At 41.5% G+C, this 71202-nt stretch overlaps 6 protein-coding genes across 7 annotated transcripts; all 6 read left to right on the forward strand.

The window, feature by feature from the left end:
* The first annotated feature begins 2975 nt into the window (after positions 1 to 2975).
* Positions 2976 to 4644, forward strand: LOC124413322. Its single transcript, XM_046893832.1, is given in 9 exon segments — positions 2976 to 3042; positions 3045 to 3085; positions 3088 to 3150; positions 3362 to 3632; positions 3742 to 3791; positions 3880 to 3961; positions 4051 to 4133; positions 4196 to 4301; positions 4374 to 4644. Coding segments are annotated over 9 exon segments (855 nt in total). The 5' UTR covers positions 2976 to 2990; the 3' UTR covers positions 4481 to 4644.
* A 2705-nt stretch (positions 4645 to 7349) lies between these two features.
* Positions 7350 to 8437, forward strand: LOC124413657. The gene is made up of 4 exons (XM_046894379.1): positions 7350 to 7409; positions 7696 to 8040; positions 8150 to 8258; positions 8403 to 8437. Exons 1-4 carry the CDS (start codon positions 7365 to 7367, stop codon positions 8435 to 8437), a joined length of 534 nt encoding a protein of 177 aa, XP_046750335.1. The 5' UTR covers positions 7350 to 7364.
* Positions 8438 to 10691: 2254 nt separating this feature from the next.
* LOC124413326 lies at positions 10692 to 11967 on the forward strand. The gene is made up of 5 exons (XM_046893841.1): positions 10692 to 10984; positions 11071 to 11146; positions 11393 to 11469; positions 11554 to 11727; positions 11910 to 11967. The coding sequence occupies exons 1-5, from the start codon at positions 10937 to 10939 to the stop codon at positions 11949 to 11951; spliced, it is 417 nt and encodes a 138-aa protein (XP_046749797.1). The 5' UTR covers positions 10692 to 10936; the 3' UTR covers positions 11952 to 11967.
* Positions 11968 to 17521: 5554 nt separating this feature from the next.
* Positions 17522 to 19862, forward strand: LOC124413325 (general odorant-binding protein 69a-like). Of its 2 annotated transcripts, XM_046893840.1 has the most exons (5): positions 17523 to 17991; positions 18543 to 18603; positions 19113 to 19307; positions 19384 to 19448; positions 19591 to 19862. In XM_046893840.1, exons 1-5 carry the CDS (start codon positions 17938 to 17940, stop codon positions 19615 to 19617), a joined length of 402 nt encoding a protein of 133 aa, XP_046749796.1. In that variant the 5' UTR covers positions 17523 to 17937; the 3' UTR covers positions 19618 to 19862. The 2 variants fall into 2 exon arrangements, with proteins under 2 accessions (XP_046749795.1, XP_046749796.1); XM_046893839.1 differs by having other exon boundaries at positions 17522 to 17991; positions 19384 to 19862.
* Positions 19863 to 20564: 702 nt separating this feature from the next.
* Positions 20565 to 22532, forward strand: LOC124413324. The gene is made up of 6 exons (XM_046893838.1): positions 20565 to 20732; positions 21203 to 21263; positions 21623 to 21717; positions 21821 to 21923; positions 22229 to 22293; positions 22382 to 22532. Exons 1-6 carry the CDS (start codon positions 20580 to 20582, stop codon positions 22406 to 22408), a joined length of 504 nt encoding a protein of 167 aa, XP_046749794.1. The 5' UTR covers positions 20565 to 20579; the 3' UTR covers positions 22409 to 22532.
* Positions 22533 to 56872: 34340 nt separating this feature from the next.
* Positions 56873 to 58412, forward strand: LOC124413334 (dopamine receptor 2-like). Its single transcript, XM_046893858.1, has one exon. The coding sequence runs from the start codon at positions 57198 to 57200 to the stop codon at positions 58410 to 58412; it is 1215 nt and encodes a 404-aa protein (XP_046749814.1). The 5' UTR covers positions 56873 to 57197.
* Positions 58413 to 71202: the final 12790 nt, after the last annotated feature.

Raw genomic sequence — 71202 nt, forward strand, 5'->3', positions numbered from 1 at the left:
TGCATTTGGATAAACTTTAAGAGGAGGAAAAAGGTTTTCTAGTGATTTTCATGAATTATTATTTTTTTTTTTCACAAGAAAGGAATGTATATAATTTATTGAAGCCTTGAGAACATTTTGTACACATATTCAAGTGAATATTGTAATTTTTTTTCAAGTATTTGCTCGGAAAATATGGAATATATCAACTGCCACCCATCGGAGCTCAACGTAGGGCTATGTGAATTCTGGAGGACACAGTTTTTATCCGAAATCAATAGATTTTCAAATTGACTTCATTTTTAGAGATGTTTAAACATAAGAGCATAATTTATTGCCACATTTTTAAAAGTTTATTTGCAATAAAAAAATATTTCGAATAATGATATTACTCCAAATATAAAATGTTCTCAAGGTTTCAATAAATTATATGCATTTTTTTCTTGTCACAAAAATTCATGAATATCGCTAAAAAATTTAGTCTTAAACCCATTTTCCCTGTTGAGAAAAAAATTCCCACCAAGCGTTGTTTCACAGATTGGAAAATTCTGCGATATCTTGATATGTACGAACAACGTAAGAATAATTATAGTAATTTTCCCACTCGTCAGCTCACGGGTTACGTAAATAAGAATACGACGTGGAGACGATGATGCCTGAGTAATGCACGGGACATCCGTCGCTCAGAAATATGAGGAGGTTAATTGCCAGGTGGAAAATTATGGGAATAATCTGGCCAATTCTGACAGCCAGATATTATTCTTCCACCACGTATAGTCTTCCAGATTATTGATGATGAGGGGAGAAAACGAGGCTGCATGTATCCACAGAGTCGAAGGCTAGAGGGTTCATTGGCCTGTGTTTAACTTAGCTCCGAGGCATTTCTGGCACACAATTTGCGTGCGGGGCTTTGTCTGCTTCTTTTGCGTGTTATTAATCAAGATAGGATTGATCGCGAATTTTCTGACGCTATCAAGATGGGATGAAATATCGGTCAGTTCATCTCGGCCTCAAAATCCGGGGATAATTTTAGCCATCAGTCTCCGGTATTTATTCTTCGCTTAGTTATATGTGTGCATGAAAATCAGGATCGATATCTACAACAGATCGAAGCCAAGAGATCAGAGCTCGGTTTCGTAAAACTCAACCGGTTACACGAGTTGGATCGCAAGTGAACTTGACTTGAGATTGCAACGATTAGTGAACTTGAGATAACTGCTACTCACAAAGACAAGATAGTAAAAAAATTCTTCTCCAATCCTTGAAGAACGCGAGTGTTTATTTGACAGACGTCTTATATTTACGCCCACTCGAAAACACCGTTGCAGGCTCTCGGTGAATTGATATTCGCAAAACGAATTGGGCAGAATTTTACGTAGTATTTGCTCGTACTAGTTTCTTGTTTGCACTTGTAAAATTTTGCAAAATTCTATCGTATATTTGATCAGTGTGTTTATTCAATGCCAAGAAAGGCTAACTTTTACCATTTTCACGGAAATTTTGAGTCTCTCCGTTATTTAGTGAAACCGTTTGACGCGAGTGTAAAATCACCCAAGGCTAGAATAATTCTTCTAAGAAAAAACGAGGTGATAAAAACTAGACCTAGGATAGAACGAAGATTAATGACGTCTAACTAGTGCTTATGCTCTTCGGTTTCTGCACGTCTTTCTATTATGAAAAAAACATATGATTACACGATTCGTTGATTGTTTTTATTTTTCGTCCTTACGATTAATAATTGTATTTTTAGTAAAGCTGTTACGATACGTACCAATGACCGGTGATGACGCACGTTTTCTTTTAATCGTGAGACTACACCGCAGGTTTGCAACAATGCTGACACATTTTCTTTTTCCCACTTGATGCATAATTTACATAATGAAAAACCACGGAACGTGCAACACAGTCGCGATAAGCAGCGGTAGGTAAAATGGCATTGAAATGCAAGGTAATGGTTGTCGATGTAGGATCTGCGGTGGCTGACTGCGCAAAGTTTACAAACTTTGAGATGGGCCGATAGCTGAATCGAACGGAAATTACCGGTACCCAAGTAAATTCTCCTTCTAACGTAGGAATACGGAATTATAGCGATAATGTGATGCTTCACTTGTTTCGCCCTTGAGTGACGAACAAGCATCGTGAATCGGTTACTTTTCGACTGAACTTTCGGGTTTCTTCCACAGACCCAAGGCAAAATTTTCGTGAAACAATCTTTACGCTTTTACATCAGGCGGATAATTACGACGTCAAATCAGGCAAGAAGTTTCTTTACATAATTGTAAACTCAGCCTTGATTTTGCTCGCGGTCTTTGTCTAAAGACGTCAAAACAAAGACTATAGTGAACTGTAGTAATTGGAAACAAAAACGTTGATAGGTGACTGTTCGGCTGATGTTGATGTTCAATTTTTGAAAATTCAGAATTTCGCGAATAGAAAAAAGTCAACTTTAATCCGATGCAGGAGGTAATCACAGGTAACTACAAGTATCGAGGAGTTTTCATCTCTTTGACAAAGCGTTTGTTTGTTATTCATTCACGCTTTACCGCGGACAGATTTGTAACAAGGACGTGACAAATTATGAACGTAAAGCATGTGACCGAATCGACCGCACCATTCATGCAGCGACAGGTTTTACACGTCCTGATTCAGCATCGCGTGCATTTTCAAATTCAAATATCATATCACGTGACATTACATGCAGCATTATATTCCGAGAGAGACAGAAATCGTGGCTTCACTGGATGTGCTTTTGCATTTTTAACAAGGTATCCAAGACGCAAAAATTTGGCAGGAAACGTGGTTGAAGTTGGCTGAAAAAAAAATCCCCCCCCCCCCCCCCCCCCCTAGCCGTCCTCTCCCTCCTCTTCATCGCCCTTAGCGTTACCGAGTTTTTACCCTTCTCTACTAGCCTCCGGCTGAACCACTTTTTCATTGTTACATTCGCACATCCGGAGACCATTTTTGCGTGCTCGTTACCGCACGTTGCATTCTCGGGTGTATAAAAGGCGGCGATGTGTACCACAGGTTCGTCACAACTTGACGAGCACTCGAACGACACGTTGGTATCCTACTCTTTTACATTACATCACTGGAACGATCCTCACCCCATCGATCATGAAGACGATCCTCGCATTCGCGACGCTGCTTTTCGCGCCTGCAATTCTGGTCGCTGTAAGTTTATCCCGAAATTTGATAATTTCACCCTTCAAGTATGAACACTTGATTGAGTTGTAAAAATATATGTAGTTGTTCTCGAATCATCTAAATGGCACTTTGACATCCGAAGCTTTTGAGGTGAATCTCTCATTGAAGGAGAAACATGGGATACTTTAATAACTGTGTGCTGTAATCAGCATTCATAATTATCAACATCCTCCCACAGGCGAAGCCTCATCCACCCGAGTTGCCACCCCAAATAAAAGCTGCGCACGATGTGTGCATGGAAAAGCTCGGAGTAACAAGGGAACAGCTCCAAGAGCAAAGGAGGAACGGTGCGAACGAGAAGGAGGACTGCTTCAGAGCCTGCGTTGATAAGGAACTCGGCATTTTAACTGCCGATGGAAAAATCGACAAGGAAATGGCTGTTAAGGACTTCCCCCCTCACATTCCCAAGGATAACGCGACTAAGATCGTTGAGGCCTGTTTCGAGAAAAGTACGTCGTGTGTTTACTGTCTTTTGCCAATAATCGCTTCTCACACTCGATGAATGTCAACTCTTGACATCGGAAGGGATTATTCATTGATTCATTTTAATCGTTTCAGAGGGTAGCAGCGACTGCGAAACAGCCGCCATGTATCACAACTGCGTAAAGGTAATAATCCGTTCACCCTGAAGCTCGAAAATTTCAAATTATAACATTCTCTCCCAGTTCTCTGATCAAAACTCTCTTTGTTGCTCAGAAAATGGCTCCACGACCACCGATGCACCCTGAGCTACAGAAGATGCACGATGACTGCAAGAGCAAACTGAATCTGAGCGATGGTGAGATTGAAATTGAATTAATCGTTGTCACTAAAAATTCGTAAAAACCTTAGAGAAGAAAAATATACATTATTGATTTTCTTCGACAGAGGATCTCGAGAAAATGGAGCGCGAGGAGGAGAAGCTGAAGGAAAACTGCTTCTTCGCTTGCATGGCGAAAAAAGTTGGCTTTGTAAGTGTCGGATTGACGCTGATTAATAATAAAAACTAATCCTTGCAAAATTATTTCTTCAGATGAACGACGACGGCACGCTGAACGAGAAGGTCCTCGTCGAAAAGTCACCGCCATTCGTGAAGAAGGAAGAGGCAGCTAAGGTCGCCGAGTTGTGCGGAAAGCAAAGTAAGTTAGCCGTGAGTAAAGAATCTCAAAAAACTCGTGCATTCTAACTCGGATCATTTTTCCCATTCGCAGAAGGCGCCAACGAGTGTGAAACCGCAGTGATGATCCACAGGTGCATGAGAGACAATGATTTTAAGCTCGCTCATCGCCATGGCCCATATCCGGTATTGCCGCAATAATTAATGCGATCAAATCCAGCCGGATTTCCCCGACTAATCCTCAAGGTTTATCATAATATTAGTCGTAGCGGATAAGTTGTTTTTCATCAAATAGATCAACGCCCGAATGGGTTTAGAGTTAAGGTCAATATGGCTATATAGTGATAAAATAACGTGAACCAGTATTAACTGTAACTATTGTTATGCTTAAATCTTAAGAACAATTATTTCGATTTCCTAGAAGCTTATGTTTGTCTGTAAATTTGTAGATGCGACGCAAAAACTTTTTGCAGTACTGATTTCACGTTGAGTATTTTCGTTTTGTGATCGTTATTATCACCAGTACTTAACCAGTTCCTGAACACGGAACCTAGTGGATTCTACAACGTGTAAATACGTGAATTTCGTATTATGCAATAAATATACCGTTTGAAACAGTCATTGTCTATTTTTTCTAACGACCCTGATCTATCCATTAGCATTATTCTGTTCGGAACTACAGTCTTTTAAATCAAGTTATACATTAAAAAAATATATACATATGTATATACAAAGTTCATAGGCATGCGGCTGTATGTGATTCCATATGATGAATAATAGAACATATAGTTATGCGTAGAATAACTATAAATGAGTGCCAATGAATAGTCGGCGCAGTAAAAACTTGCAGGTATAGAACCATCGTATTCGGCGAGCATCCTGTTATTATGGTCCGTCACTTTTGTGCCAGGGATTAATTAGCAATCATAACTCGAGTTGCGATGTGAAACGAGGATGGGGAAAAAATTTACGCCTAAGTGCGTTTAAATTGTGGATTATTTGTAATATTGATTCGTTAAGGTTTTCAAAATTATAGACGCAAAGTTGAATTCTAAGTATTATACAATCAGTTTCATTGCATTGCAAAGTGTAAACAATTCTTCGAATAACCGATTGGTGCTCGTTCGAATTCGTTACAGGTTTGTAAATAAAATGTAGCATGTATTATCCACACGAATGACATTCGAATTTTAAGAGCTCTCGTATCAGCGTATCGTATTCAGCGCAAATTATGTTCGCCAATTTGCCATTTTGTAAAAAAGATCGCTTTGGAACTCAACGTCAATTAACTTGCCGCCGAAATTAGTGTCTCGTGAAGCCATTGGACGTGAAACATGGAATGTAATGAAGTGAAGCCGTTCCTAATGATACAATAATCAACCGACTCAACATGAATTGACGAAAAATTAGCATCAGGCATATGTATCTATCATCGTATCCTAATAATTTGCAAATCGAACATTCAAGATGAAAGAAATAATTCAAATCACGGTTCAGAGCTAGCCAAATACAGATGGATAATCACCAGGCACATTAATTAATAAACCGTTTTTACGCGTTAATTGCAATCATGCGGTGCTTGTAATATATATATATATATGTATATATATATAGAATCTAATCGAAAGTAATAAATTGTAACTTCTAATCTTCGTCAGTTATTTAGATGATTGTAAATACGAGTTCTTGTCTCTAAATTGAAACGATAATTTATATCCATCCATTGACTTGGATTTAAATTCATCGTCAAAGTCTACTAACGATTGTCAGGATGTCAAGAAAACCAAATACGATTGGTTTGGGAGTTGTGAATTTTGTCTCATTGCTGTATCAGAATCTGGTCGTCAAAAAGTTTGTTCAAAAGTGACAAAAATCGCGTCCATCCGGAGTACAAACCTGCAGCGTCAACGAATCGGATCATAAACGAAATAGATAATTGCTTGATTATTACGGGAAATTGACTTGTCTAGTTATTAATTTGAAGAAGGGGAAGACGAAGAATAGAGAAAGAAGGTATAATCGCGTTTGGAAAAAATGAAAAATTTGAAAAGATCGACGATCGGCCAAACAGGGATGTACAAGAGTGAATTTTACGTCGTGACATTCATCTATCCTTAAATAGCGAAGCAGGTTGACCGTTGTCGGCTTAAAGTAGTGAACCGTGAGGTCGGTGTGAATAAAAAGTAGCATATTTAGCAGTCGCGCTCTCCCATTGGTCCGAGGCTGTTGGTCATCAGGCGATTGAACCGTTCCACGTGATACGGGTTCTAGATTTTAAAACCTCTCAGCTCGGTTCATATTTGTGTACTCAAAAAACTCCCGTGGATCATCGTCGCTGGAATATATACAGGGTGTTTCGTTTTAATCGCCCCAGGCTCATTACTTCGAAACTAATTGTAAGCAAGATACAAAAATATAATTCGTAACGATTGTGGACGGGGTTTAAAGGGGGAAAAACGTGAAGTTATCAGATTTCTTCCAAGTAAAGCTGCCACGGTCAGGTAAACGTCAGATTTTTATTCTCAAATTGAACAATGTATTTTTTACATCGGCCTCTGAAAACATGCACAAAATTTTGGCGAAAGTACGCACGTTTTTACTATTATCATCTAATCTAAAATAAAAATAAAAAAAACACACGTACACACACACACAAGTTGGCCTTCGTCTGATTTGGCGGCTTCGCTCACAAAAAAAAAAAAGAATACCTTCGTGTTCTTTCCCCCTTAAAATCTTGAATATTTTGTAGGAAATGTTTTTTCGTATCTTGCTTAGTCAGGGTGATTAAAACGAAACACCCTGTATTGATGCCATCACGTACGCTTAACACGTCTTCCTTCTTGCAAATTGATTCTAGCTACTTATATTATGGCTTTCATAGTTTCCGATCCGTATCAAGACTGCTGATATGTAGGGGATTATGGGGGGAAGTGGACGTCATCCGGGGTATAAATGTATGAAAATTTGTACCGGTCTGGTTATAATATTGTCGATCGACAGATCCAAAGTCATCTACCGCACTTCTTGGATCGTCTTATACTCGTACCCCGAAATCTGAGAATACGCGTTCTGCTCCTGCTTAAACATGAGAGTCGTTGCCATTCTCGTCACCATTTTGGCAGTCTCATTGGTGAGTTATCGTTTTAATGCACAGTATTACTATTGATTGACAAATTGGCAATGAAAAGCCTACTCAAATTCAGGATTGTGGAAAACAATCCAACCAAATACTCACATCGTTTAGGGCTGATGACTATATAATATCTGAGGTTTTATATCTATACGTACCTCAAAGTCGTTTCTGGAGTTTATTTTATTCGCTCCAGTACTGCGTCAGATTTTTATTCTGTTATTGTAATTGTTGTTATTATTCTATCTGATATTGAGATGCCAATTGTTCTCCTTTCGATCCACAGGCTGCCCCATCAGGACCAGGATTTTACTCTGAGGAGGCGGATGCGTCGAAGAAGGTAGAGAAGTTCTCCCTTGAAGGTCCTCTTCTGCAGGACGAAAACATCAGTTTGAAAAAGGAGGTGGAGACTCAAGAAGTACCGGAAGTTGTTGCGGTTGATGATGAGGAAAAGAATGATGCCAACGAGGCCCCGTACAGGAAGCCGACCATCGACGATTACAGGGATCTGTGCCGAACGAGCAATGGAGTCTCATACGGAGAAGTTGCGATTTTCGGTGAGAAGTTGGGCGATGATGCTCCACAGGAAATGAAATGCTACGTTCAGTGCATACAGGAGTATCTTGAAGACGTGAGTAATGCGGGGCATGGATAAAACGTGCATTTCGAATTCGAAAACAAGCAGAGCGAAGGAGGTTGATAATCGGAAAAGTCTAATTTTTTCCATCTTTCATTAACAGAAACGCGAGAAAATAATGAAGAAGTATAATGACATATTTTGGAAGACCATAGAGGTCGTGGATGAGACTAGAGACCAGGCTGCAAAGTTAAAAATCTGCGAAAACATAGGTGAGTTAATTATCTGAATCGTGATCACGACCTTAAAACAAACTTGTGATAAATTCTGACGTACCAACTGATGGTAAATTACCAAGGATCGATACTCTTTCCTGAATGACATTATACATGATGTGGTTTGTGGTTAACAATAAGGTTGGAAAATACAGGAGCCGGCGCTCCTCGTGTGATGATAGGGTGGATACTTTTTAAGATTCTCCTATTCGGTTGCACTGTACTAATGAATTTTTATTTCTCAATTCTGCCAACAGCGATTGATGATCCCTGCCATGTGGGGTACTTCAAACTTGCCTGCTTGATGAGATCAGGGAAGTAGAATGGCTGGGAAGTCCGCTGACGGGATCTGAAATGACGATTGTTATTTCGATTGTTTATTTCTAATGATTGTTTGTCTGTAACCAAATCCACATAAGCACTTTCATTGTAATGAATTATTGTTTGAGGTTTAAAAGAGAAGAATAGTAGTTCGGTACCTAGAAGTGTATTTTACGAATCTAAGAATTTTAATGATCTGTATAATATAGAGATCAGTGAAGAACTTGCACGAGTGGATGTTGAGAAAAGAAAGTAGAAGATTATATCCAGCGTATGAAATGACGAAATGCGATTTTCAAACTTCCCTTCAAACATGTAAACGTTCGCGTTTACGTCCCATAGAAAGCGGGACGTCGCTGAACTTGAATATCGAATCTAAGTAGGGCTTCAGGCAGCTTCGTACCAATCTTGGGTAAAGAGGGGGAAAAAAACTGAATATTGGTTGGAAAATAAATAGGCCATTGGTGGTGAGAAACGAGAAGATGGTTAAAAAGTTGAGAGGATGAGTCTGCCGAGAAGTGATAAAAGATAGAAGGAGGGAATGGAATAACGGTTCATTATTACCCATAATAACAATATTGGACAAACCTAGAAGTTTGGTACAGAAAAGACTTGAGACTAAGTGAGCATAGCGTTGAGGGCTAATGAATAACTATAGAAAAAGAGAGTAAGAGCAGTAAGAGAGTAAAATACACGGTGGTATTTGTCGGCAGCATCGAAGGCAAAGGACAGGCAGCTGTCACCACCAAATTCCGGATCTTCTTTTGTGAAGACGCTGAATGGGGCTCGATCTCTACAAAATATCATAAAGGGGTGAATGAAAATGCTCGATTATCGAACCTTCCGATCTCGGAAAGACGATTGAATACATGGATCGTGTTTTCGCGTCTGGCTAAATTTAGTTCCAATTTCACTTAAGATACTTATAATTTCGCGTTTTGTAATGGACCGATAATTGAACTGTTTCAATGCTTTCGAAAAGATTTTGGTATCGAAAAATTTAAACACAGAAACAAATCTCGCTGATGAAATCAGAACTTTCAGGTTAAACGGGTTTGTGACTCAATGTATAACGAATATCGGTGATTTGGTGCTTCCTGTGCTGTTCATTAAAAGAAAAAACATGTTGTACGATCCTGCAGCGAGCCTTTTAGCGAGGATTTTCATGCAACAAGCAGGCTGAAGTTCTCACGCCTTGAAGAATCTTAAAATAAGGATTGCATAGCGGAAAAACCCATCTTGGATCTCGAGGTTTCTGGAACGGGGCCGTTGGGTTTCGAATGAGGCGCTATTTTTATAGGTCAAGTCATATTTTACATGCAACCTTGGATTAACAGAGACTGAATAAAGTGACTTGTTCGACTGATTGTGAGAATGAGTATCTTGCTGCAGGTAAAAAAGATGCAAAGATTATCAAATCGGAAATTGAATCCAGTCACCGTTTTTCCAAAACGGTTCTTATGTGACCAATTTGAAGTTAGTATGTAGTCATACGCACGACTTAATCTCACATGGGAAATTCGCTTCGTCGCATGAGATGTGAATCTTATTTTTACCCTCGGAAATTATATCGAAAAGTAAATATTTTTGAAAATAACAGTAACTGAGCTCACGAATAAAAATTTAATCTACTCGCGAGTTTCAAAAGTATGGAAGGATATTTTTCAATGATTTGAGGACTTGAGTTTCATTCTCATTCTCAGATGATAGAAATTTGTTTTAAAATCATTAAAAAAAATGTGGTCAGGGTTTTACGATCCATTTTTTAGTGATCCGGAGCGGTCTTTTCCGAAATGAATAAGTGTAGTCTGGGTTGAAAAAGAGTTGTGAAGAGTTTTCTTCGGGAGTATTGAGTATGCCCAGATATCGGAATAGAAACGATACACACACATACACATATACAGACATACCCACATGCATAACATATGCACGAAAATATTGCGGAATAGGTTATTCATAGTTACGACAATCGATCGTATTATTAATTATAACAAATCATGTTTTATTTGTCATTAACAGTTAAATGGAGTTCTAAGGCGATCGTTGGAAAACAATTCATTTGTGATTACTTTTATGGGCGGTTAAGGTAGACATTCAGTTGCACTCAATGGATAATTAAGCCCAAGAAAACAACCGATATCCATCGGTGATTGTTATCGTAATGTGACAGTTTGACTTCTTGAAAGCATGAGTGTATAAACTTTTCATCATCACGACCTCGACTCATTTGGTATAAAAGCATGGACTACCACATTGAGAAAGTCAGTTCTGCTTATCAAGAGCAAAACGTTCAGTCCGACTAAATTGCATTGCTGGTAAATCGATACCGTTCATTTGCGAATCCAAGAAACAAGATGAACTACTTGCTTTTGACATTCGCCTGCCTGTCCGTTATCGTAGGGGTAAGAATTGAAAATCATCCCCTCATAGAGGGATTAAAATCTATATTTCGACGACCATTGGAACATGCGGGCATTTTTATTTTCAGACCATAGCTGCAGAATTAGCTGACCATCATGTGGAAATCAGGAAGAAGTGTTCAGCCGAAAATCATTTGGACAAAGGTAGAATGACATCTTGCGTTAATTCTTCAATATGATATTTATTTTTAAATGCTTTTGGAGCGGAATCGTCTGGTGTTGATCTTCTTTGGTGTAAAAATTTACGGCAAGTCCACGATACTGAAAAAAAAAAAAATAATGACATCTGCATCTCCTTCTTATCTCAGTTAATTTAAATGTTATATGCACGTCTAGCTCCCTGATCAGACTGGTTTTGATCTTTCTTTTTCTATGCCCTCGAAAATCTAGTATCAGTCAACGCGGTGTATTTAGCAAATCCAAAGTCAAATTGCTACCTGAAATGTTTCCTCGAGAGCAACAAATTGGTAATTTCATCATCAACTGTAATCAGAGAATAAATAAACATTTATTTCATCTTTCAATTGTTTGTCATCCTTTCTCGTCCGCAGATCAATGCATACGGTGAGTTTGACATTCCCGCGGCACTCATGCTCATGGACCCGTCAATTCGCGAACAGGCCAGACCATTGGCGGAGAAATGTGACAGATATAACTCGAAAATTGAGGATTTATGCGATAAGTCGCACGCAGTGATAGATTGCTTCTTCAAGGAAGCTCCAGCGGTGAGTTGTTTGCACTTTGAAAAATTTTACAACGTACTACGAATTCAAAAGACGACAAGATAATTATTAAAAATCGTGAGGGATAAAATTTTTGCTCCTGGGAATATGATTTTAAGGGAAATCTTGTTAGTTTGAAATTTTGCCAAGCTTCGTTAATCAACAATTCGTCACCGTTGTTTCAGCTCTTCCCACAGCTGGGAATATTCGAGCCTCCTCAACTCTGATGATCAACGACCCGAACAGACGAAAATATTGAGCAGGATTTACCAATAGTTGTCGAGCTGCAAGTTGGAGTGTTTCTCTTTTTTTATAAATATCCGTTACATATTCTGATGACACAATAATTCCCATGTAATCTTACTGTAGTCCCCCAATTCTATCCTACCAATAAAGCATATAAAAATCCAAACCATGCAGTACGAATCAATGTAAGTTTCATTTAAGTTCAAAGTACTATTACCATTTGTTAGGATTAATTAATACCACACTGAAACAGTGAGAGGAAATTTCCGCCGGAAGTTTAATTGGCATATGAAACTTAAGGCTTTCAGCACACCAATTAGCAGAAGAATTTCGACAAAAGTTACTAGGCTTGCGAGAAAATCAGAATATTCCTGGAATGGATTTGATAAAGCAGAAACATTACCAGGTATTAGCAGACGACGCGATTCGCAGGTGATTTCCATCCCGACAGACGGTAAGATCCCGAGGATCGATAACTTATCTACGGTGATTGAGGGATTCATCGATCCTGGAAAGCTGATATTTCGCTAGCAACAGTCCATGCTTTCGTGGACTTTGATCAACGGATGTTAATTAATGATTTTTTTTTTGCGCTTTTGCTAATTCAGGTTAGTTGAGTCGTCAGAATGAGGAACTCCTCGACGAAATCTGGATTAGGGATCGGCAATCACATCATAGTTTTTTTAAATTTGCGTGACACGTGTAGTTGTGAGTACAGACATAAAAGTACTAACAATAGTTGACAAAGAATTGATATTGAAATAAAACATTGAAACTGAAAAAGATCGGAGCAAAACCAAATCTGTGGTTGAAAAAAATTGAAAATATGATGTCTAAAATTCATCTCAAATATTTCCATATTTGGTTTATACAAGATTTACTCTCGGCCGCTTAATTCGAAGATCAAATCTCAGGGTTACACGTACGCAGCCTCTCGCCGATGGGGAATGAGAGGAAAATGAAAAAAGGGAAAAGAAAAACGTGAATATACGATCGGAAATAAATGGGATTTAGGCGATGAGGAATGGAGTCGTCGGTGAAAATGGAAGGAATATAGAAAGGGGAGAAGATAAGAAAATTATGTCGGGTAGCCACGTCGTGTTGACGTTTAACGACGGTGACAAGGAGGCAAAAATCTTTTGGATATATTTTCATTTTGAGTGAAAGCCAACGCGTGGATATAATATATACTTATAATATTCCTCGAGTCGGTGACTCGGCTGATGTTTCGAGACCAAAGTCGGCGGCTATATGTATATATCAGAGAACGAAAAGCGTAATAACAGAAAATACATTTTGACGTTTATTTGCCACAAATAATTTTCACCGTCAATTTGCCCGCGCCACCAAATTACAATACGATTAGAATTCGTTGATAATACTCCAAAAATGTATAATTTTTCAATTCCTAAACGTGGTCATTTAAAAGTTTAAATTTTAAATTTAATTTAAAAACCAAAAGCTGTTTGTACGTGTTATTTGCCTGCTGGTAATAGAATGGCTAAAGAATCATAGCTGAATACAGTCAGTTTAGTTCTAGGTACATACAGTGTACCTAAATGCGGCTGTTATACAATTCACGAGGCAACGAGCGGTTTATCGTGAACCTACCTAGGCATATACGCTGTGTTACGCAATCATTGCGGAGATTACTGCTGCCTGTGTAATTAGATAATTGAAAAGGATTGCGAGGGACGCCGTTGTACTTTGTAAGGGAAGGGGGGAGTTTATTTTTGTATGATAAAAACATAAAAATTTTCAAACCTTAGATTGCCATTTTCGAAAACATTTCGTATTTACCGACGATTCTGTAAAATGACTTGGCCGTTCTGCTAATCTTTGGAGAACAAAGATTCTTGCTTTATCTTCGATTAAAATATTCTGCTCCAATAAAAATTATTTGACAGTGATTCCTGAATTCTTATACGCGTGAGAAAATTAATTTATATTGCTTGAAACAAATCTAAAATCATGATCTGCTTTAACAAATGTCTCAAAGTTTAAGCAAATTTTATCATCCTGCATGAAAATATTTTTTGAATTCTCTAGTTTGTAGCTGCAGGAAAATCTTTGAACGAATATCCAATATACTGCAGTTGACATCGAGTCCTGAAGTACGGCATGTGCAGCTCTTTGAATCGTTACTCAAACTTCCGGATGATGGGAAGAGCAGGCGATTAAATCGTGTCTATCGCAATTTAGATGAGTAATTTTCAAATTTTTCAACCCGGGGGATACGATGTGCGGAATTTCCGGAGGTTTTCCAATATTTCATTCCGCACATCGGCCCGCTTCACGTTTGGAAATCTTTTATCCGAATTCACCGATAAATTGTTCATCGGCAGTTCCCAGGAGACGAGATCCGATGATTGAAATTTTCGAAAATCACACAACACCGAGAATCGTCGTTGCTGAAAAATCTATATTTTCAATTTAGTTTGAAAAAAAAAAATGAATATAACTAATTGTGCGCACTAATTTCGCAGGACACGCGAACGGCTGCAGGTGTGATCAGGAACGATAAAGTAACGGTGGCAACAAAGCCCCGCAGACGCATTGTAAGTACAATTCTGCACTTTGCTTTCGTAATAAATCACAAGTGTATCGCGTGCAGTGCGTTTTTGTCCATTTATCACGTACGTAAGTATTTTTTAGACTTATATTACAAGCGCAGCGACTGCGGAGTCCGAAGAAACGGAAAAACGCAACGTGACGTAACGTTGAAATGTATGCGGCAATTTTATCGTCCTCGCGAGACGCTGGAATCTCAAGCACATCCACTTGGGTATTTAGATATGCATTTCCCTCCAGAGAGAAAACGCACCCGAAAATGGTCGTCGTGGAATCTGATAGCGGAGCTGCATACGTATAAAAACTATCATCTGGTTGATTTGCGGCGAATCATGGTTAATAATGGTAATGAAAAAAGAGGATGCGAGGGTCTACACCCACTGTTTAAAATGGCGACTCTCCAACGCTGCGGCTAAATTTCCTCGAGCTGAGAATCCTGTTCCAATTTTAGAGTGAGCAGAATTCTAGCACTGAACCGCATTCGACGATCGTGACTCGGTCCTTGCTCTTTTGCACCCTCTCGAAATTGACAGGCTGGCAAAACTCAGGTCTAGAATCGAAATTCGACACTTTCCCGGAGTCGGACTCCTTCTCCGTCCAGCCGAATGGCGTGAAAAGGTAAAGGTAATGGAAAAGAGTGGAAATGGGCGGAGAACGTGCGGCGGAACTTCGCGACCGTCGATGAATGCAAATTGGAATGATTACTGTTCGCGTGCTTCCTCATTCCGCTTGTACAGAAAATACCCGACGATTCTTACTTTCGATCGTCAACGAGTTTTAATCACGTCACTTGCCCACGACTCGAGAATAGAACGTGATCACGATAGTTTAAGGAAAAAAGGAACCTCCTTGCGAAATATATTTTACAGAGTTCCATAGACTTTTTGAGTGCAGTTGATGTGGGCCCAGAGTTTACTGGCTGCATCCGGCGTTTCGATTTTCACCTGATTCCATCCAAACACGATACACTTTACCCCCTCTTACGAAAAACTCGCGTTTCTCATCAGCCCATTAAATCCATGTTTTCGTTCTTGAGGTGATTTCGTCATTGCATCCTGAGAAGGTCGCTAAGAAACGAGCAGATTGTTTCCAAGAACCTCGCTTTTCCATCGAGTTGTGTATGGAAATTTTACTGAAAACAGTATTCAACGTTAGATTAAACCGTCACCCATGCTAACGCTCAGCATGTGAACGTTATATGGATGTAATTTGAAGACACGAAAATACATTAGAAAATCGTTATTTCACAAGCGTGAAAATAGACTATGGACAAATATCAATTATTGGCTAATCGATATTTGTTACGTTACCAACTGAAAAAATAATCTATTTATAGCCAGCTGTACTTTCATTTCGGGCGGTTTAAATAATCATAATTGACTCGAATTCATCGCGTTTCTTGTATTATTGTCAAAGAGAACGTCATTCGAGTTTGATATAAAAGCGAAACATCGGTTTTCGATTCCACATCAAAACGGTCCGTCCATCGCAGCTGAATCCTGCCGATCCGTAAAAATGATGAAGTACTTACTCTCGACTTGTGCCTTGGCCTGTCTTCTGCTGCAGGTAAATAATAATCCGTATTAAACTTTTCTGTATTTTTGAATTGTCTTTAAATAAAAAATTTCATCCGTGACAGGCGAACGGCGAGCTGTTACCCGATCACCAAGCTGCAAACAGAGCACATTGCAAGGCAGAGACTGGTCTGAAACAAGGTAATAGAATGGAGAACGTCTTACGCAAATCTAAGCCCAATTTAAAAAAATAATAATAACAATAACAATATCTGGTGACCAGGCAGTCATTAAAATGAAACCTTCCTGTGATTATCGTTGTTCGAATTAGTAGCAGTAATAAGCTAACGTACGACGACTCTGACTCACGATTTACAAGTGATAAAACATAGTGAACTGGTTCACTTCGGTCGATCCACGGCTCGCTTATCTAACCAATTATCTCCGTTTTCTATTTCATTGCCAACTCTCCACAATTCGTCATCCAGCCTCTTCCGATGCCGCTTATCTCGCCCAACCAAGTGCGAAGTGCTACGTGAAATGCGTATTCGAGAGGAATGGATTGGTAATTTTCATAATACTTTTGCCTTATTGTCTCCGCTTACTTGAAGGCAACAATTTTCCAACTATTCGCTCATTCATTAGGAAAATTGTTCCAATGCTAATCCTTTTTTTTCCCGCAAGTTTGCCGCGAATGAAGGTAACTTCGTTGACCGGGCCTTAACTTTGGTCGACCCGAGCATTCGCACGCTAGCCAGACCGGTGGCTCAATCCTGCTTCAACAAGTTCGTAAAAGTTTCCGACAGATGCGAAAAGTCATACGGAATCGTAAAATGCATGTACGACCTGGTATCGCCGGTGAGTTTAGCTGATCATTATTGGCTCTATAAGGCAACTTGAAAAAAAAAGATCGATGTCGACTGGTTCATGGTTGTTTTTTTTTCTACAGATTTTCAAAGTGCTGGGTTTGTTCGAACCGCCTGAGATATAAGAGTGAAAAACATGAAGTTGATGAAAAGGTTGGTGGCCAGCAGATTTCGCCGTTTCATTGCCTGGATCTAACGACACGAATTTTTTATTTGCATATCGTATTGTTACAGTGTTAAATCTTTATCGTTTTAAGTCTGTGACAATTATCTTATTTTTCTGTTCTTCGAATCCAATAATAAAGAGTATTTTGCGTTGAAAATGATTTTGATACGGGTTGGGTTATCAGTTTCTGTTCACAGGGTGAGTTCAATTATTATAATCAACAATCTTGAGTTTGTTCAACTCGTTTAATGTCATTGATTAAATCCTCTTCGTCTTGAGCCTTCAGGGCCGAAAATATGTCGCTAATTGGCTTTATTGAATCGAATTGAATTCCTCCAAGCTCCGATAGTGCGAATAAGAGAAATTAGGCGCCTAATTAGTGTAATAAGTGAAATATTCAACGAAGCATTGCCCGAAAAATGGAGCAAAAGAATAATCGAAGCAGAACCAATTCATCAAAAGAGGTGAATGTGAAACTGCCTGAGCAACGGTTTTTGTTGTTTAAAAAATGCGCTTTTGCTATCTTCGTGCAGGTGGAACGAAAACGAGTTGATAGTCGGAGCCAGAAACGACGGTTTAGGAATCATTTACGCGTGATCCGCTTGTTGTTTGGCGTCGTAAAGTGCCATTTGCGCAATCACCGAGCGATAACGCAGCGCCGCACCGTATAAAGTATGCGAAACGCACGGGCGGACAAAAACGACGTTAATTAGAAAAGGTAATGAATTGGCTCGGATGTGCCCCGCGTGCAGTTCGCATTTAATTGAGCCTGGAATTGCACCTGAGGTAGCTGGCTGTTCTCTCATTCGAAATCGGGCTTATCACGGGTTTGAATCGATCAGGCCGAACAATGAGAGGCCCAACGAGCGTCTTGATCCTGGTCCTCTTCGCAGCAATTCTCCAGGTACGAATATAAAGCAAGAAGGCAAGAAATTGAAAGACCAAAGTAACTAACAAAAGGGAAATAGAAAATTAAAACGAGCCATTGCGAGATCCTCTCATTGAGCAAGATTGTACGATTATTCATCCGCAATTAGAGTTTGAAAGACGACGCAACGCCACGCGAGGCTTGACGGGTCGGATGTTTGTCGCGCAGTTTCAAACACGGCCGAGGGAGTACAAACATTATTTTCGGTTTGCCGACGAGGCCTAATCGCGAGTGCAATTAAGGCAATTGGCAATTTGAGCAGAGGACATATCATCTCATCTCGCAGCCCTCTACTCGGCAAGTACAATCATAATACACGTTCAGATAGACCGTTTCAAGGAGAACATCTGTACCCACGCGCTTGCAAAACCTACATCGTATCACATTCGTCGTACACACAGACATAAGAATAAGACACGTCATCGCGATCACAAATTTCAAAGTGCTCGCAATTATCGGCACAACGAGCTTAAATCTTTCTTAAGCCTCAAGGAATTATCCAGGCCATTTTCCTTTTCCGCTTGCAGAGCCAGCAGGCGAAGGCGAACGTGAGGAAGGAGTGTCGCAGGGCGAGCGGCGTCTCCTGGGGTAAGGAAAGAAATCGGCATCCCATTAAAGTCCTAGTTTGACCCTTCGCTATCGGGTCGACGACCGAAAGCGGTATTGTCCAGTTAAGCCAATAACGAAGCCAGCAGTTATGTAGCCGTTAACTACAATCCTCCACCGACGAATCAGCCTCCGCTTGCTCCAATACCTCCTCCCCCCTCCCCCGAACCCTCTTCCCCTCCTGCATCACGCGGTGCCGTGGCCTAGTTGACGCTTTGCAGACGACCGAAAGACCGGATGCCGTCGTGATTGAGACACAGAATTGGCAATATACATAATATCTTTACCGAGACTTTATTGTACCCTCTGTATCAGCTCAGTTCTCTGCAGCTTTCGCAATTGCGGTTCAATTTGCGCGATGCTCGGTTTGTTTTCTTTTCTTTTCTTTTTTTTCTGATTTTTATTTTTAGTTTTTTAACCCCAACTCATCAGCCTTGATGTACCTATAGACAACTGGAAAGATAGAAAAAATTTGTTCCCATTTTCCTCAGCTTCCCTGAAGCGGTTGAAGAAAGGCAACTTCGAGGAAGTCGATTCGAAATTGAAATGCTACCTGAAATGCTTTATGGTGAAGAACGGAGTTATGAGCGAGGACAACGAGATAGAGATTGAAAATACCATGAGGCACTTGCCGAGGAAGCTGCAGAGCGGATCGCGCGAAATATTAGAGAGATGCAAAACTATGCGTGAGTTATTCGGTGTGTTCGAAACAAGCGAATCTCGTCTTTAACATCCAATTTCACTTGATAATTACCGATGCAGGTGGTGAGGATTCGTGCGACACGGCTTTCCAGATAGCTAAATGCTACATCACGGCGCACCCAGAGGTGAGAAACAAGGTTTGGAACCAGGGAGGCACGAGTAGAAAAAGCTTTGAGCTGGTCAGACGGCGATATTCAGCTTCGAACTGAGAGGTCGGCGTTACAAATGGATTCTCCAAGCTGTAATGCTTCGTGTATTAACTTTCAGGTATTGCGGAGGGTTGCTTTGGTGTGAAGAACTCGCGATTCGGCTGGAACGTTATTTGGACATTTGAAAAACGTTGCTTTTTCGTGCAAGTTGAAATAAATGTGTACGATATTTGCTTGACCAGCCCTTGATTACCAGCCCGAATCATTGAACCGTTAAAAAAATAAATCCATTCGAATGTAATCCATCATTCTTGAAGTGAAATTCTCAAACTGTAAAGCAAAAGCAAATGAAATAAATTTGAAATGGACGATTTTTCTGGTTTCTTTCTTTTTCACAACGAACGTAATTAGGTTGATTAACCGATTTTTCTTTCATACTCATCACAAGTCTGCTTGTAGGTATAAGTTTACTCGATTTTTTTTCTACCACATATTGAAAACCAGTACCGAATTCAAGATTTGATGAAAAAAGAATCGTCTGACTGTTCGATTATGAGAAAATTGCGTTACCGTTACACGACGGTCGAAAAATGATCGAAGGAATAAATATCACGTAGATACACGTTCCACTCATTTTCTGCAAAGTATTTTTTAATTTCATGCGCTCTTCGAGAAAGGAAAAAAAATTAGGTCTACGATATTGATTTTGAATTCGAATATGCAAAGTACATTCTGGTCCCACATTTGAAAATCAGTTTCAATCGAAGATGAAACGACGGTGTGGGAATGAGCTTACAAGTTTCAATCATGGCTGTGATTGCCGTGCGATGGACTATAGATGTGTGAGTGGAGGTACTCGAATCTTTCCAAACGGGACAAAAGAGGTCGGTGAATTTAGTAGGATGACCCTCATCTGCGCAAGGCTGCAGTGATGAGCCACATGTTAAATTATAACAAGCGAAAAAATTCAAGCCAATAACAACGTCGTGTCGAAGTTGGAGAGGATCTGTGTGGGTGAAGCTCGAGTGTAGAAGATAGAGGAACTTGCGAGTGTCCGTGTTTAACTAGCTAGCTACCCTCGTTTGTGTGCGTTGCGTAGGTGGATGGATGCGTGAGCGCGAATCCCTTATATATACACGATTCAAAGGCCAAGAGTGCATCCAGAACAGATTTGACCACAGTCGACTGAACTTCGCGGTAACTAAAGTAAAGATGAATAAACTCGTGCTCATTGGAATTCTGTGCGTCTGTGTCGCCACGGTGAGTCCAATTCCTTCCTTGCTTTTTACTACCGTTCGACGAAATTTGATCAGCGATACCGCGACAACTTTTCCATCGTCAAGACAATTATTATTTCTGTGGAAAAAGAAGGGAGTAATATAAAAGTTATTTAGAAATTTGGGAAATCTTCTTTCGCGAAGTTCGTGTGGCGGATTATTTCTTTCGTTTAGACACTCGAGGATTCAACTTGCAATTAGCGTTGCGATACGGTTTGTGAAGCGCGTTTTTCTCCCACTTTTGTTATACTTTGAAAATTTATTCTCCTCTCGTCTTCATCGGTTTACCAATTAAAACTTCGAGGTTAGGGAGAAGCGTCGAAGCTGCGGATGAGAGTGAAAATGTATTGCTGGATATTGAACGATCGTTTGAGATATAAATTAGATTATCCGTATTTGTATATATCGTACGCGCAATTCGCATCCACATCGCTATAAATCAGATATTTTCAGGCTCTAAAGCCGAGGGCAGATACGAAGGCGAAATGCTACGCTCAGACGGGACTTGCTGTCGGTAAGTAACGGCCTGTTTTTATTTACAATGAAAAAACGAATCAGTAGAATAAAAAACTGATACACCTGCCTAAGATTTTTCGAAAAACTGATGCTTTTTGAGCTTGTTTGTTGTTATCGATTCCTGTGATATAAAGTGACGAGAATGAGAACTTCATTTTTCGTTATATCTTGTGTTGAAAATTATTTTTGCAAGACTGAGTTTTCTTTTTAATCTTATGGAGTATATAGTCCAAACGTACAAAGTGACAGCAAATAAATGCTTCTGTAGATCTTTGACTCCGAGAAAATTCAGTCTATCTTGAAATTTCCGTCACCGTTGGTCAACTATAACGATAAAAATTCTTCTCGACTTTACAGACGACGTAAAAGCCATGAAAACCTCGACCCCGAAACCTGAACAACAGAAATTGATCGTCGAATACTTGGCCTGCTTCATGCAAGACCGCGCTATGGTAAGTTATTCCGCACAGAATGAGAATAAAAGAAAAATCTGAAAATAAAATTCAACAGACCATCCCGAAATCCGGTCTTATTTTATCAATTCGTTTTTTCCAGCTAACCGCCGACGGTGTTTTCAACGCTGAAGCATGCAAGAAGGAGATCCGTCCCGAGAACTCAGCCGCAGCAAATCCCGTCATCGATGCCTGCGCCGGAAAGCGTGAGTTTCTCTTTGAAATTGGTGAAGATAAAGTAAAAATTGAAATCAAAAGTGTCTCCGCTTTTCGGGATGCAGACTCTTGGAGTTAAAATTTCGCTAAGCTTGCGTAGCAGCTGCGTTGCAAGCCCATGAATATTCAAACACTATACGCGAACTCTTAGAAATCCGACTAATGGTCCAGAATTATTCATACGAGGTGTCGCGTTTTTTATGCCAATTTTTTTTCGTTCTCCGGCCCGCTCCCCTTGATTTTATCTCCATCCTTCGCTGTTCCAACGAAACACGCATCAAACATTTATTTTCAGGTGGATCCACCGCCGTCGAGACAACCACCAAGCTCCTCAAGTGCCTCAAGGAAAAGGACACCAAAGTGAGTTTAACGTCGGTGATATACTCACTCAATTATGGGTCGGCAAATAATCGTACAACCGTCTGAATTCATTTTACGACTGTTTCAGCTCCTGGAGAAATTGGACCTCTTCTAAGCAACTTTCATCGCGGTTTAACCGTGGTGCAGGATGTCCGCATCGAGGCACCGTTAAAATTCCGATGCGAATTGTATTTCATGTCTTATTAAAATAAATTGCTGAATTTCACATTCAAGCTCACCGTACACGATTTATCTTCTTAATCCGTCTCGGAAAAACCTCCTTTCGATTATATCCCGTCATAGATTTAAGATGTGTAAATATCGAGCTTATTTTATAAATATTGTTAAGTATGTATTTGTTACGAAGTGAAAAAAAAAAACAACCAAAAACGAGCTAATATTATACAAAAAGTTTTCGACAAGTACGACGCTTTGTACATCAAATAAGAGAAACAAGAAACGATTGGATGAACGAAGAAACATTTAGCGTAGAATAAAAAAAAAAAAAAAAAACGAAAATACTGGAACAAACCAGAAGACGTGCGCTGATTGGTTTGATACTAGTTAGTCCTGTGTGGGCGGATAAAGTGTATATGTAGATACTTATAAGTGCACATAATTCCCCCCGAGGCTGCCTTAGCACTCAAACAAATTACTTTATTGCAGGAAATAGCCGCAGCGAATTGTCAACACGGAGAATAATTGTAATTAGTTTGTGTGTAGCGGGTATTACGAAGCAAAGTTGTCTCACCTTCGTTAGGCCGTTTTTTCGTTCCGCATACACGGCTGGTGTATTTTATTTAATGAAAATGTCAAGTTCAGGATATCCAGCTTTCGAGTTTGACGATTTCACTTCTTTTTTGATTTGACCCTCGGCGTGAAAATCGACCAAAAAACAATTCGAATTTGAAAAGGGACGAAACACGTTATGAAATAAAATTGATAGCAGTTTCTGTGCCATGATTGAGTGAAAAAAAAAAACATTAAAACAGATTGAAAAAAAAGCAAAAACTGAAAATCGAATTATCACAATCAAATCCCTCGAGCTAATTGCAAGCAATATCACTCCCCGGAGTTTTTATATTTTTCAACCGTCTTAATTATGAAAACCTCCGGATATGGTGACCCTGCGAGATTCATCTGCGACCTGGATCTTATTTCAGAGCTGCTAATCTTGAAAAAATTGCGCAAATTGACTGTTGAAAAAAGAGCAAGTGAGATTAAATTTTTTAATCTTTTTGAATATTTTTTGGTACCAGGAAAACACGTATTGTTCGATTCAATTTATCGCCCATTCTCGGTCCCGGAATAATTGTTAGCGCGTCCGTACAAACATGTATAGAGAACTGCCTGCAGTGACGAAATAAAAAAAATGTGACAAAACAACGGCTATGGAAAGTGCGAATTGGTCGACGGAGGAGTCGCGCTTCAAGGTATCAGTGGAAAAATGGGATCAAACATTATTACGATGCCGAATTTACGTTCAACTTAAGCTCTTGCTGTTAGAACGATTCCGATTATTTACACTCGATGAGTCTCATGTAAAAGAATTTTTTTTCTTCTTCTGTTTTATTATTTTAATTTACACAATTAAAGGCCCAATTAAACCAGGCATTTTACTTTCGGAACTGAGGTTACACTAATTTTGAAAGCAATTTCCCGCTGTCGAGTCTGACGAATTTATTTCGGTCCAGGTATCGAAAAAATTAAAAATTAAGAAGTAAAAAAGTGCAAAAGAATGATTCAAACATCGAAAATGATGTGCAAATTTATCGGTCTGGATAACCGATATGAATGTCAAAAGTTTGGGGAGTTGGAATCGTTTCGTGTAGCTTATAGCTGCGAATAACTGCTTCAAGCTTATTTCTGGAAAGTTTCTTCTCGATTCGCGATCGGCCTGGGAACGGGCATCTCGTACTTCGTGATCTGCAGTCGATTGAGCAATTTTCCCCTGATAGGAGAAGTTGGCGGCTACCCCAAAGGGCTAACATCGACGAGGGCTGGACTAACCTCTGAAAACCGGGAACGTGGGCGAAAGGAATACGGCAATCAGCGCCCATGATCCTGGACAGTTTGACGACGGGGATAAAATTTGAGAGAGAAGTAAAAACCGCGTTCATCGCGGTTTCCCACGAGTGATTCGAGCCTGAATAAATTCTCCGAGGAGACCGGAAAACGAAAAATAAAATGGTTTCGTTTCTTTCTTCCGCCCTTATTTTATCAGTTCCTCGGTTTCATCGCTTCCGCAGAGATCGATCAATCTGACCGTGACGCAATTAATGATGAAAAGTTTTGCAAACGTGTAACCTACACGTGGCGAACAGCGAATATTCGGATTATACCGCGGATTGGTGAAGTGAATAAAAAAAAAAAAATAAAGCGGGAATATGGATTTTTCGCATATGGTTTAAATATTTCGGGGACACCGCGGTGACCCGATTTCTTGACATTTTGCCCCCATTCGAATGACTATAAGCAGCTTTTGCTGCAGCGTGCAAAAGCTGCAAGCTCGGGAAGTCTGCTGGGGTTTCCCTTGCCAAATCCAAGCTACGCATAACTTCGCTTATATACACGCGTTGTAGATTATACTTTGCAAGCTTGTACCGAGAAAAAGTTTCCGAGGATTAATTGACACGTGTATTCAACGGGTTGTTGTTCGAACATTTCATTCGGAGCTTTCGGGGAAAGTGAGAATAAAATAAACGCAAGTAAATGCAGACTTCGTCGATATTATATATAGAGATTATATGCAAAACACTGACGGTTTTTGAAGCAGTAAAAAAATTTTCGAATGCAATCAAAAATCAAGCGAGTCACTCTCCGCGTATTTCCTGTCGAACTCGTACGAATCTACGCAATTCGCCGCAGTCACGGCAATGTCAACTTGTCTACAACGCACGTACGTCACTCCGTCGCACTGGCAGAAACGGCAGACAAAACGGAGCTTTCCATCCCTGCATGCCTGGCAAACCGCCAATGACGTGTTAGCACGTTTTACCCCGTATCTGCAAGTGTGCTTAGCTATATATGCCGGAATTTATTCAGCATCGCTATCAAAGCTCGTACGATTCTGACGCGTCGTATTATGCAGTCGTTAAAGATTTTGCCAACCGATGTCCTATATCCGTGCAATTATTTCTCTTCTAATGATTTTTCCTCTCCGATCCCCCTTGGTTATAATATCACTCACCCTGGACATAAATGGAGAAAATAATTTCCACTTTACACGATAGATACTTCGAAGAAACTTATTGAGAGGAAATATATTTTTCTCTTCTTTAAATAGCTCGACAGTTTACATAGCCTCAAGGTTTTTACGCAAAGAGAATGATATTATACTGCAATTTGAATCTGGCGAACAGTTTCTATATACACGCGACTGAATTAGAGTTCCTCGCTGAATTGAGACAAGGAAATTCTGCGCGCTTGCGGGAATAAGGGAGGAAAAAAGAAGTAGAAAATAGTCTCGAGAAATAAGGAAGAGGGAATTAAGGACCCTTGGGTCAGCAGTGGATTATCTAATGGTGAATCGTGCAGCTCTCATGCATAATTGCCCGCCCTTGGTGAGGGTGGGTGTGTATAAAGCACTGTTCAAACGCTTCGGAATTGGCTATGCGGACTCAGTCCGAGACATGAAGTATCAGAAAAACCTCATGCAAATTCAGATGAGTATAGACTAATTATAAATAAATGGTAGTTTTATTTTGATTGCAAAAATTTACGATTGCACAAATTATTAGCGCTGCATCATTATGCGCACTGCGTTCGCAGTCACGAGAGGCAGACAAAGTGTGAAAAGATTCTTATGATATGGGTCCAAGCCTTCGACAAACTCCAACACCTGATAAATATTTCATGAATGCAGGCAGCGCTGAGGGGACGAGGAGAAACGGCGGGCTTAAGAAGCGTCGAGCTCTCGATACTCCCCTTGGAGGGGGTTGATTTAGACATGGCCTAGAGGCGAACAGGGTCACCTGGTCGAAGTAATCCTGGCCGCAGGATATGCTTCGGTACATGAGCTGAAGCTCGATTTATGCGAAAATTTGTACGGGATTGCAAAAAGGGAAATTACTAGAGAATGATAAAGAGGAGGATGCAAGGGGAGGGGGTGGGGGGTTAATTTAGACATTAAAGATGGATTATAATTGTACATTATAATGAGGACTTACCGCGGGTATATATGTATAGAAGGACAAATTCAAGCGGTGCAGTTCGCGGTCTCTTTTATACAGCCCGGGTATAATAATTAAGGCGTTGGGGGTTTTCTCGGTGGGTTAATTTAAACTTTATTAATAAAAAAGCAGGATAAAAATCAGCTCATCCTGGAAGCACAACTAACCGTAGATTCTAATCTAAATGTTAAACCGCCGGCACGTGCTAGCACTACGAAAATACACATGGATATATGTGTAATATAGGTAGTTGGTATAGTTGAGGGAAGGTTGAGGGGTTGATTTGCCCGGTAAAAATGAAAATATATGTCTACATATTTATAATACACGGGAATAACGGGACGAAATTAATTCAAGAACGAGTGAAAATCAACGTGCATTATGTATTATTCATAGAAATTATGCAAGACTTTGCAAGCTGCTGTTCGTCGCGACGTGATATGACGTTAGAAATTGCAGAAGCGTCATGCGCGTGCAGTTTTATAGAGTACATTCAAGTAGGACGCGGATAAAACAATCGAAACGATTAGCGGAAGCTCGTTGGCTTCGAAACAGTGAAACGATAACAACGAATATGCGCTGTTTGTAAACAAGATTCTATAATCACCTCGTTTACAGGATTTTCAAAATTTTCAAGTATATATGTTACAAGTTTCGTCTTGGGAAATCTCGTGAAAATACCCAAGATTCATCGATCAATGCTCAGCGGAAATTTGCGGGATATTTAACACCCAAATCGCAAACATGTGCGATCATTGCTCGTGAGTATTGATTCAACCTCATTTTTCGTCGTCGTCGAATTGACTTAGAACCACGTAGATTAATCCCAGCTTCTAAAAAATCTCCGCGATTTGTCAGACCGATAAGAATATACGGTATATTTTTTGTGCAATTCTTGAATGTTCTAATCTTTGCAGAAAAGTCACCGGGCAGAAGGGCTACACTGGCCAAGTGACCTGCAAATGCGAGTGAGTATGCACAAAACTGTAGCGCTAGTTTGTTTGCGGGTTGATTTTGAAAAATTGAAGCTTGAAATTTGCGTATTTTTACTAACCACACGGGAAATACTTTTCTTTCCGTTCTTTCAGAGGCGACAAGAAAGAAGAGGAAAAAGAAAAGGATAACGCGAACAATGGCGGCTGCTGCGGAAAAAAGTACGAACTAAAACAGTATATAAACAACTCCGTGGTTTCAGGTCCCGGGTGAATTGGGTTTTATATAGTCTTGCGAATAGCGTTTGCAAAATTTTCCCCTTCGTTGCTCTCCTCCGTCCTTGAACAAGACCTCAATGATTGCGGAAAAGTTTCGAATTGCATGAACACTCGACGGGCGAAGAGTGTGTGGAAAAATAAGACGAAGTAGGTAAATACGATGCGGAATGCGTCTCGGAGAAAAAGCTTTTCGAAAACGTGGAATTTAAGGGCGGTTTTAACCGTCGTCTGCACTCGACTTTGCTGTCGCTGTTAGGGTGTAACATCGCAAGAAGAGAAAACAAAGTACAGAATCGCGTTGCAAAAGTGTTTACACCGAATTACCCTCGCCAACAATGAGAATTACGCATTTCCCTATCCGACTTGGAAAGTGTAACTTTTTTCCTCTCCCCCCTTCATCGCTCGCCTTTATTGTATGCATGTCACCGTAACAAAACTGGTAAACTTTTTTCGGCTAGTTTTCTCCTTCACGTTAATTTTCTCTCGCAACAAGAAATCGAGCCACGACTGATCCCAACTGCATTTTCCAAATCCCTTCCTCGTACAAATCGGTAATTGAAAAAATCGCTTCCGGATTCCTCGGCAACCTTACGACCCGTATAATCGCCGCCTGACGATGGATAAAGTGTAATATCAATCGAGAGATCCGAGGGCTGGAAGGTCGCTGGGTCGATATTGTGCATACTAACATGGCGGTACTGAATGTGCAGAGTGGAGAAGAGGAAGGAGCCGAGCGGATGCTGCGGCGCGGCCTGTTGCACCTCGGAAAAGAAGACCGAGGAAAAGGGCGGATGCTGTGCAGGTGGAGGGCCCGCGAAAAAGGAGGAAAAGAAGCGCAACAGCACTGCCGGGGGTGGCGGATGTTGCGCGGGAAAGTAACCCTCCTTAAAGATCAGCGAAAGACCAGCCGGGCGGCGGTCATACGGGTTTCTGTTTGTAATCACAATCAGCGACTCTCGCCCCCTAATTCACCCCCAATTTTCTCATCTCGCCGCGAGATCGAAGCCGGATGTCAGAAGTTCGGATAAATGTCTCAGAGTGGAAAGTAGCTGTTGGTATCCCGAACCCGAACATCCCTATACACTAGGGTGGCGAAAAAAAACTGTACTTTGGAGAGGGCTCTTAAAACATCAAAAACTAACATTTTGTCACGCGAAACTCAAAAAAAAAAAAAAAAAAAAAAAAAAGTCGGTTTTTTTGCGCCACCCTACTATACACGTACAATAATAATAAAAAAAAAAAAGAAATCAAAAAGATACAGAGTCAATTTCTCCGGTGTTAGTCGCTTTGTTTTTGTCTTGTCTATCATGTTTATTTCATGCTATTGAATCGATCAATGTGCTTTATGTGTAATTTTGCACAGAGCGAGGGAAGCCGCCGGTGGGTGCTGCAAGTCTGGATGCTGCAAGGATGGGAAGGAGGAGAAGAAAAAGGAGGAAAAGAAGGAGGCGAGCTGCGCCAAGGACACCAAAAAGGATCCCCCCCATGGGGGCTGCTGCGGTGGCAAGAAATGAATTTTTCCTCGCCCGGAAAGTTTCTTCGCGCAAATATTTTACCCTGAAGAAACAAAAACACTCACACTTTATATTGTGTCAATAAAAAATATAACTCTCAATCGACTGTGAATAAATTAATATTTCTTACATCGACGAATCAATTATTTATTTTGATTGATTTATTTATAATTTTTCACTCTCCTTCTCCTCCCTTTCTCATCGAGATCACGGTTATATTCCAGCTGTCATCTGTCGATGGCAAATTTCGGATTCCTCGTGGAAAACTTGTGACAACTTCAGACTGTTGCCAGGAGTGTCAAATTTTATTATTCTCCGGATGGGAGCTTGAAGTTTTAAAATTATACTTTTCGGCGAACTGCTTTCGAAATTCCCGTCAGACAAGACCGCAAAAATTATCTCAGATCATGTGCGAACATTGCAGGTAAGTTTGCTTGCATAGCAGTAAGCAAATGTATTCTCTTCAACTTCACATACGTGTGTATAGTTAAAAAAAGTTTTCCTATCGCAAAATTTTCATTCCTGCGATAATCACGATGTAGAAGTACCTTAGAAATCAAACGTCGTTACACGACGTTAATTTGTCACTTGAATTCAGGTCAGTCGGCCAGAACCGAAAGAAAATCGAGAATGACGATCGTGCGGTCAGAGTTCTTTGCGAAGCTGCTGTGTAAGTTCCTTGTAATATTGCGAATCAAATAATTTATATAATTAATAATACTTGTAAAATTTTTCAGACGCCGCGGGGCTGAGAACGCAATAAAGTGAGTCGACGTCGTCCTTAAATATCATCGATCAACACTTTCCACAAATTTATGCAATATCAATGATAAATTGACACCGATTCATCTTACAAACTCATGTGCAGACTCGGAGGACCCGGATGCTGCAAAGACTGGCGGCAGAATTGTTGCGGTGGTGGATGCTGCAGCGACGTCGCCAACTCCGGCGGGTCTGGATCTTCCGATTCAGATCTGGGTTACAAAAATGGGAGCATGGCGATGAATCACGGCACCGGAAGAGCCGACCTGCGAATTAACGGTCCAAGTAACTCCTATTTCAAGTATAAAAAATGCCTGGTTCAAGATTTAAAAAGTCGAACTGAACGTGATTTCGTTAAATTCGCTCGGAGGTCAATTAAAGATTCACATATTTTTTACTATAATTTAGCTGCAAGACCTCGAATGACAGAGGAAGAAACGGAGCTCTGCGAAACGATCAAGTACAAGTATTGCAGCGGTGGCGAATGTCGGTCGAATAATTCTGCGCGAGACGGCGAGGCGAAAGGGGAGGATTGAGGGTGCGATTGAGCTGTTACAAGCCGCGATATAAGTATTGCGAAAAAAATTAAACCGAAAAGTTGAGATAAAAATAGAGTAACGAGTGGAATAATAAAGCGACAAAATATTCGCTTCATATGTTAGGCAAACTTGTCGGGTTTGACTCCTGAATACCAGAAACAACTTCACGTCTTCAAAGTTAATGTTCGTATTTTCTTACACGGACTTCCTTTCGCTCGATCTGAAGGAAACGTATTCGCATAGATATTCTGAAACTGTGGAATACGATAGGAAAGTTTGATGGAATATAGTCACAGCGAACATACGAGATCTCACGAAGTACGTTGTTGGATAAATTTGGTAAACAAATTATTCTTCCAACTTATTCCATCAAATTGGTTCAGTTTTCTATGCATGCAGTTGTGCGATTTACCACGAGATTAACATGAATATGTATATATTATTAGGATGCACGCGTATATGTGTACGCGATATTTATACATATGCAGATGGGCTCAACCTCGAGAGGTCGGTTCTTGTGATAAATGCAGTGCCGAGTGGTCCAAGGGAGCAAAACGAGAACGATATTTCTCCGGGGCATAAAAGTGGGATAAAAATGTGTTCGCCTTTATTCTTGCTGGCGTATACGGGCCTCGATTCTTCCGCGGCTTTATGACTCGGACAAAAATATAAGCACGGCTACCTTCGCTGCACCATCTCGGCTTTCCTATGCACAGTGCATCCCCTTTATTAAACAGAGATATTATTACAAATCGTGCTTAGAGCCTGAGGGAGAGACACCGGATTTCATCCATAATATCATAATACGTGGAAAATGAAAGATGCGAGGATCCTCGAGATGGTCGATCGTACCTATGAAAAGACTTTGTACACGTTGACTTACTTTTTTCACTCTTGCCATTTTTCTTCGAGATCCTTTGTGCTCCGCTCCTCTTCCACTATCGCTGTCCGAACTTTCGTCATTCGCATTCACAGCTGCAACAGATATCGGAATTTGCGTTTCACTGCAGAAACTGCGTGCAGATTTTGTCTCTTCTCGACAGACGACGTCTGCTCTACGATTATCCAAATCTACGTTCCAAATCTGTATTTGATACCCCATTAGCGAGGGAACAAAGCCAAAGATATTATTCTGTGTATACATACACGCTTAATCTGCTAATGTCAAATTAATTCCCGCCCTCAGATCCAGGGATAATTGCTCTTCTGCACCAGTTGGATCAATTTATTATTATACATAGCCTATAGGTATGTATATATACTTTATTTCTGACAAGTTTTAATATTCACGAAATCGATTAACGCGCAAATTAATAATATGTTATAAGTAATGCGAATTTTCTTCCGTACGGTGAACAAGTTTGTTTTTTATACATTCTTAATTAAAGCACGAGAAGGACTTGAGCAGTGACTCGTTACTTCGAGCAACAATTTCCTTCTCGTTTCTTCTCTCTTATATTTTTACTTCCAATTTCGCTGACCTAATTTTTCTCCAAAATTTCGCTTTTCAGAATAAACAGACTCTCGACTTTTCGAATTCACTACGACCTTGTACTTGTACTTGCACACACGGAACATGCGCCAGAATAATACCATCCGACTATCAGAAGTCTGAGAGCGAGCACTTCCGACCGATACGTCTTTGAATAATTGAACAAAATTCCCTGGGAGTTTGTTGTCGAGAGAGAATAGCCACGTGTAAACTACTAGCCGAGTGGATATGGCAGTGCAACCTCTTGGTTATCGCACCAGTTTCCACTGAAAACAACACAGCACTTTCCGTTAATTACAATTGCCGAGTTCTATCGAACGCCGGTTTATCCGCGAAATTGAAATTATAAAATCGAAATAATCCATTTTTGTATAATAAGGAAAAATGGGCAGAGTGAAAGTCGATTTCTTACTTTTATAAGATTCGTTTTTAGAATCACAAGTATTGCATAGAATAACTTTTAATTTATCGAGAGAAACAATCAATTAACTACATATTGATCTCAGTCACCCTTTCTAATATATGGTTTCTACGTCGACTTTTATATTCAAAAAACAAAACAAAAGACAATTAATTCTGATGAAATAATGATATCGTTATAAAAAATCAAAATTACGCTAATGAAAATCGTAAGTTTTCTTTCAAACCCCCGCCCATCGCCGGCACTATTATGATAGCGGACTGTATTTACTCGATTCAATGAACAACGTAAACAAGCGATTGTCCTTCTGGGTGTCGAAACTTGGTGAAAAGCTAGCGCGCAGTGTAATCTTGTTGATGTGAGTGAAAACATGAAGCGAAGCTGCGTGTGCATCATCTCCTCCAAGAGGCAGACGCATTACCTACGAAGTGCGTGCTGCGGCGGGGTTGAAAAAGCTCGGCGATTCCAGAAGCATGCGCAAGGGTGCGAAGCTTTTGCCCACGCGGCGGCCAGTCGGTCGCAGCCCGCCAAACTCCTTCCACCTGCGAACTCCGGGACGCCCCCGAAATCGTCAAAGTTCCGATGCTCACGTCAACGGAGGCTCCGACGACCCCCCGTTGCACGTTCGTCGTTATTCTCGTTCACGTCGACTGAGAAATATCGCAACCCTCGAACCGCCCCCCGGGAACAGAGGGTCGCGGAATGTCGCGTGACGAAAACGTCGATCCGATATGTGACGTTGCGCTGCGCTAAAATACGTTTTGCAAATTCGTTCGCCGAAGGTTTGCTATTTTTTTTTTTAAATGTTTTTTGGATCCTTCTTTCACCCTGTCTTATTAGTTCGTTTTTTACACATCGAAACCTCCTTTCAAACGATTTGATATTTATCACTCGATCGCCGGTGATTCGTATTCATTTGTATCAATTCGTTAATTTATTTTCGTTGACTGTGCGTGCTTGGTTCGATTTGTCAATTACACAGCACCGATCTATTTGCAACGTGTCAACGATTACGGGTGTCCATAAATTGGAAAAAGAAACTGCAGAGTGAAAAAACTGGCGAAATTTAGGCTGAAATAAAACAGTGGATAAATTAATGATGCGTGATCTGTAAGACGTGTCGCAGTGTGAAGGGGGAAATACGCTTGAGAAAAAAGATCAGTGGTGCTGCGGTTTATTTGGTGGTGTATAACAGTCGTCGTGGATTTCCTTTATAATTCAACGATTATTCGTGAAGAATTTCTCTGCCAGTTTCGATGGCCCTTGGCCAACGGTAATTATGAAAGGAGTGACATTAAGTGGGATTTTTGTATCTTTTGCTCGTAATAATAAACGTAGCTGCGAATCACAATTACCGTCTATGGAATAAAGGGTTTCAATTTACAGAGCATCACCGTCTCTTTGTGTTGCCGGAAGGTTCTATTTACACGGTGTTGGTGTGAGTTACCTGGCCTAAGAAATTTAATTTATCGTTAATTAAGGGGATGAGCCAGAGTGTTTATAAGGATAATAATATGTTTTGTCGAAGGAGTTTCGGTGCTGGGTCCCGATTCAATTTAACTGTACAAATCATGGACAGTTTTGAAAGCGGAATGTAGGGCAATGTGGGATAAAATAAAAGTAATAATTTAAATATTCGTAAAACATTCAAGAGGAAACAAAATATTGTGTAGATTGTAAAATAGAAAACACCGACGATCTATAGGGAGTGCAATTAGCCCCGCGTAGTTTGAGGTGAAATAAGTAGATAATAAAACTGGTAGATAAAGAAAAATAGAATAAACAATGATAAATGTAAAAGATTTCCGTTGAATTAAATTTGATTTTTTACCGATTAAAATTGGGGGAATATACGCTGATAAATAATTAATCCTAATATAATATATTCATGTATATAATATATCTCACATATAATAATTGAACAAATCGTGTAATTTATAAGTAATTCATTGTAGTGTTGTGAAACGTGTATAATTGATAATACGATAACGTGTAGTTTAATAATGCTCGTAGATTAAACAAACCGAGTGGCTAGTAATGGACCTGAATTTAATCTGATTAATTGACGAAAATTGGGCTGATCTCTCGATTTGTGAAAATATTTACTCGGCAGCGATTCGCATATGCGTGTTTAAATCAAAATGCTTGTATCATCGGCAGTGTGAAAACCACCCTTTGTATTGGCCGAAGATCATCTTTAGCCGAAGGAGAAAAATCGCACTCAAAGGTAAATACCTACAGCTATTACGACATTATAATGTTTTAATTTTATACCTAACCTGACTTCGATTAATTGAAACTACGCCGATATTTCCTCACCGTCATATACATACTCTCTGAAATTTTACATCAACTTTAGAATTGAAATCGTAAAAAATTTTATTGCTGCCAACAACATTGTTTCGATCCCTGCACTAAAATCCTGATAGCTTTTTATTTATAAAATAGAATAAAAAACACAGATCGGACGATCAAATATAACTCATTGCATGTGTAGACGTTTTTTATGCAGGTAAAAAATTTCTACCGACGCAGTTAAATTTTTCATAGCATAATCAAAAGAACACATGCAGTTGCATCCATTGCTTCAGCGAAAATTTCATCAATTTATAGCCAAGTATTATATATGCCGTTTGATTCCACGATTTATATTCACATCTCGAGGGTAGATCAATCGCTGTGAGTGGACCAACAGACAATGAGCCGGCTTGTACGTTGTACTGTAGAAATACTTTACTAACAATAAGAGGCACTGCGGACAGGGTTGAGAAACTTTACGAACTTTGCGGGGTGGCGCGGCGATTTCTCGTTCGTTGAAGGGGATTCTTTGGATGTATAATGCGAGATCGGTTGGATATATTTATGGGAAGAGGATGAGGCGATGCGAGCAACGGGTGATTTCGTTATCGAAATGAAAATAAACGTCGCGAAGTAGAATTCACGGAAACGACGTAAATTTACCCTCTCATGCAGCGCGCATCTCGAATATATTGATTCGCAGAGTGTTTGTTTCTCCGCGATGCAGCTCGCTTTCTTCTTACTCTTATTCTTTTTCTTCTTCGTCTTCTTCTCATTTCTACGTTTATATTTTCATTTCTGTTTTCCCCGTTTGTCGTAAAGCGCGACTCGTCAACAGGGAGCGATGAGAGTTTTCCCTCGAAGACGCCTTGAGACGAGAAGGCTTAAAACCGCCGTTGCCTGATAATTTTCACCCATTTTACAGGCATTCAGAAACGTACAAAGTCTGTTCACTGGCCAAGAAATTCTCGATTTCAACATTTAATCGGAAATGTACAACATCGTTAGTTTTATCATTTTATTGTTATTATTCTTGAGAATTACTCACACGTTTCGCACCGAAAATTTATCGTCTTAACGCTTTATTATAGTTTTGAATTGATATAGTTCCGGTAATCGACTATCCGTGTATTCGGTTCAGAGGCAGTTACAACTTCGAGGAAATATCTCATTTGAATAATTTCACTTCCCAGTTGTACCTGGAATATTTGATATAGTTCAGCTCCCCAGATATTTCATTTACATATTTCCGGTGTCGCGGGGGTGTAAACTGAATTCTTATGTATAGTAGATATACAAACGCAAGAATGCACTTCGTATTTTATTCTCGAAAATTAATGCGCTGGAAAATAAAAATCTCCAAGAATCAGAAATGAATATTTGGAAAAATATCAAAGGGGATAAAAAAAAGTGTTTTGGCAGAGTTTTTCAGATTCACAACGAATGTAGGTTTTCGCAAATTTTTACCCTGCTTGATTTTTTACTGCTGGAGACGGTAGATCCTTGCCTACTTAACTTGACACAAAGGAAGAAATTCCCCAACGAGTTGATTCAAAATTTTCACCAGACATAATTAGAGGGATAAGCGGAGAAAGCTTGTGGAATTGGTGTGGCGAGTACTTTTCTTCGTTTTTTGTTCATTTCATCCCTCTCGCACCGAAAGGGGTTCGCGGCACGACGCGATCCTTCGACTTTGAATAATTGAATTCACGCGGCGGAAGTTGTCTTCCGCGTCTTCCGTAATTCAATAAAACCTCCTCCCTTACAGACCGGCACTATTCTGGGTTATAAGAAACGCGAGCCCCGACGGAGCTTGTGAAATTTTTATTTACTTATATTCAGTGAGGGAAATTGTAACGAGAGGAAAAGCAATCGGCGCCAATTATCCGCGAATTGTATGCGAACAACTCGCAACTTCATCTCGATGCGCAAAAATGAGATAAAAAATGAAAATTTCAATCAACCCAAAAACACTTGAGATCTTCTCTCGCCGTGAATTCCTTTTCGCATATCCTGAGAGTAGATTTTCCTTTCATTATCCTCGCCTTATAGACGTTTACGTATCTTTGAAATTGAATAACTAGATACAAGATTTATCAGTTGTTAGTCCAAATTATTCACTGCGTTGTATATTAAAAATTGATTTTCATGCAAAAATAGATTTTAAATATAAGATTCTGAAACAATTACGAAATTTTTGTGAAAACATTTTTCTTCGTGCCAAAGAATGGCTCTACGACTTTTTAAATTTGTCGATCGATCGGACAATTCGCTGTAACGACTCTGCGTGACGTAGGTTCTCGATTCTCTGCAGGGATTTTCGAAGGTCAGAGGTTAGACTAGCTGATCGGTTATCTCGGAAGCTTGAATGAAAATGAATTACCATCGATCATTTATTTTTCACCCTTTCTTTCGCCTTCGGAGTATAAGTTCGATGCATTTTCTACAACGTAGACCTTGGCTGGATCAATACGCGGGACAACGAACCTGTGATTTTTGCAGGTGTCTTTCAACATGGTCACCATTGACAAGTGGTTCTTTTTTTACACACGTATAAAAACGAGATCGCGAAAGAAAGTGAGAAGTTAGAAAATGGTTTCAGTCTTCGGGTATAATCTCATAAAAAAAACTTTCACCTCTTGAATTTCAACCTCGACTTTAACATCAAGTTATTCGGATGAATTGGAAATATATGTTTATTTGCTCGTCTGATTAACGGGAGTGAAAAAATTAATCTTACGATAAAAAGAAATGTGACGTTAAGGGGTAACAAAAAGCTATATCAGGGTAAACTGAAAGTTTTCTGTAAATTAAGCGAATTTTAACCTTTTATTTACATATCTTAATAAATTGTATAACCCTCAATTAATCATTCATTTGCATATCTATAAATATGATATAACCACACAATCGTCTGAGAGAAAATATACACATTACATATGTATAGGTACAATATATAAATTGTAGATAACGCTAGAACGTGGCCTCAAAACTTTAACTTCTTCGATGAAATTTATTGTGGTTACAAAAATCGCAGCGTGTTAGAGATAAATACGCCGTGAACTATTGCTGATTCATTATCGCCTGAAAGAAATGAGGCTTCACCAGAGAGTTCACTGAGTGTTTTCATCTTTCTTTCGTTTTTACTTGTCGTCGAAACGATTTATGGCGCAACTTGAGAATAGAATTTTCACGGCCGACTGCGTCGCAATTTCGATAGGAAAGAGCCTTGGAAAAAAATTATCTTCGATCCGAAGTGGTAAAATTTTCGGAACAGCATAAGTTCTGCACTTTGAAATTTCTCGCGATTTACCGGAAATGACTGTGCAAGCGCACGCAAACACCTCACCGGTTGTTTAATATAACCACTTCCGAGAGCCCGCTTCTTACCCCCCACAGGCACGAGCCGTAATTCACGTAGGGTGTCTTATTGAAATGCTGCTTCTAAAATATACATCTTCATAAATATAGTTAACAGCGGATAAGCGGGAATATTTTCTTCAAAGCTTCTGCAGAATTGAAAAGGGAGCCTACATTTTCCCATTACGTTATAGAAAGCGGAAGAACTCGTCTTCAAAGATTCTCAGAGAAACTAAAATGAAATGCAAATCTTCATCGTTTATCTACTGCACAGAATATAAAATAACATTTATTCTCAGTTGAAACTGAAAAAATATATATTTTTTTTATATCTGTTGCTTTAATTTTTCTACGTTAAAACTTTGTCCTACCAATCGTCTGGATAAAATTTTTTTTTACCTTCAATACTAAAAAAATCACAGAAGACACCGTAATTCGTGTCATTTTTTTCTGACCGAGAGAGAGAAAGAGAAAGTGTTTTATTTATATATGCAGTTTGTTATACACCAGAGGCAAGTCGGTTTACCTTTAATATCCAGATATTACGACGTTGCCAAAAGCATTCATAATAATGATAAGAAAGTGCGTTGCTTGTTCGTCACCACACTTCCTTCCTTCCTTCCTTCCTTCCTTCCTTCCTTCCTTTCCTGCTCCGCCCAGTATTTATCTTCATCAGTCCGTTTTCACGGCGTGCCTCCGGCGCACACGGTTCCTGACGGGTTCGTGTTTGCTGCTTTGATAATTAATTGTCGAAAAAGCTATTGTTGTTGCAGGTGTGACCTCGTTACACGATATCTCGGTAATGTTTATCACACAAATACAATCCCCCCCCCCCCCCCCTCCCCCTCAACCCCGACTGACACACACTCACACACACACACACGAAGCGTTCCGGATAACCCAGTAAATTATCGATTCTCTCGTAACCCTGTTACATTGTTAATATTCACCGTGCATTCATGATGAATTTCAAATAAAATCAGTGCAATGAATTTTTTCACACTCAAATGGTTAAAATCATTTAAATATCTGTCGAAGCACTTCTGCAGCTCCAGGTCAGACAAAGTGAACCGTCAGATAATAAGCTGAGATAATCAAGAGTTAAGAAGGCTCGCAGAAGTTGTTAATTAGGAAATGTAGTTCGGAGTGGCTTTATCTTTAGTTTCCTTTTTTTTCACCGTTTTTCATCAGTGTTAATCTCGAGTTGTTTGATGAGATGCACTCGCTGGTCCAGCTGCTAATTAACAGCAATGCGTAATTGGAAAACTAGGTCTGGCGGTTGGAAAGTTTTTATTTTATGCTAGAAGTAGTTTCGCGCAAATGACGTCAGCTTAGTTGTAAACGTATCGTCGATGTCGCGACGTGTTTGATCGTCGTCGTAGCGAATTTAACGAATGCCAGAACTCAAATGGGGTGAATTATATCAACTCGGTATCGACGCTGTAAGGCGTGAAAAAAAAAATTCTGGCTTCTCGCAATAAATGCGAGCCCAGAAAAATTCTTTATTAACTTTCGCACGTAGATACTCGCGGCTTATAATACCAAGTAATAAAAAGAAGATTCCGAATCCCGAGGCAATGTAGAGAAAATAATGAATCAATAGGTGCAGAAGAAAAAAGGCAAAGAAATTTTGTCGATTCTTATAACACCGTGCAATATAGACGCTGCTTATTTTCCCTCATACGAATTTCCATCACCAGTGTGGATGCAAATGAATCTGATCGTTGAACGTTAATTAAATTCGTTGTATTTCTAAATGCATGATCAATCGAGTCCTTACTCGAATCAGGGAATAATGCGCAGACACAAAATTTGTCCGGAGCTTGACGTCGAGCGCAGGGATTTGCTCCCTATATACCTGCGGGTATAAATTAGCCGTTGGTAATTAGCGGAAGGTTATTAGATTTTCGCGCTTTCGTACGACGTTTGGCTCCGCCCGTGTTTCCCGGATTCCGGATCCCGTAGTTTCTCGATTCTGGTTGGTGGTATTCGAGTGCCGGAACTCCTACGTCGACGACGTTTGCGAGGCGGACGAATTGCCGGCTCAAGTCGTCGACGGTGTCGACAGAAATCCACGTAGCTAGCCGTGAAACCTCACCTTCGAATGTCGAACCCGGGACCAGCGCTCAGATATTCTCCTCGCAAAATTTAATAACCTGCGAAACTGCTTACCCTTATTGCACTGGAAATTAAATACGTTGTATTATAAATTCAAGTTTTCCGAAAGTAATTAACGCCGCGTTAGAACAACGGCAGTCAATTCATTCGTGTTAATTAGCGCTAGAGACGATCGCCTCCAGTTGCACGGTGTTTCATCTTATCTTATCTTATTTGCATGCACTCCTCTCCCTCTGGAGAATTAGATTTTAATTGACTGAATTGGCAACTCGCCTGCAATTGCAACTCGTACAGTCGAGTATACTCGCCAATCTTTACCGAGAAAACTTTACTACCGAATATAAATTAACCGATCGTTCTAGAATTATCGATGTAATTATAGTTCCTAAACTTATCCTGATAACTACATCGATTTCACGATAATCGATACATCGGTCCAACTGATTTCTCGATGTATGAGTTCTCTGCTGCGGACGTATTGCCTTATACTACCGATCATTAGACCCTGCAGTTTACCAACTGGGTCGACAGTTTGCCTGCAGACGTTAAAAGGTCGGTTTATTTCTCCCTAACCTTTTTCACCCTCATAATCAGGCGTCTTGAAGTTCTTCCGTGTACAACCAGGGTTGAAAAATTGACAGAAATGTTTTTCGACATCCATCGTGAAGATCTGCTGGATTAATGCTCTTTCAAAAATCGGTATACGTATAAGGCAAAGTATATAAGCGGCCATAGTCCTGCGACGGGACGTAGTTTTAGATTAGTTTAAAAACTATTCAGGAAATTAATACTAGCAGTTGTAATAGCACAGGGTTGAAAAAGCGCGGCGCAAGCATGTCGTGAATTTTTCACCACATCTGAAGCGCGACGAATCAACGTCGACGTTTTCGTCAACCACCTCTGGGAAATTTTCTTATCACACACGGTTCGTCGGCACGTTTTGCTAACGATAAGTGACACGGTGCCCCCATTACGGGTTGTTTTATTCATCGCGTCGACTAGAATCACGTGTCCCATGGGGTAATCCAGGAGTAAGGGAGGCCATAAAAATGAAGGAACCCTTCGGCGTATTCAGTCGAGAAATTTCCAGCCGGCCGGTGGTCCTGGTAAACCTCGGCTCTGCAGTATCGGGTTTGCATTAGGGCTTCCAGTGCCGATTTCGAGTCAAGGATTGCCCCTGGATGACGGACATTCGGCGGGTGCTTTGTATGATCTCTCCTCTCAACCCTCGAGATGGATTCCAGTTTGCCCCGAAAACGACACGCCGATACACGCATTTAGGTCGAGGGCTTCGAGGAATCGAGATGCGCCTCGCTAATGCAGGGCTGAACGCCCTTTCAGCCCTTCGTAAGTCCGGTGTACACAACTTTTACTCGAGGAAGCCTCTGCGGGAGTCTAGACGCTATCCACAAGGTAGCGCCTGAAAATCAATTCTGCTTGCTGACCTTTTCCAAAGCGATTAATGCAGTTACGTGATGCCGGACGAAGTCAGGAGTTGGTCATCCTTTTTTTCCTCATTTCTTAGCGTTTCTCCGATAATAGTTACGAGCGGATTCCTCATCTCGTCAAAAAAATTTTATCTTCTCATCTGCACAAAGATATCATCGATTTTGGTAGGCAGATAGTTTCACCCGATTTCACGTATAACTCGTCGAACTCCGGGAAGCCGTGTTGTTCAGGAGTTACTCAGCTGCGTGAAACTCACGTGAATTTCATTTGATCAAAGAAACGAACGGTGAGCGAAGCTGGTTCACTCCGAGCTTAATGTGGTTTTCGTTTGTTGTTCGTATATTCGACGTGGTTTCGAGCGGTTAGACTGTGGTCAGAATTGAAGACTGAGAGGTACGCGAGGTATTTCTGTGTAGCAATTTACTTTCGCACATTTACATTCATGCATAACCTACAGATTGTAAGCGGAAATTTTCTTGCGGGAAACTTTGGAAAGTGAGCAAGAAAGCCGCACCATCGAATAAGAGGATGAAAAATTTCGGTACGTCGAAACATTTCGAGCGAGCAACTTACACCGACTTACACTTTCTTCTTTGCATTTTTCAACCCGCAGCTTTTCGGTTCGCGGTAAAAGGTTCGAAAGCGGTATTCATTTACTCGAGGTAGGTGAAGCAATACAACAGGAACTTTCACGCTGATGAAGAGTTTCAACGCTTTTCTTAACATTGTAATCATTTTTACGCTTTGTACAGGAAATGAAAATTTTTCTTCTCAATCACTTGGCAGTAAAAACTATTATTCGTACACCTAAGCTTACCAATTATTATGTCAATAATAACAATAATTGTGAACGTTCCGTCCATTTATTCATTCATTTGTTTTGCAAATTGTAGGACAAAATTCATGGGAAATTATTGCAAATAAAATCCCAAAAATAGGCATGTAAGTTATGCGTTTTTGTTCGCGTATCGATCTACTCTACTTTTTCGTTCGCCTTTACCTCTCAAGCTCAAGTTGTAAGACTTAAATTGCTTCACAACTTTCTTCGTTATCATTGATCGATTTCTATTGTGATTAAAAAAACGCGCTGCTCTGACGTGGATCACGGATGGTTTTAATGAACAGATTTTATTTTTTGCGTTCATCTTTTATTCAAAGGATCGTATATGTGCCTGTATCTCACTCGTGTAGAAGACATGAGAGAAATTTACGTACATAAGGGTGGACCTTTGACGGCAGTAAAGCCGTGCTGGCTTCAATCTCGAGTGGAAAGTCGGGTTCACTCAGCGTTGGTCCATGCGAAAAATAAACAAGTTGGCTTGCTCGTTGGAGTCAAGCGGTCGGAGATAAGAGCTGGAGCAAAGCGTGGAGGTAGAGTTAATGACGAGAGTTGAATTCCTTCGCTGGGGATGTAGGTATAGCATATCCGCTGCGGAAAACGCACATCCGACGCGTGAGCTCAAAGCCCAAAGGCAGACTGGATTTTTCCCACCCTGAATCTCCTCTCCGCGAGTCCTGGAACTCTGCGACGTTATTTATAAAAAATGAAGCGAAATCGAGAAGAGGAATGAAGAAGAAGAAACGAATCATTCGCCTCAGTTGTTTGTCCGCGGAATTGCACTGTACGAATGTCGAGTACAAGCCGTAAAACGGAAGCGGATATTCGCCGCACCGCGTCGCGTTGGTCGACAGAATTTACTGTCCATGTTTCGATGCAACCGCAGAGTCTATTTCTGCCTGTATTTTTCACCTCTCAGCTACTGCATCGAGAAACGAATAAGAGGAAACACCGATACTTCTCCACCTGCACGAGCTGAATGTCTCGTGAGCGAATAAATCGGAATGTCCGTTGGGTAAAATTTACGTTGCGTTTCCGGAATAAGAATTCCCAGTTTCCTTCGTCGTTCATTTTGCAGAAAGTTTGTTGTTGTGTGGTTTTTTGGTAGTCCACGATTGTTTCGAGCATTCAGAAATTAGATAATCGCAAATACAGCTCCTGTACCTAGCATGTTTTTACCAAGAAATTCAGGCCCACAGCACGAAGCGTGAAATTCAACGCCGCAGTATCACCGCAGAAGGATACAACATCGGCTTTACCGACTATAAATATCTGTCGCACGGGATGCGAAAACTTTCCCAGAGGACAAAATGATCGAAACGCCTACGAGCCTTCAGCGAGCTAGACAGCGTGCCAACAGTTTACCCGAGGGATGTGACAAGGGGAAGGAAAAAAAGTGCACCACCCGCCTGTCTTGGAGCCCGACAGATCCACTCGAACTCATCTTTCACACACTCAAGAGGATTCTCTGTCAGTCGTTTAATTACATCAGTCGCGTTTCTTGGTCGCGGGAAAATCTATGGACAAGGGAAGAAAAATCGAGTCCTCGGAACGCGGGGGGAGCTTTTTCATCCAACAACGGGACGCCCGCAGCTTTTCCGTATTCCCAGGACGCCGAACGAATTTGCTTACCTGATCCAGTTTCGGAGGAATTTAACGCGCGAGAAGCTCGTGGATCCAAAAATAGAATTTGTTAACAGGTGGGTGCTCCAGTCACGGATTGCTTATCAGATTCAGACGAGGTTTTCGCCTAACGAACTAACGAACTTACCAGACCGTATCCCTTCGCCTTACATGGGGTAATGCCGAGTAATACGGTGCGTGACGGGCGCCCTTAGCCCACGTATCCAGACCCAAGATCCGGGCCCCTTGACTCGAACGATAAACTCGAGAATAAAATCCCCCCCCTCTTGCGGCTTATGCCAAAAATAACTGCTAAGCTCTGACGTAATCGGCTTGGTTCTTACCCCTTCCAAAAATGGTCCACAGGAAAATTTGCGAAACATGCACGTGACCGAGGCAACGTAATTATGCAATATACATATATGGTTTTTCAAGGGAATTGGAAAGAATATTAATAAAAGATAAAATTTAAGGTGTGGCGCAAGAGAATCTCGTGTCTCTTGATTATAGGTTAATTACACTGATTCCGTTAGATAAATTCACTATAATTCGTTGATTTACTCGCAAAATTAGTGTGTTTTTTTATTTAAACGACCAGATTAGTAATTCCTTCCCGAATTTCCCCTTTCGCGGTAAAAGAGAATAAATTCAAAAGCAACGGGGAAAACGACGGATTCGCGTGGAGATTCAGGATCCGATAAGGTGTCGTGAGCTCTGGTAATGTAGTTAGCCCGATACGGTTGAGACGTGGGGTCAGGGATGTGTGCGGACCACGTGACGTCCAACACCACTTTCAGGATAATTTTCACTGGTAAGGATTAAGCTGTAAATTCCCGCCGCGATGATTTGCGATGGATTCGATAAAGGACTCGAACAAATTCGTCGTACAAACCACGAGTGGATTACACCCCTAAGGATAATTGCGGAGGTGAAGTGAGGAGATAGACTCCTGTTTGCAGTAGTTTATTTATCCCAAAGTACCGATTTTGGATTTCGGGATTCGGGACTCGTCGAGGCTCTGCAGCTGTATTTTGGGAGGAAGATTCTACCGCACGACAGAATTCATCCCATATTCATCCCCCTGCACGATATTCTCATTACGAAGGCTGACGGCGCACAGTTTACATTAAGCAGATTACATCCCCCAATTCCCAAATCCGGTGTGATTTTCCGGTATAACGGCAGCTCAGTCAGTAGGTACGTGAGATTTCCCAAAACGTGAGGTCCAACCTTTGCCGAAGAGACACAGGAAAACCGATGCAGGAGGAAACGCCAGGCGTTTATTTACCTCTGAACAAATCCTCCCGCGGTCGTTTTCATCCCCCTGGTACGGATACTCGAAGCACCGAATACACGACCGCAAGAAAAGGAAGAAGAAGACAAAAGCTCGCCACCCTGGTAAACCGTCTAAATCCAATCCTAATTTTTCACTGGACAAATTAATGGCGGCTGAGAGAGCCCGGCTCGTTTTACTTTTTGAAAATAATTATCTCTACCTCATCCCTTTGGAAAATCCTCTTTCCTCCTACTTTCGTATTCATTAAAAACCACCACCACGTGAGTGCCGGTTTTGCATTTTCCATAAATACTCGTATAACGACGAATTTCATACTCGTATTACATCGATTCACGAGTGGGGGTCAAAACTTGGAAGGGTTGATATTTCGAATGGCCGATATACCTTTCGAAATTTCGAACATAAAAATTCAAATCTTGAATTTCGAACGATTCATCTTTCGTTATTTTATTTTCACGTGTTTCAAATTTCGATAGGTATATCGACCATTCGAAATCTTAACCCTTCCAAGTCTTGACCCTCACCCCTAATTCGATTTTTTGTATAGAAATTCCACGTTCATCATCAACCAGATACTAACTTCCGAAGGGTGCTGACGATGATTTTCATTTTCACCTGTGGTTGTCTATCGTCGTACACATTTGTCTACATCGTTTATTCACTGTGTTATATCACACGAATTGTACGAACATATAGTACAGCGGATTACGCTATAGGCGTAGGTGGAGAAAGAGATAGAGAGAGAGAGATAGAGTGAGGTGGAGAGGGTGGCGGCGTATCCTATCGCTATGCAGCCGACTAGGTTCGCGTTAACCCAATTACACGAGGTCGGAGGTGGTGGCAGAGGGGTGAGGAGGGTGTAACCTTGGTTGTCTGGATATATCGGCAACAACACCTTCCTTAGTGAGGCGGGGATCCCGCTTTGTGTCGCCCGGTGCTACGTGGAGCGACGCAAACCTGCACCCTTAGGGCTCCGGGGTTTCAGGGGTGATTCTCTCCCGTTACTACAGTGGCGTTTAGGGCTCGATATGAACGGTAAATATTTGCATTGCGTAGAATTTGCGGAAGGGGAACTGCAAACGCAACATCTAGTTGCTGATTATTGCGATCTCATGATGCATCTCCGCCGTAAAATCGAACCGCATTTTCCCTTCTTACTACGAATTGATATTATGATGATTGAGTTATAATCTCGCAGACGCAATTATACCAGGAATTGTATATATATATTTTGATGTTTTCTTGCAGGCTAAACTATAAGCAATACTTTAGAGCCGAATTATTATTTCATCTGCTGCTGATTTCAAGCGTGCGCAAGTGTTTGTAAAAGGTATCAAAGAAGCAACAGGTTCGCTTCCAGTTTTAACACAGCGGTGGGTAAAACCCTTGGAAATTTTTAATTTCATCAACTGTGTAACGACGAGCCTCGGATTAAATAAGCCCCCTTATACTTTGTCTCCGCAGCTTCGTTAGCTCTTCAATCGCTGATGACGCTTTGACGTTTCAATGAAACTCGAGATAAGGATCGCGGTAATTAAAACACTGCTCACAGACGCGACACTCTCATTATCAATTTCACTGAAAAATTGGAATGAATGAAAAATACCGCATCATAAACGGATTCGAATGTCATAATTGTATAAACATTTCTCTCTCTATAATCCCGCAGATCGAGGGTGAAAAATGATCCTGCAGGGCTGCCGCAGGGCAAATCGGCGCTTGATAATCCAGTGTCAAGAGCCTAATCCTAATCCTTTGAAATACCGAGATTACATGTTTGTCGAATTCGCGGGGTTGGCTGTCCACTGACCAATACTCCCGTTAATTTAATGGCGTGATTTTCACACGTCCCATTCACTTTCTCCCAAGCGTTCGCGCACATTGTACCCGAGTGATCAATAAACCCGGAACAAATGATGCTGCTGCTGTTACCGTCCAGCTTCCCTCGATCTGCCTGACCGGCGTCCATCCCTCTTCGATTTCCTCCCCTTTTCCCGTTGCAAAGCTAATTATCTTGCAGGTGGGCGAATGGACTCGAAGAATGATTAACGACGCGTGTTTTCCACGCCCTGGAATCGATCTCACGCCTCTGCGCTGACCTTATATCGCCATTAGTCCCGTGTTCAGGAACTGTTCAACACGAGTTTGAAAAATCTCTGACATTTGCGTCTGACCAAATAAAGTTAACGATTTTTTTCACGACCATTAATCCTTTTCATCAAGTGTCTTTAATTCCAGTCTATCATTATTTTCTTTCGCGATCGAAGGCTTTACGTATTCGCAACGGAAAGATCGTCCCAGTGCAGCGCGACTTGTTCAAATGCAGAAACACACGTGACGGTGGAGCTTGATAAACTTGACCGCATAACGAGGCCGGTGTAACTGCATCACATGATGTACAAGAGGCGTGTGTTTCGTTTGATCATAAATTAGCGGTTGTAGGTACACAAGAGAGAAGGAGGAGAGAGATACAGGGGGTGAAATATTCAACGGTTGTGTGATATTCGGCCGTGGTTCTGGCCTGTTTCCAGGCCTTCTCAAAGCCCGGTCGTACCGCCCACCGCTGCTATTCATATTCATCGCGGTCATTGCGATTGTTACAAATTGCCCGTAAGATTCGCCCTCTGTGGGCCCGAGATCTCACCTGGGATTCACCTAACTCCTCGGTCGCGTTAAGTTCGGCTCTGCATCCGGTTGTTTCTCATTGTTTTACGCTCTCCGCGAGCCCGGGAAGATACCGTAAGGTTTGCTAAAGGGGTGTTAAGAAAGATTGGTAAAAGTCAATTGCATGTTTTGCATTTTTAGACGCACCGAAATGCACGCTGGAAATTATTCAAACAGCATAAATCGACGAAAGTATCCGTGTTAAATCCTATCTTGTTCATGCGAGTCTGAATGAAGCAAAAATTTGTGAAATTGTCACCCCGCCACCCTGCTAACTCCATGCCACGCAGTCTCGCCCGCCATTTCTCACCCCTTTATCGTTTATTATCCTCTTTTTGCCCCCCCACCCCCCTTTTTTTTGTTTGCGTTCGGCGGTTTCATTCGTTAATTCTTCCGTGTTGGCGGGGTTCGCCTGTGGGAGAGGAGCAAATCGTGTCTCGCTTCGGTAGCTCGGAAAACGACGTATTAATTACTTGTGTGTGTGTTTTTGTAGTGTTTTTTTTTTCTCTTTCTATTTCTATCTCCCTGTTTTAACGGAATATTAATTGCTCTTTGTTTTATACTCGCGTATGTAACAAAATTATAGGCGTACAGTAACGCGGATATTACACATTGGTATACAGGAACGGAATCCTCGACGATACATTTATTACCGCTTTTCAACGCGCTCGCCTTTCGTACCGAATGTGCCCTGGGCTATTGTTTCTTTTACCTCGTCAAGCATATTTTTACTTCCTTTATCTTCTCTGGTCTCTTTTATATCCCTTATTCTCTTGCTCGACTGTATTTTCAAGTCAAACAAAATTGCAGCTAGTTGAACCTGTTTATTTAAAAATTTTAGCAATTCGCTTTTCGATTCTATACTCACTTGGGGGCGGAAATTATTCACAAGGGATAAGCCCTTGCGAAATACTTTTAGTTTTGTTAAATGCAGTCAATTGAGAATGTATGACTTCAATCCCGATATCCTCAAGACTTTCTTATTCAGAGCAAAGTATATATATATATATATACTCACTGAAAAGACGAAAATAATAAAATTTTCAACAAAAAAATGACAAAGGGTCTATTTATATAGTGTCGTGAAGTAATTGTAAAATTTTGAAAATATTCACGTTTATCAGTGAAACAATCCTTGTGAAACTAAAAATAGCAAGCGATCTTCTTCACCGTCGATTTTATTTACGAACGCGGGTCCTTCCCACTTCGTTTTTACTTTTTTTTTATTCCTGTTTCGGAAAGTTTCAGGATCGCTGGTACCTTGTCGATTATATGGAGCTCAAGTTGTCGGCGAAGCGAGTTGGAGCTACGAGGGTTGTCCAGCTGATAAGCAGCTTACGTCTGAGCACTGTGGTGTTCGAGGGTAGTAAGACAAGTCCTGCTTGTGCTGTTGCCTTGAGCCAAGATCGACCCTCGATTCATTGCTCAGACTATCCGAAAATTTTCATTATCAAAGGTCAATATCCGATTTGCGTAGGTACACGTTGGCTCCATTTCCATCGTACCTCTTCACTCCTTACTTTTTTCCTCTTTGATGTCCGTTGCGATTCTTGGTTTCCAAGAATGAGCTGAAGATCCTTAAATCTTTACAGCTCTGTGGCTAATCCGACTTGCAGTCGATTGGCTTATCGCGTTTTGCCTCCCCTTTTACCCATTCCTATTTCCCTTTTCCCCTCCTTCTCGTGAGTTAATTGTACAGTCTTCGAGTCTCTTGATTGAACCTAATTCGATTAATCAAGAGAAGGAAATAGTCCGGGATCAATTTCAGGGCAGAATTTCTATCGTTTCTGTTGAAATTAATAGATCTGGATTCAGATGTGGTCCCTGGGACGCTGATTTCTGGGAGAATTATTCTCGTTTTCTGTCTTCTGAAATTAGCAGCTGGTAGTTATCGGAAAAATTTAGTTCACAATTTTGCTACGCTCGTTCGTCGCAAGGACAGAGTACGAGGTGCACAGGTTCTGAATGCAGTTCAGATGATTAATGCCTCGACGGTTCTTCTTCGCGGATATTACGAGCCGTTGAGTGGAAACGGTCAACGAAACGATACTTTCTTTTTATTATTCGTTTTATTTCCAACGAGACGGCAATTAATCATTAAACTTCCAACGATCTAGAATCGGTACATGCCAAATCGCGTTAATTAATTATACGAGTCCATCAAATGTCGCGAATTCATCAACCGAGCAAACATCCGATCGTAAAATCCTTCAAAAGAGACATTTCTGACTGCGCCTACTCTCCGCATGATCGGTTCACAAGCTTAATCAATCTACTCTCGAAGAGTGTGGACGTCAAGTTTATAAATAGGCTCGACCTCAACGCTTCAGGTCGATAAAAATACACTTTGAAGCCCGGTTCTGCCTGGAGATACCACTTTGACTTGTAAAAAAATCTCGTAAACGAGTCTCTGCCCAGATGAACTCTATCGGAGAAATTGAATATGTATTATCGATGCGTATTCAAGCGATTCGAGGACGTGCAGGACGCACCGTAACCCGTCTTGATGGTCCACTTATTTCATTTGCGAAAAACCCAGCCACGCTGTTGAATTGGCAAGGAATTTTGTTTCGCACACGATTTCGAATGCCTTCGCGCAACCGAAATCAAAAGATGACTTTTGCTTTTTCTCTGACGTGCCCGACCACCGGTCCGCTCGTTTATCTGATTACTCGCTTCACCGTTCGTCCCGAAATTTATTTTCTTGTGAAAATACACTTCTGTGAATCAAGCCATTTCTATATTATCCAGGGAAAATGGAGGGCACGAGTAGATACTCGCTGTTGGTGTATATTCGATAAAATGAAACCTACATTGTCTCTGTTGTTTGTTATAATTTAATGGAAAAACTTCGAATGCCTACATTAAATTGGTCATTTGTATCACAGTCAGGCCAATAATTAATTCGTCCCTTTTGTTTCACGGTTTGCACGATGATGATTGATTTTTCTACTTCGAGCGAGCTTTTGATAGGTTTCACTAGAACATTGTTCTAGAATAATAAGCGAAAATAAGTAATGCCTGATGAGTTCTGATTTTTCATATCGATTTGAGCAATAATTACAATAATTTATATAATGCCACAATAAATACTTGAATAAATGAATCGACGAAGCGTTAAGGGGGAAAAATGTCGATCTTATCAAGCGATGCTAGCTCGATAGTAAAGAAAAAATTCACGAATAACGTCAGCGCCGTTAATCGTCTGACCATGTCGGGCGTTACACGAAAAATCATGCCAGTCGGAAATTTAAAGAAGAATGAAAAACTAGCAGCAAGAGTGGAGCAGCAGAAAGAGAAATGGAAACGAAGATTAACTGTTTTCTAGATTGACCACAGTCCTTAATTCCGGGCGATTCAACAGCCCCGACATCACACCACCGTCCGATTTTTATCGACTCTCAATGTTCGCGTTCCTCAATCGACTGTAACTCTGATCGTGAGAGGTGCAAGTGGTCCAAATAGATTGATGGTCACACCGCACAATGAAACTTCGCGTTTAGTGTCTTTTTGCCGGTTCAATTCAATCCCTGTTTTATGCTCTTTTTTGACAATAGCTGCGCGAATCGTTGCAAATTGCTAATTTCACCATCTACATGTATTTGCGGAGTTTATGCAAAAATTTAGAAAAGTAACCTCGATTCTGAAATAATTTCCGATTCTATTACGTTCAGAAAGAGTCTCGGACTGTGTCTATCCACGATACTCTTTTTCTGGAGCTCGAACTATTAAACTATTAAACTTATCCCACCACTGTCACCAATATTTTCTGGTCTCCGATATTTTTCCATCCGAAAATTGGCATCGATCAGAAGTACACTCAGCACCTCAGCCCCGCTTCTCGTCTGCATGCAGGAGCCAGATGTTGTGGATTATGTTATACGCGAGTCTCCATCGATCGGCGTGGATGGTGAGAAACAACTGGATTCAAAGCGGTACTCAAGGGGGATCGGCTTGTGTAAGGGTGTGCGTACGTCGCAATGTCAACTGCAGTCCTCGCTTCGGTGCCAGTCACAAGTCCCTGCACAATCAACCCGTTTGCTATGTGTAACAGGGCACGCGGGCTTAGTTCGAGAAACAGGGAACGCCAGTAACACCGAATCGCTGGAAATGGATCAAAGGACTTTTGGGAAACGTCCGAATATTTTAGGGGGGTGAAAAAAAGGGAGGAAAAAAATGGCCTAAAATTACTCGAAAAATTTTTACGGCTCGTTGGGATTTTCTTTTTTTTGTGTTGGGATGTTGTTCTGTAATTTTTTGAAGTGTTTCTTCTCAGCGCAACGAGCCAAGTCGTAGATACAGAGCATCGAATACACGAAACTGTCCAGTTTAACGTGGCCTTAAAAACCCGAGTCGTTCTGGTAATTGAGATTATTTTCATCCGATTTTATGTCCTCGTTTAATACAACATGGGACTTTAATCGGATTAAAACGTATTACGGTGTAATGTAAGTGCAAAACCGCGGCGTCTGCAGCAGTGGCAGGGTAAATTGCTGGAATTGTTTAGGAACAAACGGTACGTCCTTCGTTCGTTCCCGCGTTCCCGGTGAAAAGACACGAAAGTCGGAATGGCGTAGGTTATATAGAAGTTTCAGGAACTCAGGAAAGCTAACCAATTTGGTAAAAGTCTAGACAGTTGGTTTTAGCGAGGCGATATCGCGGGGTAATCACAAGAAAGGAGAGAGAGAGATAGAAAAAGAGAAAGAGAGAAGTAAAAGCGGGCCGAAAAACGTCTCGCATTCAGGATCAACCTGATTCTCAGAAACACTGTAAAGAAGCTCGCCAAGTTTCTCCAGCAAGAGGGAAACCAGGAGCTGGAGAAATGGCCGAAGCTTTGACCCCCGATTTGTCTTACGTTGTTATTTAATCGCAGACGAGGAAATCCGAGTCAAGAAAAAAAAACGAAGAAAAAAAATCTTGGCCCGAAAGTTGATCATCCCACCGACCGACAAGTTTTTTTCCACCCCAATGTAAAAAGGGACATATATATGTATAGGAATATTTCAACCGTTCCAACAGAGTCATGATAATCCAGTGCCTGGAATAAACTACGCGGGCGACTCGACCGTGCCCCTAGCTTTTCGATTTTTAGTCTCAATTGCAGGAGTCTGGACTCAGTTGTCGTTGACCTTTCAGTCTGTTCTTTCAGAAGCAGCTCTCGAGACGGCGAAAAACCGAGGCGAAGCTACGACCTCCGCGTGATTTGAAAAAAGGAAGAAACCGGGGTAAAAAAGGGAAAAGTATGGCTATCAGTTCAGCCCGGTTTGCGGGTATTGTGCAACTTTCGTCGCGAAGCGCCAAAACCGCCGGGCAGCCCAGGCGGCCGACTCACCCCTGCGTCCCGTAAGGGTGACGTGGGTATGGCTTCGAGCTTCAATCCGCTTTGACCAGGCAGCGGTAAATATTCGCCCAGATCACGGATGAGAGCTCAGACCACGGCATCCCGGCCCCTTTCAACCCCCGACAAACTACCTACCCGACTGACTCCTCTGCGCACCGCTCCCTCATCCCCCTCATGCCTCTCTCGCCCTTCCTTTTTTTATACCCTCGCTGTACCTCCGGCATCTTCCTTCCAAGAAGGTCGTCAGCTCTGCTCTCTGCATCTCCGTTTCATCGGACTTTGTACCCTGATGCCACGGCATTCGTTACAGTTGGACATTACGTGACAGAGATTCGAGGTTTATCCCGCCTCCAAAGCAGGACAGAAATTTAATTATTTTTTTTTTTTTTTTACGGTTTTCCTTTTTCCTGCAAGGCATAGCATATTGGATATTGATTCAGGTCACAAAAGAGGGCTTCCATTAATTACGTGAATTGTTTTTTTTTCCTTTTTTTAATTTGCACCCCCCCCCCCCCCCCCCCCCGCCGCCTTCCCTTTAAATGAGATTTTACCGGAACCTCTCCCCCCATTTTGAGCTCACATAATTAATGGATACCCCCAAACTTCCGAAACTATTGGACGTGCAGTTGATTTTTAGCTTTCCGGCAGGTACTCAAAATTTTAAAACTGTCTTTGAATTTTTTGCTTTCGACTCTCGTACCATTTGTTCTACTCTGATTCTGGTCAGATGAAATTATTTAACTCCAGGTATACGGCATAAAGTGATATTTTTACCTGCGAAGCAAGGCTAGTTTCAAAAAATTTTAATTCTGGTGAAAAATACGTCGCGGAGTGGTACGGAGAGAGTTATTCATAAGAAGAAAAATTGTTATTAGAAACCGTGTGCGACCTGCTTTCAAAAACACTACGAAACGGTGTACCATGTACATTGAATTCAACGAACGTTGCACCGACGAATGATGACATTATTTTTTTTTCCTCCAAACGAAAAGTAGACGGTCTGTAACAACGAGCAAACACTGAATAAAATCGTAGCTTGTATCCGCAAATTAGTCCCGAATAATGAAATAAATGGGTAATGCAAAGCCGGAGTGTGGCGACGAAATTTTTTTCAATCTAGCCGTTCGGTTTGCCTGTTTTTCCTTTTTTTACTTTTGCAGATCAGCGTAGCTATTTGCTCGAGTCAAAGTAGTTGTGGTTGCGTTATATGTATACACATTTTGGATTAAATACAGCGTTTGGGAGTTGAGGGAAACGTGAATACGCTTTGCTCGACAGAGAAATCGCGTAGCGTCCCGAATTCCACCCACGCTGTGTATTATATTTATGAAGGTTACAAAGGATAATAATTACGCGAAATTGAACCTCGACGATTCTGACGCACTGCCGCGTCTGTGTGTTGAGGGGAGATAAAATTGGCTACAGAATATCAAAAGCCCGCCGAGGGATTTCGCCCGAAGAGGATTACGTTTCACGAAAAATAAGTTATTCATGGAAATTGGAAGGAGATGAATGGAAAAAAAATTATCGACAATCAAACCGATTTGTTTATTACGGATCGGTTTTGCAACAAGAACATTTTATCAGCTGTGGTACACTCGGCCAATTTGTTGCTGAGAAAAAGATCGCGTTAGCTCAATTGAAACTCCGTGGACGGAGAGAAACAGGACGAGAGGTAGAAAGAAAGAGAGAGAGAGAGAGTGAAACTTTTCCTTCAAAAGTTTACTCCGTGGAAATTATTCTATCAAATATACCGAACATTTTCACCACTTGAATTAAGTACACGGTACTTATACCTATACGTATATTGATATACATAATGTACACATAATCTTTCGACAATGAGAAAGTTAGAGCGTGTACGCAAGCGGAGAAGCAAGCAAAGAGAGCCGGTTCTCTCCTCTCCTCTCCTCTCCTCTCCTCTCCTCTCCTCTCCTCTCCTCTCTTCTCATCTCCTCTTCTCATTCCCGTGGAAAATTAGCCTCAGAGGGAAATTAGATTGACACTTTCCACTGAGAGTTTCTCGGAAATCACGTCACAGGATTTGGACCTTCTCTTGCGCCCCTTTTGCGTCTAAAATTAGTTAACTAAAATTAGAACGACTGACCCTCTCGCTGCTGCACCGGCGACCGTATGAAACCAATTTATAACCGCTTGGCTCGGCCTCGTAACCTTTGAATTTTTTTCAACCCTTCTGCGTGATTATCAGGAAAATTTTTTTGATGAAACAGATAGTACGTCGCGTACGTGAGCTGGAAGAGTTTCCTGGGATATAATCCTGAATAAAATAAATTATTCATGTACATCAAGTTGCAAAAGGATTCGTGATTTCAAAGCGTTTCGTTTACCTAAAATTCTTTGAATTATTTTTACTCTGATGTTATTCGTTGCTGGTCAATTTTTCATACATCGTGCATTTTAGTTTTTTTTTTTTTTTTTATCCAAGTGAATCCGGACTTGTTCAAAGGATAGTTTTTCACTTTATGTTGTCTTTCTCATTCTCTCTTTCTCTTTTTCATTCGCTTACGGCTCAGCCGGCTGATTTTGGGCATATTAAAGGTATGGATGCATGATGCAGGATTTCCAGTTGAATGATGGAGAAAAAACGTGCGGCTCTATTCATATAAATTCTGCTCCAGGTAGAACGGGAAGGTATAACAAAAGTCTCGATTCACCGGAATTCCAATAAATCCACCTTTCAGCTCAACTTTGCCGTACAGATCCCTGAACCAATTTCAATTCACAGAGGCCAATTACATTGATTTTAATCTTCCGTTCAATTAGCGCTAACGGCTTACAACGTCCATGCACAGTGTGTATATTCACGGTTTTATTCCAACCGTGATCAGATTGTGATAATTGATTAAATTGCTGATATATTGTTTAACTGGCGGATGAAAAAAAAAAAAAAAAAATTGGGTGGAAAATTTTTCATTTCGTCAAATTTTAATAACACGTGTTTAAATTTAAAAGCTGTACCTATAGATATTAAATAACGTATTGATTTATTGTAAAATTTGTGTTTTTTGCTTCCTATGTTGCAGGTGAAACATATTGTTCGGCCCAGATCAACCGAAGCGATGCTAAAGTGACAAGGTGGAATATTATTTTCCATTTTCGTTGACGAAGAGAAATGAGGCTGTGAAAAATCGTCAATATGTCATAAATTTTAGAAAACGTTCAATAAATAAGGTGATTCGACGTGGGCGAGCCGCGGAAAAAATATATTGAATACAAAAATAAACAAACAAAACTTGGAAGAAAAAAATTCATAGAGAAAAAGCGACTGGAGTGAGAGGAAGAGAAAAATTCAGAGAAGCTGAAACCTCGGTTGGTTTAAAAATCATCGGTTAACAGGAATACAGTTCTCCATATTCACTTCCCCGCACGTAACGTAAATCATTTTAATTCGTTTCTCTTCAATTCAAAGACAAAAAATCCCCTCAATCGTCAGAGAGAGAGAGAGAGAGAGAGAGAGAGAGAGCAAGGATCACTCGGATCTCGGCACCTTTTTCAGAACAGAAACGATCGAAAGGATAAAAATCAGAAGACCGATAATGTTTACAATCGCGCTGAGAGAATACAGATCGGAGGACCGTCCGTCAGCGACGTAAACGGCGTTCGAGGTCGACTAAGAGTGGCGTTAATCCCGTGCCTGATAAGAGCGTAATCTCTGAGATCAGTAAGAATGACAAGACACGCAAAGCGAGTGAAAAGACGGGGGACCGAAGCCCCAACCGGGACTTGATATCCTGCAGACAAAGGACACAGGACTTGGCGTCCTCCTCGCATCTCGGGGTGCAAGATGAACGAAAGCGATATTTTTTACCTGCTCGGTTCGGAAGGTGGCGAAACGAGCAGCGGCGGTACTGACGTGAACAAGACTTACTACAACGCGTCTAACGCGTTACGGAACGAGACGGGTTACGACGACCTCTGGAACCTGGCTTCGGACAGGGCAGGCTTGGCCATAGTGCTCATCCTCTTCTCCGTCGCGACGGTCTTCGGAAACATGCTGGTCATCCTGGCCGTGGTCAGAGAGCGGTACCTTCATACGGCGACGAACTACTTCGTGACTTCGTTGGCCTTCGCCGACTGCCTTGTGGGCTTGGTCGTGATGCCGTTCAGCGCGATTTACGAGGTCCTGGAGAACAAGTGGCTTTTCACAACGGACTGGTGCGACGTCTGGCGGTCCCTCGACGTCCTCTTCTCCACCGCTTCGATTCTCAACCTGTGCGTGATCAGCCTCGACCGATACTGGGCCATCACCGACCCCTTCACCTACCCCATGAGGATGAGCCGGAAGCGAGCCGCCATCCTCATCGCCATTGTCTGGGTCTGCTCGAGCGCGATTTCCTTCCCAGCGATCGCTTGGTGGAGAGCCGTTCGCACGGAGAAGGTGCCCGACGACAAATGCCCCTTCACCGAGCACCTCGGATACCTCATATTCTCCTCGACCATATCCTTTTATCTGCCTCTCTTCGTCATGGTCTTCACCTACTACAGGATATACCGCGCGGCCGTCATACAGACGCGCAGTCTGAAGCTCGGCACCAAGCAGGTCATGATGGCCTCCGGCGAGCTCGAACTCACCCTCAGGATACACCGTGGCGGCGCCACGAACACCGACGCTCGACACCTCTTCAGGACAGCCTCGAGCACTCCGGAGGACCTTCAGGACCTCGAGGAACCCCTGACCGCCCTCCACAACAACGGGCTCAGCAGGCTGCCGTCGACGAGAATCAACAACAAGCAACACCTTGGAAAGAACTTCTCGCTTTCACGGAAATTGGCCAAGTTTGCGAAGGAGAAAAAGGCCGCGAAGACACTCGGTATTGTGATGGGTGTGTTCATAGTGTGTTGGCTTCCCTTTTTCGTTGTGAACTTGTGGTCCGGGTTCTGCTCGAGGTGTATTTGGCAGGAGGAAATCGTTTCCGCCGCCGTTACGTGGCTTGGATGGATTAACAGCGGCATGAATCCCGTCATATACGCTTGCTGGAGTCGTGACTTCCGGAGGTGAGTTCATCTTCAATCTTTTATTTATTATCCTACTCTTATGCTTTCTTCTTACGCGCATTTCTCACTCATTGTGATGTACTCAATACTCAAGGCACGAGTATCATGAAACTCTTGCCGATGGGTTGAAAAGGGGTTGCCGAGGGTTAGCGGGACACATGAAAACAAGCAAAGGATCGTCTTGGCGAGATGTCGTTAGTTTGTTTCGTTAGGCGGGATCTGCGACAGGTTCGGCGTTACAAAGGGCGGCGATACCGGGCAAAAACGACAGACTCTTACAAAGAATAACAACGAATGGAACCTTGTTTCAAGGGATAAGCCGACCCGTGACTCCCGCGTCTAACCGTGCCATCTTCGGATGTGAAAAAAGGTGGACCCGAGCGATAAAAAAGAAGTGAATAAACGGAAAAATCCTGTCGCCGGACGACTTTTTCTATATACAGATGTGATATTCTCTGGGCGGTCGATCTATCGAATTTTTTTCTTTTTTTTTTCTTTCTTTCTCTCTTTTTTTCTTTCCAATTACATCGGCGAAAATCTTAGAGGAGAGAGAAGGACGAGACAGGTAGGGACGTTCCAATCCGGGAGATTGAACTAGACGCAACTTTCCGAACTCGATATACATATATCGCGGCAGACCTCCTCTCCCTTCAAAGCCGGGAATAGCCGGATCTCCCACCCTTGGGCTCAGGATTCATGGGACAGTTTAAACGTGTCGCTCCTCTGGAAGAGATTTCGGGTCTGAATAATCTCTGCCCACCGACCGTAAAGGGCACTTTGCATAATACGATTTTTACCGAATTCCGGTCTCGATTTCTTCCCGCTTTTCCGCAGTCCGTCTTCGTATACGGATCGGTGTAGTGTCACTTCCTTCAAACCCTTCCATCCGAACCTTATTCAGCTGTTGGCCATTTTCCGCGTGATTTGGGTTCCTCGTGACGGACGTTTTTCATTTTGTATCCTTTTTTGAGAAAGAAACCAACGTCGCAGGAATCAAAGAAATCAACGAGCAGCTTTTTTTACTCCCCGTTCAAAACCTCGCTTCGATCGATTTGCGCATATTCTTCAATTTTCGCTCCTCTTCCACATCCAAATGTCTCTGAACATAGTTAAGTTACCTCTACGTCGAGTCGGAGTTTGTGCGAGGCGACGGCAAAGAGGCAGAAGACTCAGTCGGCTGTAAACTTCGTGTTATATCTACCCTCCGAATCCCCGAGCTGAATCCTCGACTGCTCTTGGATACCTCCGCCGTTTCCCATCTGCGTATAGTCCCGATTACTCCCGCAGTACCTACTCCCGCAGATTTCTACTCGGTGGAAAGTTCCCAGTATAAGCTATAGTGTATGGACGTATATATGCTATGCTAGAGAGAATGGGACGTGAAAGAGGAAGAGAATGACGCTCTTCTCTTAGGTAGGCCGGACTTTTATGCTCTTCATAAAAATTGAACACCTTCAAGGCTCGATTCGACCCCTTTATATGTTCGTAAGTCACATGTGTGCAGCCACGATGAAATTGTTACGTTCTATATACGACCGTGGGGAGTCATGTTACAAGAAGACATGTCGAAGATAGTGGAGAGCATATAGTGCACCTGAATTTATCTCACCAACGCAGCTGTTGTCTATACCTTCGGTAAAATTACCTTGAGAAGATGGGATCAAGGAAGAGGCTTTTCAATCTCCCACATGGGCAAGGCGGTCAAAGGTCGGTATAGGTATCCGGCCGTTGTGTAAAGAGAGAGAATTAAAAGGTGACCTAATTAGGTGTTCCAGCAGCTGCAACCTCTCCAGTTCTCCCTGGATAATCGAACTCCCCCTGCGATCTGGCCTGTTCTCATTCCACCCCTGCGGGATGTCGCGGCATCGCGTCGCGAGCTTGTTGCTGAAACATTCGAGTCCCTGGAGCGTGGATTTCCAGAGGGTCAGTTTTTGTTCTTCCGTTTTTTCAGCACGAGCCGGGAATTGTAACGTCGCGTTTAATGGCGAGAGAGCGACTAGCGACTGCGGGTTGACAGAGACTGAGGCGAGGGGTGGCTAGTGGCAATTCAACCGACTTGTTAAGCAGGGCTATTCGTATGCTGTCCCCTCTCCCCAATTCCTCCCCATTTTCCCGACTTGGCCGCGGCCCTTTCAGCGTTTGTTCTCCTCCCGAGGACGCTTCGCTGCAGGGGTTGCAGACTCGACGGCAAGAACATATCGCCGAAGGGTTGCCGCCGCCCGGCTGGTATCTCGAATTATCCACCCCCGCGACATACCGACTTCGCCTATCTTTTCGAGCCCTCGCAACCCTCGACCTTTCCTCCGCTTTTCACCCGTTGTTTTTCTTTTCACTAACCCCCGGTTCTTGGCTGCCTTTCGAGCCCAAGAACCCAGCGTTTTGTACAGACAAATATCTCCGCTTCAGCACGGCACGCTTTCGGATTATTCAAATTTTCAACCCCCGCCATTTCTCTACTGCCCCGATTATACTTCGGTGAAAAAATCTCAGTTCTCTTGGCTCGGGTTCTTGGCTTGGACAACTTTTTCTCGTGATTCTTTTTACAAGTGTTAAGCCGGTAAACAGTTTACCGACTACAATTAAGGCTACATTTACGTACAATTGAAATTATAATCCGTTGAAACAAACAAAATTTACGATCAAACGAAGGCTCGAAAACTGCGCAGCTGCGGTTCAAGTTAATGGAATTAAACTAAATTCAAACTGTATCTCTTTGATGTTGAAAATCATTTGGAATCCGTGAATTTCCTCCTCAGCCCAAAAACGAACCACTTTCTTTACTTGAATTGGCGTTTTTTAAATAATACTACCTCAAGCCATACGAATTGAAAAAATTTCAATTTCACTTTTTGAGCCGTGCTTCTATTTCACTGAACGCATTGCATGAGACTATTCAAGTCACGATTAATCGGGCACCATTTATCATCAAACTCGGTCGAATTCGCTGCCACCATTTAACATCAATTTCATACTCTCTCTCTCTCTTTCTCTCTCTCTGTCTCTCTGTAACATCGCGCTAATTGTAAGGTCGAAACAACTTGGACGTGTCGCGGGTGCGACGACGGAAACTTCTCGCCTGCAGACCGCAAAGACCATAATTTTGCTCGCTAATCTCGAGGGCACGTAGCTGACGCCAAGTCTTCGCGGTCCAGCGGCGCCATACTCGACGTCGGCGATTTTCCCGCGTAATTACAACTGTTTCAAGAATCAAAAGCGGTTATCGCAATTCACCTGAAACGAGTACAAACTGCATGTTTTCGCAAGCATCGAAACACTTTGGCTTGTCGTTGATTTCGCGTTGTTCACATAAAGCCGAAGATCGCAAAGCACCCCTAATTTTCTATGGAATTTCCCTTAGGATTTGAGTCAAAATTTGAGCCGGCAGAAACAGCTTGTTAGGCTTTTACGCGTGCAATTCACAACGATACACTGAATTTCTTTTCTTCCGATAATACGACATCCATTTTCCACCCTCTTTTGGTCAGATCTATGGTGAAAAAATTTCGCTTCCTCGGATTATGAAGCGTGTAAGGGGACAGGAAGATATTGATTCGTGCAGAGTCAGCTGCAGCGAAAGAAGTTTCTCCTTTTATTCGTTACTCCTGCAGCAGGTTCATAAATCTCTAGTCTTGCCATCCATTGGGAGCCTTTAACTCTCGCCGAAGATGTCTAACGAGGGTTAGAACACGGGATGATCATTATAACCGTGCTCACACCGTTAGGGTATAATAAATAAGTGCGTGCAATAAATATTGCGAGTGTTTTGAGGGTCTCGGGCTCCCTTATAATACCCCTCGCTTTCCCCTCTTCAACCCTTATTTTGCCTTCAATTATGAGCCGGACATATGTTTGTGCTCCTTTTTTCACGCCCGTCTTCAATCCAATGCGAAATATACACTTACCGAGTTCGCAATTATTATCCACGTGATGCAGTTTTCTTTTTTTTTTTCTTCAAACCCAAAGATTACAAAAAATGTAAATATATCCATCAGTTTAAACCTGAGAGAAGCAATGGCCAGAAATGTTGTTTTATTGATATGTTTTCAAGGCCAGATATAATTTAAATAAATTGATTCCACGATTTTCTAATTTAAAAAAAAATTGATTATGCTTAATCCCAGACGCTTTATGCATGCTTGTTTGTTGATTCCAATGGCTTCAGCGGCTGCTTACCGTTAGAGTATATCAACGACCGGTTTCGAGAAATCAGAGGAACAAGTACTCACGATTATACACGTGAAGGAAGCGCGAATTTTTCTCAAAACATGCGTCTCGGCGTTATTTCTCGGATTCTTTGAAGAAAGCCCCGAAGATTAAAGGGAGGCGAAAGTTGAAGGGTCGAGATGAGGATCGGAAGACAGGAAGCAGCCTGCAGCACGCTCAGTGAAACGACCATTCGTCGTTTGGAGTTTCTCGTTTTATGGTTCGTAAAACCGGAGGGGAAACGGTTTTTGCATCGCATTGCTTCAGGGCCCGACTGCGAACTTTTCTTGAATTCCCCGCAAGCTCATCCGTCGTTTCATGCAAGCAAGGAACTGAATACAGACCGATGTATGGTTTTGAATTTTTGCACCTCTCTACATACATCTCCTAGAATCGGAAATGCGGTTTCACCCTGAACTGCGACACACGCGGCCGTAAATCTACGTTTTATACTCTTTTGCAGCCAGTGAATCGACTTTGCTGATCTGCTGAAGACGTATCTTAAACCTGATCGAAAACTCAAGAGTGCGGTTTTATCGCGGCAATTTATGCGAGACGGATTTCTGCCCTGTTCTGCATATAATTGGCATATTTTCACTACATCTTGAGGGGGTGGAACTCATCGCGTCAAGAAGCTGAGAGCTTCGCGCTTGGAATTTTCTGCGCGCATCGCGCCACTTGGGCGAAATTAAATTTTCGCAAAAACCAGCCCCACACCCCGGACGCATAACCATGAGGAAAATTCTTAAAGAAAGTCAAACGATTCTCGGCTGAGACGGTGACCAATCATCGGGTGTTTACGCTCGATCGATAAGCCTCGTATTTATCTGCAAATAAACCGTCAATCACTTGTTCGCATAAATAAAACTTGAATTTCGAGGGTTGGGGCTAGAGTGGAAGGCGGATTGCAGGTCGGCGGGTATAACTCGATCAGATTAAGGTTTTCGTTTCGTCTCGAGGACCTGGTCGGGTATTCACGCGTCGCTTTATCAGCATCTGGAGAAATTTTCGAATCGCAACGGTAGGAGGGGAAATAAATTCACGAGCCAATATTAGTCGTTCCTATTAAATTGGCAGTATAATGATTTGGACTGATTTCTTCGTCGAAAACGTGAGTGAATTCTGCTCCCGCTCATGTTTTTCAATTTTTATCCCCACTGTATTATATATACAATATAAAACATAGAAGTAGCTGGTGGAGAAATAAATGTGGAAGCAAAAATCAAACGTAAGAGAATAAGACAGCGGGAAGAAGGGAAAATATTTTTCCTCTTCTATTTTCATACCCATAAAATTTCCTTCGGAAGTATAAACAGCCCTGCGCCCACAGCTCAATAACAATTTTCCTCGACAGTCCTCGAGGACGTCAGCCCTCCGCACTCATTTCGCTCGAGAAAACGACCAGCGATTTTCTCCAATGGTTTATTCATTCGTATACGATTGAACAAACATCAGCTGATTCCCGGTTTCTCTCCATAATTGGAATTCTACGCTCGCTCGGTACGATCGCGTGATCCACAGGTGTGATAACTATCTGCCGATTCTTTTCTATTCGGTAATTGAACACCAGGTTGTTTGGAAAATTTACCTTTCTTTTTTCCATACGAGATGCGCGTTGCGTTACGTCACGTTACGTTGCACGCTGCACGGATGCTCGAAAGGTCACGTGTCACTCGTTGCGGGTCACCGAACAGAGCTGGGGTTCGGATATAAGGGAAGATCGGATAAAAATAACTGAACATTCCGAGCACCCTAGCTAGTTACCACTACAGGGTCCACACTGCAGATCACAAGACAACAATATATTATGGTATATGAAATAGAACGTAGAGAATTTTAGAAACGAAATTAGGCGGCGAAAAACTATGCACGTACGGTTATTTATTTTTATTTACTTTGTTTTCTTCCTTTCGTGAACGATGTATCACCGATTGTAGAAATAGTAAAAATAATTGTAGGGAGAGGGTGAAAAGTATTGCTAAAAAATTTAACACCCGTCTTTGAAGAGCCGGCGAATGGGGTGCGGGAAAAAAGGCAGCTGAATGGCTGGAGAACACGGCGGGGGTCGTAAAAGGAACGAGAAAAATTCCTTCACATTCTCGTGAAAGTTAATGACGGTCACGAATAGAAAGAGAGAACAGAGAGGAAGAAGGGAAAAGAGAGAAAGGAAAAGAAAAAAGTAAATTATCGCGCCGTAAGGCGATAAGGAAAATAGCGAAAGATACCGTTGAGGAGATTGGTTTTCAAAGAATTGAATTATATCGAGGGCGGTGTACACCTGACTTTACAACCCTTGGACGCTCCCCCCTCACCCCTCCGCCCTTCGGCAATTGCATATATTGTATATACGTATAAACGTCTCTGTATTTAACGTTCTATTCGGGTAGATCGTTTTTTTTTGTTTCTTTGTTTTAACTGTAATTTGATTTTTTCTTATTTTTATTTAATTTTTTTGTACTTTTATTCTATAGTCTGACCATATTACGGTATTTCGATAATCATTTTTTCGCCCTTGGCTTCTCGAGATACTTTTGTCGCTTGCGATGGGAAGAACCGAATGAAAGAAAAAATGAGGAGTAGGTATAATATTCCTAATGTAGAGAAGAAGGGAGCGACGTTCCGAGATAAGCAAGTTTGCGAGATGAATTAACGCACTGACAAGAAACAAACGGGATATTTTCGTATCGTAGATCTTTTGAAATATTACACAGATGTTGGTAAAGTCGCCGAACAGATCTTGGCCGATATCGTTACACCGTAATATCCCGGAGACGTATCTCTTTGTTGGAAAAGGGATGAAACGATAAATGGAGGAGAAGTCTACAGATAAGAAAAGTAAGAAGAGAAAAGGAAGGAAAAATTAACTGCACGCCGATCGATCTACGGTCTCACGTCTCTCGGTATGCGTATTTATTGACGATCTTTCAAGGTGTTGAAGCGTCTACGCAGATTTGTCGTTCCTCAAGTTCCAACTTTCTGTTTACTTTACTCAAACTCCCATAAAACAATCCCTCTAGTAAATCCAGGTACGTCGCTGTATGTTTGTCCATGTGCCCATCCACCCTTAACTGTCTGCAGCCCGAGATTGTGTCTTACTCTGCATGAAACTGCCCTACATACAAACGTTGCTTAGGTACAACGTCTCCAAACGAGCATTAAAGCCTTGCGCAGCAGACAATTTCGCCCGTGTTTAATTGCTCTGCAAATATTTACCCCGGATTATTCAGCCTGACGGGCTATGCCGAATCTGCTCAAAAGACTTGAGCAAGGATTTTTGAAAGTTTGGTAATGCGCGGGATTTTCTACATTCAACCAAAATTAATGCCCAGGTGATATCCACTCGCAACTTGATTACGACGTTGAACCACGTGACGTTAAAAATCATTTTTCGAGTAACTTCGAAGCAAAATATATTAACAATATTTAAGAAACGATAAATTTTTTCAAAATCTCTTCAAATAGACTTCGTCAGTACAACTCCGACTTCGTACACTATATTATTTCATTCCACGCCCTGCAAATAGAGCAGCATAATTTTGGGGAAATTGGTTTAATTTTTTCTTTTCTGCGAAGCAAATTGAAGCGGGATGAAGAAATAAATTGATGTTTTTTTTATTTTTTTTTTTTAACATTCTACTCGTCACTACAGCATGGCAAAGGGTGAAAGGTAAGAAAGAAAAAAAACATATCGCAATTCAAGACGGTCGTCGGGGTAATGGAAACGAACGAATGTCAGAGGTGAATGGAGAGGAAAAAGGGGGAAGGAAGGACGAAGAAAAAAAATCGAAAAGGAAAAAAGAAAAAAGAAAAAGTGCGGGAATACCCGGCGCCCGCCGAGAGAGGAGTCCAATTGTCAGACTATTGCGCTCGACGTGTAGTAATATCGATATCCTTCGATATACCGTGGCTGCCAACCTCGAGCCCTCGAGGCACACCAATATCTCTGGAGTAGGGTACGACACCATGTCCTTTCGTTCCTTCATTCCTTCGTCCAAGATATTGGCCGTTGTCTTCATCATTCAGGAATCGAGGATGCCAGCCAAACCTTTTCGAGCCATTGAGTCCTGTCCGTGTAAGACGAGATGTTCTCGGGATTTCTTTCCTTTTCTTACATTGTCTTTATCCCTGTTTTTTTTTCTCGGAGGAGGACTCGCAGATTTTTCCCGCATCACTCCGCAACTGGCTCATTTAATTATTGACAGGAAAATTTTCGACCCAGTATTTGCCGTTATGACATTACTTAGCTGGCTGGTAACTTGGCGGAAAAAATGTGGCAGATGACGAAGGGCTTGACGAGGGTAGTTTACCTTCGATCTTCGACAAAAACACATCATTCTATACGTTACTCCTCGACGTTTCGGGCCATGCCAATCGAGCATGCTTACAATTATTTTTTCTCAAAATTTCAATGAATCAAAAAAGAAAATGACATACAAAATACAGTAAGGGATCATTTTTTTCTTGTTTTGTTTCCTTGCTCTCACTATTTAACTAAAATGCAGCAGACGTTTCTGTTTTTTATTTCATACAGATATATACACAATGTGTACGTACACAGATTCGTAGGATTGTAATTTATGTGCCAATTTTCGTTGACCAGAACGATGTGTCACTGTCGCTTTTTTCTTGCCACTTTGTTACATTGCTGTTTGATTTTTATTTCGTCATCTGTCTCCTTTTTTCTTCTCCTTTGTAAATTCTTCACTCGGCATGAAGAAAGATGCCCCTTTTTTTCATCAATCAAACGAGGAGTTACCAGCTGGTATTGGGGAACGGAGTCTGACGTAGGTGGATTTATCACTTTCTTTATTATACATATATCCTTGTTGTTTCGTCCTTCGCCGTTGCTCTTCCACTTCTTATTTTTTATTCTTTAGTTTTTTGCCTCCCCTGAGTATCGCGAGTTACCGTAAAGTGCGCGAATGCGGATGGGCGAGTGATGCTATAAGACGCTGTTCCACCCAGAGTGGTGCTAGTTAGTCGGGCGTGTCGAGGAGAAACTCGGGGACGAGTACCTCGCCCTCAAAGTACCTTTGTCGCCGAGCCTGCGAAGGGGTAAAAAGAGAAAAAGGTGCTGGACGCCAGCCGCCTCCTAATAGAACCGAGTTACGTGTTTTACTTCACTGTCTAGGCGTCTCAGCGTCGCAAATTACCTCCACTGATAAGCCATTTCAATCGACTTTGGAAAACAACTCATCGTCAGCGAACATTCAACAAATCTACGAGACGAGCACTTGCTTTCGAAAATTTTTCAACATTCATTACACTGAAGAAATATCACCTTAAAGTAATAAAACAAACTGACTCTTTCTACAGTAATTCTCTACATACATACCACCTGAACTGTGCACCTTATCGTCCAGGATATAAACTACTTTAGAACCTGATGGAACGAAGTTGGCTCCTGTGGTTGGGCATGTCACGCATAAGTTGGGCTTCATTAATGATCCTCAAGCTTATAGCTCGGTTTTTGTCCGCATAATGCGATAGTCTTGTGCGCGAGTGTGTAACGAGAACTTGGAATCAGACCTGCGTGAATACGCGATCCGGAAACACCGGAAGCACTTCGCTCTTAGAATCTTTTTCAAAGTCGTTGGTGAGAAGAATTGGTGTAGGTAAGTATTGAAAAAAAATTAGGCGGAAGGATCGCCGTCGACGAGGTGCGAAGTTCTCTTTTCCTCGATAGTTACGCCGATCGACGTCCTTCGAAAGATGCGGATTTTTAGACACGGAGTATAACCCAGTCATGCAGCTTTTGGAACCGTGGAGAGCGATTACGGGTCCGACTTCTATACCGTGCAGGTCGTAAATCAAACTCGTCACTCCCCGGCGGTTCCGGTTCGTGGGATAACAAATTGGCTCAAGCCACCCGGCAAAAGTTTCTCGATCCAGAATGCCAGCCAAAGGTCCGCGGCCAAAATCTTACTGACAAGCGGTCGACTCTGAAGTCTGATCAAGTAGCAGCAACCGCGTATTAATGAAAAGTTGGCAAATAAGTAGAAACGCGAGATTTTCCTCAGATTCGGCTGGTAATTAACAAGTTCGATTAGTCCAAGCAGCGCTTTGAAGAGTGCCGAAAAGATATCACGTGTCCAAAATCTTCGCTAGCTAGCTACCCGATTTTTCGTTTTGAGAATCTTGCAGATATCTTTGCAAATATTTCACTTCTCGTTCAATTTTCATTTCAGAAGGTAGAGCAATGTGGGTATTATGTAATGGTTTCATCAAGTCAGGCAACTTCCGAACTTTTCCTACGAGATCTTTGCCTCCCCCCCCCCTGTCTCTTCCCTTTTCTCCCTCGCTCTTCTCGTCCTCAAACATAATTGAAATTACCCGCTGTCTTATTATATATCATCATTCTGTGGCAATCTTATAAATTTTCTTGGCGAATTGTTCGCTAAATGGAAATACTTTGAAACTGATTTTTTTTTTTTCGCCCCTTTTTTGTGACGAGTCTTCGAGGTAGATGGAAATTTGATATAATTAACTGGATAAGTTGTTTGATTCGGCGTGCCGGAGAAAACTATAGAGATACAATCGACGATTTAATGGGAAAAAGAAAGCGATGCTCGATCGTTGAGAAGACGGAATTAGTAAGGAATTAGAGAAGGGAAGACAAATAAGAGAAGAAGAAAAGACCCTCGAGCTTGTTCGCGGTTAAGGAAAAAGAGGGAGAGAAAAAAAACGGAGGCGTCTGGTATTTAATCAATTATCTGAATCCAGGAATCCCTCCGTGTTTTTTCTCGGCCCTCCAAACCACCGAGTTAAGATCCAAACAATCCTGTGGCACTCGAAATCTCTTTCTTGAGGGTGATAAAAAAAGGGAGAAGAAATTACAGCGTTGTTAAGCAGCTGCCACGTAATCTCCCCCCGCCACCGAAAAGAACAGAAGAAAAAGTCTGGTTTACACAATCGACTTCAACGAAAAAATATAGAGAAATTCGCGTTACTCTCCGTGATTTTAGTGTCCGTCATAAAATGGTCAATGGACGATTTAATTGCCGATCATTTACGGTGGTGTTGGACGATTATTAGATCGTTATAAGATCCTTGCGCTAAGGGAAACTTTGGAAAATGGTTTCCCGGGTAATACAGCGATTATATTATCTGGAATTCCTTCGATAAAATGAACTTTGAAGGAAAGGGAGAAGGAGAGAGAAATAAATGGAAACGGAGGAACAGAAGGGCTGTAAGCGAGTAATGGAATCCTTATCAGCGAGTTCATCTGCCTCATCGGTCCTTGCCCACTATCAGAAAACTCTACCAAGCCAGATTGTAATTCAGCGAACAAATATGTACAAATAGTCGAATAAAATAACTAACCGAAGCGATAAGAATCTCGCGATTTTCAGGGAAAAAAAGGGTAATTTTTTCTCCTCGTTTTTCTCCAATCTTGCTTCCTCTTTCTCTCTTTTGTATCACCTAATCTCTTTTATAGCCGAGGGATGAAAGCTCGAATAAATTCGAGTATGAATTTCGTCAAAGCTCTTCAGACTTATATTTTTAACGAATGAATGTTCTTTTCTTCTGTTTATTATTTATTTATTTATTTATTTAATTATTTCATCGGATCTTTTGCATTTTCAATTATGGTGCAAGAGTTATACGTATGGACGTACACGCATTATCCGAACAGATCTTTCTTATGATAAAATTTACGAGGGAACTATTTCACACAGCGGCTAACCCCGGTTAATCTAATCTCGTTTCATGCCTGCTTTGATCTCTCTGAAATGAGTGACTCCGGCCACGACTAGGCGACGAGTACAGAGTGTAACCTGTTGATTCCATTATCTTTCAGCCGATATTCTCATTACCAGTAATTGTCAATTGCCACAATAATTCGATCCGGAGTTGCGTAAGAAGTCAATCATAAAGAAAAATATTAAAATATCACGTACATACGTTGAAATTTAACGTAGATCTTAAAACTATATAGCCATAGATTTTTTTCTAAATTTATTGTATTCATTCTTCTCTTAAAAAGTTGCGCCGCAGCCACGCACTGTACTTGAAGTACCTTACAAAAATAATTTCCCTCGTTTTATCTTGGTTGAAAAATTATTTTCACCGCCTTTGAAGGTTCGAGGGGTCTCTAAGGCAACGCGAAGATCCCTCGGCTTGACGCTCCGAAGGTTCTACGAGGGTGCTTCTACCTTGCTCCCCCTTTTACCGAGCCTCTAGCTCCTTCCTCTTCCGTTCTCAGCGACAAAGTAACGCGATCGATTATCGGAAGTGACCGAACGTAGCGATCATAATACGTTTACAATAATAGTAGAGAATTTTAAAAGTAGAAAAAAATGTCCTCTAAATTTTTCCCGGTAGGAAAGTTGACGATTTTTTTTTTTTATAGACATGCCGCGCCTATCAACAGATTTTTCATTATTATATATACATATTCTGGAAATATCCAGTAGGCGTGTAAAACACAATATGACTGTGATAAAATTTACCGCGAAGAGTTTATAACACGCCATGTTTACGAGCATGTAACAGGTTCGCATTTTGACGACAGTTTGCAAGCAGCTTTTTACTCCGTTCGAGCTTAATTACTTAATTACCATCGAGTATACACAGCGCGCAAGTCGAGC

The sequence above is a fragment of the Diprion similis genome, chromosome 12 (assembly GCF_021155765.1).
Source record: "Diprion similis isolate iyDipSimi1 chromosome 12, iyDipSimi1.1, whole genome shotgun sequence".
Classification (NCBI taxonomy): domain Eukaryota; kingdom Metazoa; phylum Arthropoda; class Insecta; order Hymenoptera; family Diprionidae; genus Diprion; species Diprion similis.

Coding starts and splice junctions, on each gene's coding strand:
- LOC124413334 (XM_046893858.1), top strand. CDS start 57,198: ATGAACGAAAGCGATATTTTTTACCTGCTCGGTTCGGAAGGTGGCGAA.
- LOC124413324 (XM_046893838.1), top strand. CDS start 20,580: ATGCGTGAGCGCGAATCCCTTATATATACACGATTCAAAGGCCAAGAG. Junction 21,264..21,622: donor TCAGACGGGACTTGCTGTCG/GTAAGTAACGGC, acceptor TCGACTTTACAG/ACGACGTAAAAGCCATGAAA. Junction 21,924..22,228: donor CGATGCCTGCGCCGGAAAGC/GTGAGTTTCTCT, acceptor ATTTATTTTCAG/GTGGATCCACCGCCGTCGAG.
- LOC124413326 (XM_046893841.1), top strand. CDS start 10,937: ATGAACTACTTGCTTTTGACATTCGCCTGCCTGTCCGTTATCGTAGGG. Junction 11,147..11,392: donor CGAAAATCATTTGGACAAAG/GTAGAATGACAT, acceptor TCGAAAATCTAG/TATCAGTCAACGCGGTGTAT. Junction 11,728..11,909: donor TCTTCAAGGAAGCTCCAGCG/GTGAGTTGTTTG, acceptor CCGTTGTTTCAG/CTCTTCCCACAGCTGGGAAT.
- LOC124413325 (XM_046893839.1), top strand. CDS start 17,938: ATGAGAGGCCCAACGAGCGTCTTGATCCTGGTCCTCTTCGCAGCAATT. Junction 17,992..18,542: donor TCTTCGCAGCAATTCTCCAG/GTACGAATATAA, acceptor TTCCGCTTGCAG/AGCCAGCAGGCGAAGGCGAA. Junction 19,308..19,383: donor AGAGAGATGCAAAACTATGC/GTGAGTTATTCG, acceptor TTACCGATGCAG/GTGGTGAGGATTCGTGCGAC.
- LOC124413657 (XM_046894379.1), top strand. CDS start 7,365: ATGAGAGTCGTTGCCATTCTCGTCACCATTTTGGCAGTCTCATTG. Junction 7,410..7,695: donor CCATTTTGGCAGTCTCATTG/GTGAGTTATCGT, acceptor TTCGATCCACAG/GCTGCCCCATCAGGACCAGG. Junction 8,041..8,149: donor TACAGGAGTATCTTGAAGAC/GTGAGTAATGCG, acceptor TTTCATTAACAG/AAACGCGAGAAAATAATGAA.